This window comes from Panthera onca, unplaced genomic scaffold, assembly GCF_046562875.1.
Source record: "Panthera onca isolate mPanOnc1 unplaced genomic scaffold, mPanOnc1 haplotype 2 h2.h2tg000175l_path, whole genome shotgun sequence".
NCBI lineage: Eukaryota > Metazoa > Chordata > Mammalia > Carnivora > Felidae > Panthera > Panthera onca.
The window spans coordinates 125,937-195,030 of record NW_027675831.1 but is presented as its reverse complement, the minus strand read 5'-3'; the positions used below and the strand labels follow the sequence as shown (position 1 = coordinate 195,030).

At 59.7% G+C, this 69,094-nt stretch overlaps 2 protein-coding genes across 2 annotated transcripts; both read left to right on the top strand.

The window, feature by feature from the left end:
- Positions 1-36,268: 36,268 nt before the first annotated feature.
- CTSD (cathepsin D) lies at positions 36,269-46,140 on the top strand. The gene is made up of 9 exons (XM_060607699.3): positions 36,269-36,442; positions 38,437-38,596; positions 40,626-40,749; positions 41,218-41,336; positions 42,245-42,465; positions 44,309-44,431; positions 44,794-44,938; positions 45,029-45,127; positions 45,274-46,140. Exons 1-9 carry the CDS (start codon positions 36,375-36,377, stop codon positions 45,439-45,441), a joined length of 1,227 nt encoding a protein of 408 aa, XP_060463682.2. The 5' UTR covers positions 36,269-36,374; the 3' UTR covers positions 45,442-46,140.
- A 1,211-nt stretch (positions 46,141-47,351) lies between these two features.
- Positions 47,352-58,523, top strand: IFITM10 (interferon induced transmembrane protein 10). Its single transcript, XM_060607726.2, has 4 exons — positions 47,352-47,392; positions 49,865-50,072; positions 50,955-51,407; positions 57,890-58,523. Exons 1-4 carry the CDS (start codon positions 47,352-47,354, stop codon positions 58,037-58,039), a joined length of 852 nt encoding a protein of 283 aa, XP_060463709.2. The 3' UTR covers positions 58,040-58,523.
- The last annotated feature ends 10,571 nt before the right edge of the window (positions 58,524-69,094 follow it).

Genomic DNA, 69,094 nt, shown 5'->3' with positions numbered 1-69,094 from the left:
CCCCTCCACCGCGTCTGCCGTTTCCCGCCGGGAAGGGGGCGGGGGGCAGCCCGTCTGCAGGGACTTGTTCGCCTCGGCCTGGGGCAGCGTCCGGGGTCGCAGGCCAGGGGGAGGGGCGGAGGCTGCTCGGGGGACACCGTCTCCGGGGGCCGCAGACCCCTGTCCCCTGGGTGCCGTGGGGCCCACGGGAAGATGGGCCCTTTGCTCACACCCCCTCCCCATCGGCCCCTTTTGGGGCTGGCCTCGCTCTGCCCCCCATTGTCTCCCTGCCTGTGTCAGGAGTATGAGGGGGTTGTGCATGTGACCCGTCTTGCCCAGGGGGTTCCTGGGGGTCACAAAGCTGTCCCAGCTTCCCAGGGGTTCCCCGGTGAGCCAGGACCCAGACGTGCCCCCAAGGGTTCCCGCGTGCGGGAAGCCTGTTCCGGGGCACGCAGGCTCCCTGGGTGTCAGCGAGGGGTGCGAGGGGGTCTGTCCAGACGTTCTGGTCTGGGTTCCCGGGGTGGGAGGGAGGCTGGCTTGTATTCTCCGGGGTATCTCTGGGTGGGCCTGCCCAGTGGGGTCCCCTCTCTCAGCACCCCACAGGCCCAGTGCTCCCCCCACCCAGGTTGGAGTGTCCCCGCCTTGCTGTCCTCGCCTGCCTCGTTCAGTCTCTGGGGCCCTGGAATCGCCTGGACCCTGGGCCTGCCCCTTCCCAAGCTGCCTTGGAGCGCGCGAGGCTTGACCACCGGCCCTGCTCCCACGCCACTGCGGCCCCCTAGCCTCCCCCAGGTGTGTGGCAGGCCGACCCAGGTTTCTGGCAAGATGCACAGGAGACCACTCTCAAACAGGCGTGGGAGGTGGCAGGGGGACCTCGGGCCCTGCTGCCCCGAGCGAGGGTGGGGGGCCCCGGGAGGGTGTGTGGCCAGGTCCTGGCCACCTCTCGGGGTCCGGACACGTGTCGGGTGGGGACAACGTGTGGGCACGCGGAGCCTGTAGCGACCACACACCCGCAGAAAGTCCACCAGGTGCAGACCCCGGGCGAGGGTTGTGATGCCTCATAACAGACTCAGGAGCGGGCGGGGCCGCCCACAGGTCCCCACCCCCGCCGTGGTCCCTGCGCAGCCCCGGCCGACGCTCAGGTTGGGGCGCCCGTGAGGCGTGTCCGGGGCTCCCTGGCCTCCCTGGCGGCATGCAGCTGGCGGTCTGCAGGTGGCCACCAGAAGTGCTGGCCGGCCCGGGACCCTCCCCGCAGGTACCCTCTCCTGGGCCTTTGCCAGCCTCCCAGCTGTCACCCCCAGGGCGGCCGGGGGGCCCCTGGATAACGCAGGCCCCCTCAGCGTGCCCTGCCTGGGAGGTCGGGCCAGGGCCGAGGTGGCGGGGTGGCCGGGGCAGGGCCGGATCAGTCAGGTTCCAAGCTCCCCCTGCTGTCCGCTGGCCGCTCCTGGAGGCGGCCTGACCTCCGGCTCCCGCCCGACCCTCCCTGCCCGCCCAGCCTGGCTCCGCCTGCCGCCCGGCCCGGGCCCAGCCGCCCTGGCAGGCGTTTGGGCGCCCCCTTCCGTGCACACGCCTCTCGCTGGCCCCTGCAGCACAGGCCGCTGCCTGACCCTCCCAGAGGCCCGTCCTGGGGCCCCTCCCCACGGAATCGCCGTTCGGGGACCCTCTTCCTGGATCGCAGCCCCGTCCTGGGGTCCGGTCTGACCAGAGGCCTGCCCAACCGGCCTTCACCCTGCGACCCCTCCTGCCCCCAGACGAGCTCGAGGCAGGACACGGGAAACCTGGGTCATCTCGCAATGGGGTTTGATTTCCTGACCTCAGGCCTTCTGCCCAGCACCCCCCCTTCCCGCCCCAGCCAGAGGGCCACCTGAAGTCCTGGATATGGAGGCGTCAAAGGCCACGGATAGAGTCGCTGTGTGGTTGGCAGAGAAAGAGCAAGGAAACAGGGAGACACAGGGACCTCGCCCGGCACCCAGGCCCTGGGGCAGGCCAGGCCAGGCCATCAGCTCACAGACAGAGGAGCGGCTCCTGGGGGGGGGTGCGGGGTGGGGTGGGGGCAGGTGGGGCCCGGAGATGGCCGAGGACACCGGTGAGGTGGCCAGAGGGGACAGGGCAGGGGCGGGCCGCCTGGGGAGGGCCATGCCAGCGCCGCGGCATCCCCACAGAAGGCTCGTCTCCCTGCCCTCGCGCTGTCCCGGCACATGAGCCTGCTCTGGGGGTGGGGGGATGGAGTCCCGGTCCCACAAAGCCCACCAGCTCCTGCCCGCTGGACAGTCACACACGGACCTCCGCAGGTGCTGCCCTGGCCCGGGAGCAGACGGCTCTCCCGCCGGGGTGCGATCGGGCACGGGCCGGGCTGCCTCCACAGCACGTGGGGTCTCACGTGGCCAGCGGCCAACTCCACATGTCCGAGCCACATCTACAGGCCCGGAGCCTTCGCTGGTCCGGGGTGGGGGGCGCTTCTAGCTCCTAAGCTGGCCTCCCGGCCCCACCCCCGGCCTCTAGCAGCCCCTCGGGCCTCTCTGTCCTCTCTGCCCTCCCCTGAACTGGACCCAGCCAGGAGCAAGAGACCGCCACGCCGGCCCTCACCCTGACCTTGGGGAAAGGGACTCCCCAGGCCCAAGCAGGCCCACCCCCCAGTGCAGCTTGTCAACTCCCAGAGCTGGGGCTCAGGGGCACCGGACCAGGCCCACACGATGGCAGATCAGGGGCTCAGGGCACCCGTGCGCACCCAGGAGGGCTGCGTCTGCTGTGGGGGTGGTGCTGGGGGCGGGGGCGGGGTTCCACCCGCACAGCCCCTTCCCCACCGGGGGCCGGTTCCTGCGGAGGCCGTGCGTCCCAGGACGGGGACCTCAGAGAACGGGCACTGGCCTCGAGGGGCTGACCTCAGACCCCACCTGCTGCGGCCCCCTCCACTTGCTTCCCCACTCTGGCCCCCCTCCGCCCTCAACCCCGTGTCTGACTCCCTGCGGCCCGACTCCTGAGGTCAGAGAAGTCTCGGAGACATGAGGCTCGGAGGACCAGCCAGGATGGACATGCCCGAGGCCAGCTCGGGGGTGGCGTGTGGGTGCCGGTCCGGGAGCTCCGTGGTCCACGGCCCAGCAGTTCTCCCGGGAGACTTTGGCCACAGGGAGTGGGGGTCCCTGAAGCCCCCGCTCCCCCACGGCCTTACTGGGTGGCAGGACCTTGTGTGCTGAGGGGACCGGACACCGGGGCCCCCTCAGGCCAGCCCGGCTGCAGGGCAGAATGGGGTGTGGACCCGAGGGCCAGGCAGGTGACCCGGGAGCACCACTGACCAGCCAGAGACTCTGGGCCGCCCGGCGAGAGACAAAGCAGAAGAAGTATGAAGCCTGGGGGACACTCGGGGATGGGGCCATGGAACCTGGTGCCCAGGGGCCACAGCAGCTCCACCCACAGGCCAGGCTGTAACCTGCACATCTGGTGACCCTGGTGGGATGTGACAAGACCCCACAAGGGTCCAGGCCAGTCCCTGGAAGAGCAGAGGACGCCGGAGGCCAGAGCCCCGGGGCTGAGCCTGCTTCTGCCCCCAGCGCCGGACGGAGCAGCGCCTGCCCCGGGAGCCTGGGGGGCCAACCACACGGGCCCCCAGTGATGGTCACGGACACGCCCCCGCTGGTGGGTCTGCTGTTGCCGTTTTGGGACCCGCTCCCACCTCTTGCTCTGGGGCCCCGTGTCCAGGGTGTCTGCGGTGAGCTCCAGGACCCCGTGGGCATCCCTGGGGATGGGAGCAGCGTCCTCTGGGGCCATGTGGAGAGAAGGGCCCCTGAGGCACACACTGGCTCCCACTCACAAACACTTGGTGGTCCGAGGGAGCTCGCGGCCGTCCTGTCCAGGTGCGGCCCCCTTCGCGAGGCCCTGTTTCCCTGGGTCCTCTAACGGATGGGCCAGACTCCCCACATACTCCCAGAGCCTCCACCAGTCCCCCGCCGCCGGCCCGTTGGGAACCTAATGCTGCAGTCGGAACGTGGGTATTCGCTATCCCTGTGCTGGGGGGATCTCGCACACGGACCACAGCACGGAGAACGCTAGGATTCTCACCCACATCCAGCCGCCATCACCAAGTGGCCAGTCTGGTCCCAGCCATGCCCCTCTACTCACTGTCCAGACGACTCTCGGGCAAGCCCCGGACACGCACCCCCGCAGACAGGTCACTCTCCGTTGCCCTCCTACCATCACCCCGTCCGGAAAGTGCACAGGCAATGCTCGTATATCGTCACATTTTCCCGACCGCCTCACGGATGGGTTTGGGGTGGTTTCTTTGCATCCAGACCCCCACAGAACTCACACGGCCCTGCGGGCTACATCCCCGAAGCTCCCCGTTCATCAGGAAGCACCCCCCTGGAATTAGTTGCAAGAACAAGTTTCCCACATTCCGGATTTTATGGATCATGCCGTATCCTGTCTTCTACACTCTATCCCTCGTTGGACCTGATTGGTTTGAGGTCAAGTTTGTCGGCAAGACTGCTTCAGATGTGAAGGCACCTGAGCGCTGATGGGTCCCCTCCAAGAGACTGGCCGGCGGGCAGCGGCTGGGGCACGGCCAGCTAGAGCCACCTGCCGTCAGGCTCCCCATCTTCAGTCGTCATGGTTTTTGCAGCTGCCGGTGACACTTCCTGGAATGGGGGTCAGCAAACCACAGCAGCCACGGGCCAAATCCTGCTCACCACTGTTTTTGCAACTAAAGTTTTATTAGAACACGGCCCCCTGCATTTCTTCCCACACCATCTGTGGCTTCTTTCGTGGTACAGTGGCAGCGGTGGGCTGGGTTCTCAGATCTCCCCCCACCCCCTGCCGCCCCACTGCCCAGATTTCCTGCCCTAATTCCCAGGACGGCGCGTAAAGACCCAACGATATCGCTCCTGTGTCTGTGTTCTGTTTCTCAGCAAGAGGATTTTGTAGACCGAATTCAGGCCACCCGTCGGTTTGACTTTAAAATAGATTCCCCGGGTGGGCTCAACCTAATCGCACAAGGTCTTCCAGAGCGGCTGATGTCAGAAGAGGACGTCAGAGCAGTTCACGGTGAGGGACTTCACATGGGTGGGGGGGCTTCTCCGGGGCCGAGTGAGGCCCTCACTCACAGCCAGCCGGCAGGCGGCACCCTCGGTCCTGCACCTACAAGGGGCTGAATGCCACCGACAGCCCGGCGGGGCCCAGCGGGGGTTCTCACCGGATTCTGCAGGGAGCGGCCCACCTTGTTTCCAGCACGTGAGGCCCCGAAGCAGAGACCCCTGCAGAACCACCCAGACGTCCGTCCGTCTGAATGGGGCTGGTATTCACTACGCAGGCAGGGGAAATGATTACAGTGCTGGCACTGGGCGGCCGCGGCCTGCGGATCCCAAAATATTTACTCTCTGGCTCTTTATAGAGCAAACATGCCGGAGATCGGGGTTCCTCGACCTTGGCTTTACTGGCACTTCCTGTGCGGTGTGAGGCTTTATCACAGACCCGGTGACTGGAGACAGCACCCTCCCATGGCCTGTGTGGGTGGGCAGTCTGTGCACACCTCGCTGGCTTCTCCGCAGGCGGGCGGCCGGCCGGGGCTGCGTTCTCATCTGAAGGCCCCACTGGGCGAGGACCCCGTGTGGCTGTGGGTGGAGCTCCTGGCCATGCTGTAGAACTCAGGGCAGACCTGCGTCCTGCAAGTGAGCACGCGGCAGAGAGAGAGAGAGAGAGACTCCCCCAGAGAGGCCCCCCGCCTCTGGACCCTGTGTTCAGGGGCTCCCCCGATGGGCTCAAGTCCAGCAGGAAGACCTCCCTGATTACCTCAAAGGCACTGGTCAGGGGCTTTAACTCCCTCTGCAGAATCCCTCATCTTTGCCCCAGCCCGCTGACTGGACCGCACCCAGGCGAGGGCGTGGAGTGTGACCGCGTGACTCGTGGGGACAGGGGCCGTAGGACGTGTCCCAGCTTTGGATCAATGTCCCAACACATTTAAAAGAGACTACAGGACACCTAAGTCTCCTCATGAGCTAAGGCAGGAAAAGATTTCTTAAACCATAGTTGAACGGAAAATAGAATCGATGTATTTTACCACATTTAGGTCTAGTTAACTAAGTTCCGTTCATCAAAAGACACCGTAAAAAAGGTTCAAGGAAAAGTCACAAATTGGAGGATGTGTTTGGAACGTGCGTAAAAAGCAAAGCTTTAAGTGTACAGAATAAACGGCCAAGTCCTGCAGGTCGGTAAAAGGATGGAACAGGTAACAATCGGGGCGCCTGGGTGGCTCAGTCAGCTGAGCATCCGACTTCAGCTCAGGTCATGATCTCTCGGTTTGTGAGTTCGAGCCCCGCGTCGGGCTCTGTGCTGACGGCTCAGAGCCTGGAGCCTGCTTCGGATTCTGTGTCTCCCTCTCTCTCTGCCCCTCCCCTGCTCTGTCTCTCTCTCTGTCTCAAAAATAAATAAAAAACATTTTAAAAAAATTAAAAAGAACAGAACAGGTAACAATAGAAAGTGGGCAAACTATTCAAACAGCCATTCTGCAATCGTGAGATGGAAATGGCGGTAAATGCTCAAAGCAGATCATCTCCCTGACGTGTAATCAGGGAGCGCAGATTAAACCAGCACCGATCGGTAGACTTTTCTCCACAGAAGACACACACGTGGCCAACAAGCACGTGGAAAGACGGTCAACAGAAACCCATCGCACCTGCCGGGATGGTACGTTCCGGAAGGAAGGCAGTAGCGAACAGTGCTGGCGAGAGTGTGCGGGCACCGCGGCGCCCTGGGAAACGGTCTCGCGGTTCTGCAAAAAGCCAAACGTCGAGTTACCGTGTGACCTGGCCATTCCAGTCCCGGGTATCCGCCCAACTGAAATGAAAACGTACCTCCACGCAAAAACGTGCACGCGAACGTTCAAAACCACGGAGAGGAGACAACCGCGTGCCCGCCAACTGGTGGAAGGGAAACGAGATGTCTGGGATCCCTGTGACGGCCTGTCATGTGGCCGCCAAAGGAGACAAAGCCCTGACGCGCCCCACAATGTGGAGGAACCTTGAACACGTGCTCCGTGAGAGAAGCCGGCCGCAGAAGACCTCGCGTGGTAGGATTCCGCTCCCTGTTGTACGAAGCGCCCAGGATAGGCCAGTACGTAGACTCTGAAAGGAGCTGAGCGGTTGCAGGGGCTGCGGGGATACCGGGGAGGGCAGCTAAGAGGAACGGGGTCTCTACGGGGGTCCAGAGATGTTCGCGGCTGCACAGCCCCGTGGATGTACCAAAAGCCTCGAATTGTGCGTCGCGTGCAGATGGTATCTCAACACGGCTGGGTAAAAAAATCACACCGATTACCATTGCAGCATCCAGATGGGCTAACGGTTAAGTGCCCGACAGAGCCAAGCTCTGCGGACGATGCCGGCGATCAGGAGGTCTGCCACCAAAAGGGGAACGGGTGCGGCCCTTTACCCGGGCCACTGGGCATTACCCGGGAAAGGTGAAAGCACGTAAATGTCACGACACACGCCTCCGCGAACGGTCACCGCGGCCCCAGATTCGCCGTGGAGCAAATGCCCGCCCGAGAGGGACGACGAAGCCACGTGGACACACGATGGCTAATTTCCAGGAGGGTGCGCTCGCCCTGAAGAACGTGGACCATTTGCGCGGCTGAGGAAGGTAGGAAAAGGGTGTGCGTGCAGTGTGGCCCCGTTCGTGCAGCCCTGAGAAACCAGGGGGGCGGGGGGCGCTACGGTTTAGGAACCCGTCCTAAGGGGTCATGATAAGGGAAGGCAAGAGAGCTCTTTGCTCAAAACGTAGGGGGTGTCGGGTGTCTGACCGGGAGACTGCTCCACAGGAAGCAGGTCTCTTGGCAGAAACAGAAGGCTCGAGAAACTTCGCGCCTGGAAAGGGCCCAGCACGGGACTGTCTGCCGACTTTGTGCTTAGCAATGTCGACCTGGGGAGCAAACGCTCAGGTAAAACCAAGCAAAAATTAACCGAAAACAATAAAGTGAGTAAATTTTAGGGATAAAAAGCAGTAGAAACTAAATATTAGCTGGTAGCAGGTACAGGGGGAGAAAGACTGGGGGTGAAGGCGACACAGAGATTAACAATAAACACAGTGAATAATGCCTGTCTTACCTCTAATGCACATTTAATCGGACGTACGGCAAACTTCCCGCCTCGATGTATGGTCCTGTGAGTGCCCCACACGCCACACCCGTGTCCTCCCAGCGCTCGGGGTACAGGAAAGGGAACCCCAAAGTGGCCCCATCCCCCCCGCTTCTGTGAGTGTTTATTTTTGTCGAATTTTGCCCTCCTCTCTGGCTGACACAGTCTCAAAAGTGCGGTGGGTCTGCGCCCCCCCCCCATGGTGCACCCCCAGTTTAGGGAACCCCCATATTGTATAAGGGCCCCTTGCAAACCCACCGCCTTGCACCCGGAGGGAGACATTACCCACGTGGTTCTGGACACCTGCTCTCAGTTTTACTCGTTCTACTAACGTTGGCTGGATGGAAATTTAGATCACTCATTTTAAACCTCTGTTCTTTACTAAGATGACCATGTTAAACTATTCACTTCCTTCTCAGCAATAACTGTGTCCCACGATGGTGTGTTTTTCTTTTCATTTTTATTTGGCTCAAATGCTCGAATTTCCCTTGGAATTCCTTTTTTTGGGGGGAGGGTGGGGAGGAGAATATCAAATATTTCGGGACTTTTCTAGGTATCTTTATTTTTTTTTAACTTTTTTTAAAAACGTTTATTCATTTTTGAGAGACAGAGACAGAGCATGAGCGGGGAAGGGACAGAGAGAGGGAGACACAGAATCGGAAGCAGGATCCAGGCTCCAAGCTGTCAGCACAGAGCCCGCCGCGGGGCTCGAACTCACGGACAGGGAGATCGTGACCTGAGCCGAAGTCGGACGCTCAACCGACTGAGCCACCCAGGCGCCCCTCTAGATATCTTTAAAGAAATTTTTTTCTAATTGCCATTGGGTTCAGGTAAACTATTCCATGAGACTTAAATCTTTTGAAAGTTAAAAAAAATTGTTTTTAATGTTTATTTATTTTTGAGAGACACAGAGTGCAAGAGGGGCAGGGGCAGAGAGAGCCAGAGACACAGAGGCCGAAGCAGGCTCCAGGCTCTGAGCTGTCAGCACAGAGCCTGACTCGGGGCTCGGACTCATGAGCAGTGAGATCATGACCTGAGCCTGAGTCGGACGCTCAACAGACTGAGCCACCAGGCGCCCCTCTCAGGAGCCTCTAAATGGCACGTTCAGTTTCTCTAGGCCGTTGAGGGCCATTCAGATGACCTGTTTTGTCTCAGTTGAATACAAGTAGTCTGTGAGTTTTTAGGGACTTCTCCGCTTCTGCCAATCTGTCAGACTGGCCGAGCGCAGAGCCGCTCTAGTGTTCCAGCGTTTTTTTGTCGCTGCAGACCGCTTACCTCCTCCCCAGGCACGCAGAGCTTGCAAAGACCTCGTCTCGCCCCTGGTGAGAACAGCCGTCTTGTCCCCAGGCTTACTGTTGGGGCATGGTGCACTCCGAGGCCGTGGCCCTCCTGGGGTTTGGACGGACGCCCTAGGTGTGTACCAGGTTCCCCGCTTTGCTGCTGTCGCCTTGCCGAGCACTCTGAAACTCTGAGCTCTTTCAGTGCCCCCGCTGCCGCTTTCAGCCGGGCCCCTGGATCTCCCCCTGCACGTGCTTGGTTCAGGGGTCGGGGGCCCTGGATTTGGAGGGTGTTACGTGCAAATGGAGGGTCCCCTCTCTGTGGCTCCCTCTTACCTGGGGTGTCCTCTGTCACCCCAGGCCCTGCCCTCTGACCTCCGAGTTCACCAAGGTTGAGACTGCTGCTCGTGCCGGGGCCGCCCTGCTGCGCGGGCCGGAGACCCTTGGGACCAGAGCCCCCGGGGCTCGCCCTCACGTCGGAGCTCATCAAGCTTCTGCCAAGTCCTTTTAAGGAGTCAAGAATGTGTATATTTTGTCTGCAGAGGGCTAGTCTGACACAAGCTGCCTGCAATTTCTGGAACGCAGCATGCACAGAGGATTTAACCGTACGGTAACAAGCCCCATCTAGCAGGACCCATGCAGTTCTCTGTCCCCGACAGAGTCACCGTTCTCCTCAGGCTCACATTTGCGCTAACCGATGACCTAAGCCCACCGCCTTAGTCTCGTGTACTTTTGTGAATGTGTCCCATACTGACCCCCCATCTCTGATCATACAAGAGAGTTAGGAAAACAAAATAACAAGAACCTGTAAAATGCATCCTGAGCCTGAAAAAAAAAAAAAAAAGACGTTCTAAACTAGCCGGAGGGCAAAGAATAACTCATAATGGGGGTCAGATAGAGCTTGGCACAAGGCGATGATGAAAACAGGAAATACTGTGGAGCAGAGTCTCGGGAATGCGGCTGACGCCGTGCTTGGGAAAACCGGAAGCTCTCCGCTGGAAAGGAAGCCGGGCTGAGGTCAGCGGGGCGGTCACCTTGCGTATGAAGGAGAAGACAGGGCAAATAACCGCCCTCCAGAATTTGAGGGAAACGCGTTTTTAAAATGCAGTAGGAATTGATGACATTGAAAACAAAGACGTATCACAAGTGCTCCCAAGACCCAAGGGGGTGTGGGGGGAAACCACCCACAACACCAACGGCGAAAAGGAGACAAACGCAGATGCATCCGAAACTTTGCACAATAACGAGAGAATGCTATAAACAGCTTTATACAAAGCAATTTGAATTGTTTTTGGGATAAACGAGCTCACAGAAAAAGATAACATTGAACCGACTCAAGAACAATAAAACCCAAAGGTATCTGCCCCTTGGAAGACACGAAATCAGAGGTCGAACATCCACAAGGAGGAAAGAAAATCAAAGCACAGGAGTTCCGATCTCACACAGGTGCTCTGCTGAATATAAACATAAGTGGGTTTTACCATCCCTTTTACGAGGCTGGTATGACTTCACTACCAGAAGCAGACAAGAACAGTCAAGAAAGAAGAGGTCCAAGGTGATCTTATTTTAAATGCAAAAATCCTAAACGAAATGTCAGCAGGTCATGTCCGGAAGCGTGTAACAAACCCTCCCAAACCAATGTGGGTTTGTTCCAGGAGCGTAAAATGGCTTAACGTTGAAAACTGCATTCATGTAAGGCCACGTCTGAGGGGGAGTTCAGGACGATGCCTCATTCGGGGTGACGGGAGCATCTTTTGGCCGACCGGTCAGAGGCCCCCGGAATCAGCAGCGAGCAAAGCCAGGGAGCTTCCATTCTGGGGCAGGGCGGGGGCGGGGGGGGGGGGGGGACAACAGGAATGGAATGAGCAAGGACAAAGACACCTGCTTTGAGTACAAGTAAAACGCACTACACTGTTACACGGCCCCTACCTTTGCCAGGGCCCTTGCGTCTTAACAGCAACTGTTTCAGAGTGATGCTTGCTAGTGATGGGACGGAAGCCTGTTCTCTCTCCGTCTCTGTCTCTCTGTGTCTCTCTTCCTCTCTTTCCAGTTACTAAATACAAGGACATTCTTGACAACACTGCTCTTTTATATTAATTTTAGAATCAGCTTGTCTAGTCCCCTGGGAAACTCTGTCCTGTCTGTCTGTCTCTCCATTAATTTAGTTTCCTTTTAATCCTTTGACACGTTGTTTGTAATTCTCTGTCTCCACAAAGGTCATAAACATGTTTGTTAGTTACCTTTTTTGTTACTGTTGTAATTGATACATGTAATTCTGAAGCGTATTGTCTGTTGCTCCTAGTTTGGAGAAAGGCATTTCATTTTCGTGGTTGTTGTATATTAATCTTTTATCCAGGAGCCTTGCTACATTCTCCTATCAAGTTTTTTCTGGAGATTCTCTAGGTTTTCGCAGTGACATCGCCTGAGAATGCTAAGAACTTTCTTCCTTTCATATCCGGGTCCTTTTTCTCCCTCCCCTATCGATCTGGTTGGTCTGTAGACTGGCGAGGCTTCCTGCCAATGTCTAAGAAAAAATGGTGACAGTAGGCATTCTTGTTATATTCTTGATCCGGGACGGATGCTTTTAATATTTTACCATCCAATATAGTATTTGCCATAGATTTCTGGTAGCTAACTTATCAAGCTAAAGAACTTCCCTTTGGTTTCTAATTGGTTATGATACTTTTTATAAAAAAAATAATGAATAGACGTTGAATTTCATGAGGAAAATTTCCACAGCTTATAAGATGAACATACGGTTTTTCTTCTTTTTTCTCTTAATGGATTTTCTCGAAACATGTTTAGAATTCAATTTATTGTTGGGGTGCCTGGGTGGCTCAGTCGGTTGAGTGTCCAACTTCGGCTCAGGTCACGATCTCTCGGTTGATGAGTTGGAGCCCCGCATCAGGCTCTGTGCCGACTGCTCGGAGCCTGGAACCTGCTTCGGATTCTGTGTCTCCCTCCCTCTCTCTGGCCCTACCTCGCTTGCTCTCTGTCTCTCTCTCTCTCTCAAAAATAAACATCCAAAACAACTTAGGATTCGATTTATTGTTTTTGACTAATATGTTCACATGGCTCTAAATGAAAAGGGGTGTGCAGTCAAAGCTCTCGATGGACGGTTTTCCCTCTCCATCCCCCACCCCCCTTCCTCCCAGAAGACTCCTGGGTCCCCAGGTTCATTTGTGTCCATCCTGAGATATCCTGTAGAAAAAAGGGAGATTAAAATACATTATTTGAATTCCTCTTTCCTGTGTATATCATACTAATTATTCTGGGCCATGTTTTTTTCTTTTGTTTTTGTTTTGGCTTAACAAATGTCTCCGAGATCATTCCCCGGAGTGTGTACAGGGACCCTCCTTATTCTCATTTCTAGCGTAGCCCTCCAGTGCTCCATTGTACCTAGCATTCCACATGTACCTAGCCAGCCCTCTCGGGACGGACGTCTAGGTCTGGCGGACCCCCGCTAGCGTGCGCGGGGCTGTGGTGACGGCACCGCACACGTTCCGTCCGCACACGCACGAGGGTGTCCGCACGACAAATCCCGGAATGAGAACTGGTGGGTCAAAGGTTACGTACACTTGAAACTCAATGCATTTTATCAAATTCCCTTTCCCAGAAGTTGGTCTGATTTATATTTCCTCCAGCAAAGCACGCGAGACTTGTTGCCCCATTCTCTTGTTTCACAAACCTGTGTGCATGTTAAAGGCTTTGTTTTGTTCTGTTTTTCTCATCTGATGAGAAACTGATGGTATCTCTGTTCTCATCCACATTTCTTTTATTATGAGGGGCTTTGAACACGTCTTCATATAGTTAGGCCGATTATACTTCCTTTCCTCTGAATGCTTGCTTATCTCGGTCGTCAGTGTTTCCACTGGTCCTTGTTAAGAAGATTATTTACAGGAGCTCCCCATATATTAGGGAAACGCAACCCCTTCTGTGATTGCCATTCATTCCGAGTTGGTCAGTGGCCTTTTGACCTGGCCTACTTAGGGTTTTACCTAATTAAATCCTTAAAAAATTTTCAACTTAACCAAACATAAAAGAAAAAAGTGTATGTAACCAAATTCGTCAGTCTTTCAGGTGTTTGGCCTCTGGGTTCAGTGTCACACTTGGAAAGGCCGTCCCGGCTCTGAGGCACTAAAGCGACGCAAGTAAAAACCAGAAGAAAGACCACTAACGAAGATGATGAGGGCTAACTCACGTCTAGCGGGTCATCTGGGCCAGGCCATTTGGTCCAAGAGGGAACTCTGCCATTATTACATCGTACAGATGACGAATGAGAGGCACGGGGGCTGGTGACCTTCACAAGCTCACAGAGGTCACGCCTGGCCCTGTCGGGATTGGAATCCAGACCCGCCACCTCCAGAGAGTCTTGTCATCTCCGCTCCACCGCTGCCCGTTGCTTGCTGCGTTCCTTCGACAGTTCCACCTTTTACTGTTAGATCATCTGTACACCTGGGACTGGTTTCCACGGAGCGGGAGGCATGTCCTCCCGGCCATGAAATAACGATCGCATCACCACCTTTTCCAACCCTCCATCTTCCTCCCGTTTGAAATGCCTCATGACCTCAGCCTCTGCCCTGTCACTGCTTTGGGTGTGCCCCGTCCCCAGGGAGCTCGGTCAGTGATGCCTGTGGCCTTCAACTCCACATATCCACTGACCCTCAGCCCAGACCTCTTGCCTGAACTCGACTCCAGAATCCGACCCATGGCTGCACCGCAAGCATGTCCCCTCCAAGCCTTCTCCTTCCTCTGATGTCCCCAGCTCTGCAAAGGGAGGCTCTCTTCCCTCAGGCCGTGCAGACTCCTTCTCTCATACCCCACTCATACCCCACCCCTATCAGCCAAGTTCTCGCTCAAAACACACAAAATACATTGAAACAGCTATTGGGAGCTGTGCGTTCTGTTATTTCCCTCCAGACCACTCAGCGGGGTCTAGGTAGACATTGGGGTCACCAGCTCATGGCAGGTCACGTTGGTGCCCTTGTTCCATTTTGTCTGTAAGCCTAGTGTCCATACATAATGACATTCCAGAGACAGGAGGGTCACTGTGATGAGGTTAGGTCTGCTCAGTCGGTTGAGCGTCCCACATCAGCTCAGGTCATGATCTCACGGTTCATGAATCTGAGCCCTACATCGGGCTCACTGCTGTTATCACAGAGCCTGCCTCAGATCCTCTGTCGCCCTCTCTGCCCCTGTCACGCTCACACTCTCTTCTCTCTCCAAAATAAATAAATATTTTTAAAAGGCATATGATAAAAATAAAAATAAACATGAAGACACAAAACACCAATAGGTTAAAAGTAAATAGACAGAAATAGATACACCACGGTAACCCTCATCATCAGAGAAGAGAGTGGCATATATTAACTTCAGACTCTTACGGAACCAGGCTGGATCACTGGCGGAAAAACCAAGCAGCACTCGGAGATCTTGGTGGATCGGAGTTTTATTTTACACCGGCGGGCTCAGAGGAGATCCTTCTCCAGATGTCTGAGTCTTGCGCACAAGCAAGGGGGACAATTTCTCATAATGCGTTACTTCTGCGTCCCGCGCTGGTACTAATCTGGCTCACACGGCAAGCAGGGCAGGAAGAAGAACCTGGAAGGAGTTTCTAAGCTAGGAACTAGAGTTATGTTAGTCCCATCAGCCATCTTACGGTGCAGAACTTTACTTATTTTCCCAACAAGACAAAGTACGTTTTGTGCAAAAAATATTATCAGGCATAAAAAAGTCATTTCATAGTGGTAAGTGGGTCCATTCATCAAGAGGTGTAACAATCCTACACGTTAACACACCTGATAACAGTGCTTTAAAATACATAAGGCAAAAGTTAATGGCGTTGAAAGGAGAAGTAGACAAACCCACAACGACAGTAGGAGAGTTCAACAACTCTGTCAATAATCGCGGCAACAAGTAAGCAGAAAGTCAGGAAGGAAGTGAACGCGATCCCCGCTGCCAACCCAATGGACATAATTGACATTCATAAAACACTCCACCCTGAAAACAGCAGAATTCACATTCTTTTCAGGTACCCATGAAACATTTACCAAGGTAAACCATACTTCGGGCCGTAAAACAATTCTTAAATGAGCTTAAAAGGATTCAAATCAGACCAAGTGCGGCTACCGTAGAATCGAATTCTAAATGTAAAAGAGGGCAGTATGTGGGAAACCCCCAAATCCCCGGGGGGTGGGGGGTGGTGTGAGTGGGGTGGGCAGAATTCTAAGGTGGACTTGTGACCTGTGCCCTCTGGTGTTGGTGTTACTCCTGTGAATTTTCGGTTAAACAAAGGGATTTTTGCATACGTAATTAAGGTACTATTCAGTTGACTTTAAGACGGGGAGATTGTCTGGATGGGCCCAACCTAGTCAGAGAGTTCTAAGTCCGAGATCTGAAGCTTGAGGGAGAAGAGGTTCATTGTCACTTCGGTCGGTGGAGGGGCATGAGGAGGACCTGAGAGGGGCCTCTGGGAGCTGCGAACGGTAGTCAGGTGGCCACCAGGAGGCCCGGACTTCAGTCCTCCGACGGCAAGGGCCTGAGTTCTGCCAGGCGGGTGTCCGTGCAGGAGAGGACCCATGCTGTCCCGCCACATCCTGGCCTCCGGGACCGGGTGAAAATAAGGGGGTGTTGTTTGAAGCCTCTATTTGCATAACCGGTCATTCAGCGGCAGGAAACTGATACAATATAGAAAGCAAACAACAACACTCGGGTATAACACATGCGTCAAAGAAGGAAAACCAGAAAGCATTTCAAACAGAATGAAAACGGAAACACAGTGTCACCATTGATTGGACGTAACATGGATGGACCTCGAGGGGACAGGGCTGGGTGGGAGGAGTTGGAAAGGCAAAAACACCATGTGATTTCACTCGCACGCACGTGGAGTTTAAGAAACAAAACAAAGGAGCAGAGAAAAAGAGACAAAGGATCAGACTCTGAACTTCAGAGGGCACGCGTGTCCGGTGGCGGAGGAGGCCGGGGCGGTGACAGGGGCGGGGACTCAGGCGTGTGCTCCTGGCAGGCACCGAGGAGGACCGAGCAGGACTGCTGAGTCACCATACCGCGCACCTGAACCTAATACAATGCGTCCGTTAGCCACACTGGGACTTAAGAAGTAAATTAGTTTTTAACAAGTTCATTGGATCTGGCTTAAGTCACATGAGAAAAGAGGAGAGGTCTCAAATCTATGACCTCAGCCTCCGCTTGAAGAGATCAGAGAAGGAAAACAGATGAAATCTGAGGTCGGCAGAAGAAAGGAAGCAATGGACGTGAGGGCAGAAATCTATGAAATTGGAAACGGAAAATCAATGAAACCAGAGCTGGTTTTTTTTTCAGATTAAACAACTTAATCAACCTTTTACGCGTCGGATTGATGCAGGCAATGAGAGCAGACACGGATTGTCGGTATCAGGAGAGAGACCCTGGTGGTTATCACAGATGCAGCAGAAGCGTGAAGGAGAGGAAGGGACTGTGACAAGCACCCTTCTTCCAGTTCATCCACGGAGGCGAACTGACCACACGCCCCGGCTTTGCCGAAGGAGGCGCGCGAGCCAGATGACCTCAAACCGACCAAGAAATTGAAATTGTGCTTTAAGGCCTTAGAGACGTCCAGGACAGGACGTCTTCATGACGGATCCTACCCAACACCCAAGAAGGAAATAACGCTCATTCTACGTGAACTATTCCAGAAATTTGAAGGGAAGGAAACAGTTCCCGGGGCTCCTCCGAGGCCGGCGTTGCTCTGCGCCCGTAACCAGGCACAGGTGTGAGTTATCAGAAACAAAACTACAGGCCGTGAACAGAAATGCAAACATTCTTAACAAAATCTTAGCATGACACAGATAATACGCAACCAAGTGGGGCTTCTTCCCGGCATGCCGGGTGGTTGTGACATTTGAAAACTGATGAATTTTAGTTCATCATATAAACAAACAGACTAAAAGAAGCGAAAGTGTGTGATCATCTTCAAATGTGCAGAAGACGCATTTTATAAAACCTACCCTCCATTCCTGAGAGAAGGTCCCAGAAAACGGAATAAAAGGGAAATCCCACAACCTGATGACAGGCGTCTATAACACCACCAGGGCGGACATGGCCTTTCCTGGTGCAGGACAGAGAACTCTCTCCGCCGACAGGAGAGAGGGAGGGTGCCTGCCGTCACCCCTCCGGTCCGATGACGTGCTCGAGGTCTTGCCAGTACAAGCAGGGAAGGAAAGCAAAGCATCCAGAGCAGAGAGAAAATAAAACTGACTCTATTTGAGGAAGACACAATCATCTTCTTAGAGACCCTACAAAATCTGTGAGTTGCTAGAATCAACCTGGGAGCTCAGCGGGTTTGTAGGATAGAAGGTCAGCACACAAAATCCGTTGTGTTTCTTTCTTTCTTTCTTTCTTTCTTTCTTTCTTTCTTTCTTTCTTTCTTTCTTTTTAATGTTTATTTATTTTTGAGAGAGAGAGAGATAGAGGGAGAGAGAGAGAGCATGAGCAGGGGAGGAGCAGAGAGAGAAGGAGACACAGAATCTGAAGCAGCTCCAGGCTCCGAGCTGTCAGCACAGAGCCCGATGCGGGGCTTGAACTCATGAACCATGAGATCATGACCTGAGCCGAAGTCGGACGCTCAACCGACTGAGCCACCCAGCCGCCCCTATTATTCTATTTCTTACACTAGAAACGAACATTTGGAAATCGAGGTTTCAAAATGCCATTTTAAAAAGAATAAAAAGATAGAAAATATTTGTAGGTAAATCTTACAAAAGGCATCTAAGACTCGCACTCTGAAAACTAAGATGCTCCGAGAGAAGGTAGGAAGCTGAAGTAATTAATGGACAGAGGCAGGGTTCACGGACAGGAAAAAATTCCATGTGACTGGGGTGCCTGCTGTTCCCAAGCTGCTGTATAGATTCAACCCAGTGTGAATCAAACCCCGGGAGTTTCTTTCTTTTTCTTTGCTTTTTTTTTTTGTTTTTTTACAAATTAACAAGCTCATTCCAGACTATGTAAAAATGCAAGGATGTAAGGGAGGTGAACTCACTTTGATGCAGAGGAACAGTGAATGACTCAGTGACCTGACCCGGAGGCTCCTGTCGGAGCAGCGTCCACGCGTGAGGTCGCTCAGTTTTCAGCCAGGTTGCTGAGGCAATCCCGTGGAGAAAGGATTGCCTTTGCAAGAATTAATTCAAAAGGGAGGGTATACCTCATGTCGGAGATCAGACTGTGTAGCTTGTGGAAGAAAGCAGGGATGAAAATCTTACTGACCTTGAGCTCGGCAAAGATTTATTAAACACGATACTTGACATGGGCGCCTGGGTGGCTCAGTCGGTTAAGCGTCCGACTTCAGCTCAGGTCACAATCTCGCGGTCCGAGAGTTCGAGCCCCGCGTCGGGCTCTGGGCTGACGGCTCAGAGCCTGGAGCCTGCTTCCGGTTCTGTGTCTCCCTCTCTCTCTGCCCCTCCCCCGTTCATGCTCTGTCTCTCTCTGTCTCAAAATAAATAAACGTTAAAAAAAAAAAAATTAAAAAAAAAACAAACACGATACTTGACAGAAAAAGCAGTATAAAAGAAAACAATCAATAAATTTGAATGCACCAAAAAAATTTTTGAACTTCTCTTCGAAAGATACTATCAAAAGGATGCGAGAAGAAACCACCAGCTGGGAGAGAATATTTGCAAAACACGTATATTTTGCAAAACGACAAAGGACGTGTAGCTGGCATATATAAAGAACTTTCCCCACCAACGATAAGACGGGTGGACCGATAAAGAAATGGGGAAGGGTCTGCAGGCACGCTCCACGAAGATTCACAAGTGGCCGATGAGCGCCTGAAAAGATGCCCAAATTCCTAAGTCATTTGGGACGCGCCAAAGAAACCCACGGCAAGAGGCCACGAAACACCTAGTAGAGCGGCTAAGATGGGAAGTAGGGACCCTACCAAGTGCCGGTGAGGGCACTGGAGCCACCGGGGCCCCCACGCGGCGCTGGCGCGAGGGGAGAGCCACACAGGCACTTTGCAGAGGCCGTTTGGACAGGCCTTTGAACATCCCGCATGCCCCTCCCCACGAGGCAGCAATCTGTTCCACGGGACAGTCAGGCATACACCCCCGCGAAGACGGGTACGTGAATGTTCTAGCAGCTTTGTTTGGAACAGCCAGAAACCGGAAGCCGCCCAAATGTGCGCCCGCGCTGAAAAGGAGGGACAGGTTGCGACACGTGCATGTTCTAGAACACTATTCATCGATGAAAAGTAATGTGACATCGATCGTGGCAGGCAGAACAACGTCCCGGAAGACGGGCGTGCCCCGACCCTCGAACGGCGGGTGGCACCGGAGGAGAGGTTGCAGACGGCGTTAGGATTGCTAGGCAGCTGACCTTGAAAGAGGGAGATCATCCCGGATTAGCTGAGGGAGCCCTGTCATCACAGGGGGGCTTAAGGTGGGAGAGGGGCGTGTGGCTTCCTGGAAGGAGGGCCGGAGGAAGGCCACGGGGGACTGGCCGCCGTGGCTGCGTCTGGAGATGGAAGGCGGCCACAAGCCGAGGAGTGTGGGGCCCCAAGCGGCCAGAAAGGACAAGGAGCCGGGGTGTCCTTGGAGCCTCTGAGGGAGCACGGCCCAGAGACACCTGGGATTTGGCCCAGTGAACCCCATTCAGGTTTCTGACGTCCGGGATCGTAAAATGATATATTCGTGTTGTTTTGAGGCACTGAGAGAATGGTCATGTGTTCCTGGGCAACGGTAAAGCAACATTGATAAAGGCAGTGACAAGGACACATCTCGGAATAATTACGCTGAGGGGCAAGAGACCAGAGGAAGGGGCGCCCGGGTGGCTCAGTCTGTTGGGCGTCTGACTTTGGCTCAGGTCGTGATCTCATGGTCTGTGGGTCCGAGCCCCCCGTCGGGCTCTGTGCCGTCAGTGCGGAGCCTGCTTCGGATCCTCTGCCTCCCTCTTTCTCCGTCTCAAAAATAAATAAATAAACATTGAGAGAGAGAGAGAGAGAGAGAGAGAGAGAGAGAGAGAGATACTACTGCTACCTGACTACGACCACACCAAAGTCCAGACTGCGCAAACTCCGGCAGGTGCTGCTGGGTGGGTTGGGGGCAGGGAGGGGCCGGGAGGGCGGATGTCGGTGAGCGGGTCACAGGGCACCAGGGGGCCCCCCAGTGTGCTCACCGCCCTCAACCGCAGAGCTGCGTTCCTTGGGACAGCCGTATGTCAAGACTGGTTAGACTAACTTTAAGGACGGGTTCACACCACAGGTCGCCGGGACAGCAAACGCAGCGGGAAGACAGGTGCTGCAGCATCTGAATACCCGAGCAGGTGCAGTGAAAATGGTGCCAGGTGGTTCAGATTTGGGCTGGGGAGCCCCCTGTCGGGGCCCTGGGGGGGGCTTCTCTGCACGGGGTGGGGGCAGGACCTCAGGACAGGAGGGGATGGGGGCCCAGAGCAGGCAGGCACCGGGGACGGCACTGTCGAGGCTGCTCGGGAAAGGTCTGCGGGGCGAGTCGGCAGCCGGGCTGAGCAGGGGTGAAGTGCACGAGGCGTGGGGGCCTGGGGAGAACCACGTGGACCTGTGTCCTGTGTCCAAGTGCCCCGGGAACCATCGGCAAGTGTTCAGAGGAGCGGAAAGGGAGCTGTGGGGGGGGGGGGGGGGCGGGGGGCAAAGGAGTCTGCGGGCCCCAGGGTGCAGAGAACAGAGGAGTGTGGGCCCGGGTGGGCCGGCGGAGGGGGTCGTGGGGACCCGGGGCCTGACCGGGGAGAGCCCCGTCTCTGTAGCGCACAGCGGGAGGTCAGCAGACAGCCGTTCCGGGCTGCAACTTGGAAATACGGAGGTGCGTGTGCGCACAGGAAGGATGTGCGTGTGCGGGGGTGAGGACGTGGAAGGGGCAGGGGTGCTGCCGTGACGGCTGAGTTGTGCCCCCAGATCCGTGCTGGAGTTCTGGCCCCAGGACTTCAGGACGTGACCACACACGGGGATGGCATCTGTGAATGTTTAAGGTGACACGGGGTCACCGGGGTGGGCCCTGGTCCCGTGTGGCCGGGGTCCTTGTAAGAAGAGGGGATCGGGACCCAGACACGCACGGAGGGACGACGCCGTGAGGACACAGGGAGAGGACGGCCGTCCACACGCAGGAGAGGGGCCTCAGGGGGACCCTGCCCCGCCCACGCCTGGACCTCGGGCTCCGGCCTCCAGGGCGGGGGCCGGTGACCATCTGCGGCGTGAGCCGCCCCGTGTGTGTGGGGGGGGTGTGAACGCAGCTCTAAACACGTGTGTGCACTGCTTTTCTGAATACACCTCTTGGAGCTAATTGCCTGCACCGCCGAGAGCGTGAAAGTGACCAACAGAAACAACGCTCCTTGGGAGTGAGGGGCGGGAAGGCCCCTGATCCTGTGGGGCCACTCCCAGGGCGGTACAGGAGGTGACAGGGCCCTGTCCTCTGTCCCCAGCCCACAGGGGAGCAGGGAGGGCAGGAGGAGGGCCGAGCAGACTCTTGTCACCGCCCTGCCGGGGTGCGCCTGCCGCTGGCAGTGACTGGGGGCTCCCTTTCCCCGCCAGACCCAGCTCCTGGCACCCACTCCCGGGGGGCTCCTGGGTCTCAGCGGGGGGCTGTGCTTGGTGACCCAGCAAGGTCAACGAGAGGTGAAGCACAGGGGCCCAGGAAGGGGCGGGGGCCGGGAAAGCACCCCTGCTCCGGGGGCGCAGTCTGGAGGGGAGACTCCTCCCTGTGCCCCTGGGGGTGGCGGCAGGGCTCAGGCCCCCCTGGAGAGCTGCTTGAGCAGCCTGTTCCATCCCTCCCCTGGCTCTGAGGAGTCGGCACGTGGACAATGTCGCCCCCCCTTGGCAAGTCAGGGACTCACACGTGAGGGGGACCAGGAGCCTGACCCAATCCCCCCAGGCCGGCTGGAGGCCTGTGTCCCCTTCCCACAGCCAACATCAAGGCTCAAAGCCACACCCACCACCACCTGATGGTCTGGGAGCTGCTGGGAGTCCAACATGGGTGTCACTGGGCTCAAGTCCAGGGGTCCCCCGGGGCTGGCTCCTTCCGGAGTCTCCACGGCAAATCCGTTCCTGGCCTTTTCTAGCTTCTGGGGATCCCGGTCCGTGGCCCCGTCCCCCAACCACATGGGCAGCGGCTGGCGTCTTCCAGACTCTCCTTGTCTCTGGCCCTCCTGCCTCCCTGTCATCGGGACGCTTGTGATTGCCTTTAGGGCCCACCCAAACCACCCAGGGCAATCCCCCCAGCTCAGGGTGGTCCACTCAAGTCCATCTGCAAAGTCCCTTTGCTGTGTGAGGTCATGTGCTCACAGGTTCTCGGGATTAGGATGCTGTGTTAGTCAGGGTTCTCCAGAGAGCCGACAGGATGTCTGTCTGTCTGTCTATCTGTCTATCATCTGTCAATCATCTATCATCAACCAATCTGCGTATCTATCCACCTGTCTATTTTATAAGGAATCGGGTCACATGATTACGGAGGCTGGCAAGTCCCGAGATCTCCAGGTGGCAAGCTGCAGCCCCAGGAGAGCCGACGTTCCAGTTCTAGTCCAAAAGGCAGGAAAAAGCCGACATCCCAGGCTAAAAGCCATCAGGCAGGAAGAGCTCCCTCTCACTCAGGGGAGGGTCAGCCTTTTGTTCTAGTCAGACCTTCAACTGATTGGACGAGGCCCACCCACCCTGTGGAAAACCAACGTCACTCAGTCCACCGATTCACATGTTAGTCTCATCCAGAAACACGTGCATAGACACACTCAGAATCAACTTCCACCAAATGTCAGCCCTCCCCCCCCCCCACACCTGCCATGGCCCAGCCCAGTTGACACATAAAATTGACCCTTACAGGTATGCCTATCTCTTGTTGGGAGGGGGCGCTATTCAACCCAGCACCAGGACAAGGGGACCGGTTGGCAGGAAGGGACAGAGCAGGGTGAGCGGACTGAGGGTCAGGGACGGGGAGAAGTGGCATTCGTGCTCTGTTCCCCACGGGGGCACGGGGCCTGGACCCCACTCGCCGCCGGGCAGGTCCTGAGATCTTCCATGGTCAGGGGGCAGGGGGAAGGACAGGCAGGGCCACCCAGATGGCAGAAACCAGCAGGGCCAATGGACTGTGGCCGCTCTGAAGGGGCTTCGAGAGCCTCTATCCCCGCTCCAGGCACAGGCGGCTGTGGGCAGAGACCGGCCGAGGCTGAGCAGAGGGGCCGCCTCCCCCAGGGGGTGCTGCAAGGCAGAGGATGGCCCAGGGCGCAGCCCAGCCTCCCACGACCGCCCCCACCCGCAGCGCGCAGAGGCCGCTTTGGGAAAGGGAAGGAAGTGGCCGGCCAGGCCCTGCTGACCACAAGAAGGCCTCTCATCATGTGCTCAGAGGTCAGCAGGGCCTGGGGCCTCCCCTCTGTCCTGTGCCAGGCGGGACCCCGCAGTCATCTTGGCGACCCGCCTCCTTCTCCCTGTCTCCCCTGGGGGGCTCTCCCTGGGGAGGCTTGTCCCCAGCTGTCCCTCTGGCCGCATTGGCCACGTCCCTCGGGGCCGGTCCTGCCCCTGGCCTGCCACGCTCCCCGGGGTTAGCGACAGGCACCAGCCACTCCAGCACCTCTGAGGGCGGCTCCCAGGCTCAGCGGTTTGGGGCCCCCGGCGCCTTCCTGTTGGCCGACCCCACCTCCCGTGCTCACTTTGGGGTCTTCCCACTTGCTGCCCCGTCCCTTGGCCGGGACGCTTGCCCCAGTAGTCAGGAGGCTCGCTTTCCCCCCAGGTCATCACCCTGACCTCCCATGTAAGTTGTGATGTGCCCCCAGCCAGTGCCCTGTGCCTGCTCCCTCGACCGTTCCTGAAGTTGCCATCCCCCCCAACTTGCCCAGGCCCCCAGCTCCCAGAGGGCAGGGTTTGCGTGGGTTCTGCCCATCATGCGTCCCCAGGGCCCCCACGGGTGCCGCACGGATGTCCCCCTGCTGTGGCCGCTCCTCCCGAGGCCACCCCTGCAGGCACTCTGTGGTACCAGGTTTTCCCGAACATACTCCTGAGGGGAGGCCTGCACAGCCCCAGGTGCCCTCCGGGGGCCCTGCGAGACCCCACCCCCTGCCCAGGGCCTGGGCCTCCCCCTGCCCTCCTTTGCCAGCATCCAGGGTAGGGGCCCCGTCCTGCAAACTCGCGGCAGAGCAGTGAGTGGGGGGTCCTCCTCGGGTCCCCCCTTCAGCATGTGGCCAGAGGGGGCAAAGTTCAGAGAGTCACGTGGCCGGGGCGCGGGGGGCAAGGACACCTGGCTCAGGGGTCCCGAACAGACCGGGTTCGGCCGCTCGCCGTTCACAACATCCAAAGGCAGAGGCCGGGTGGTGGTGGTGACACAGAGGCTGTTTCAGCGAGGCGAGCTCTGGGAGGACGGCGGGCCTGCGTCTCAAGAACGGTCTCCGCAGTGCTGAGACTGGCTGGTTTCTGTAGGGAGATGGGGTGAGTGGGTGGGCATGTGCCGGTGGGCGGCGAGGGTCAGGTGGGTGCCATCTGCCATCTCGGGGCAGTCAGGGAGTCTCGCTGGCTCCCGGCAGGCTTGTGCTGGAGACATAGTTTCCGTCCCCATCAGGGGATGCTGCCCCGGGGGCTTCTGCCCGATGAGAGGCCAGCTGGAAAGAACTTCACCAGTTAGAAGGTACAGACGAGGTCAGAACAGAGGTGGCCAAAGTCCTCGTTCAGACAGAGGGGGGTGGGCTATGCCTCGGGCACCGGGCACTGCGCCCTCCCTGCAGGAGAGGTTCTGTATCACAGTCCCATTTTACAGACAAGAGGCCAAGTCTCCAGGAGCAGCCTCTGAGGGCCTGCCTGGGGTCTCGCAGCAGGGGACCCGCGTGTCTCCAGAGCCACGCTTCCCCAGAGCGAGTGTGGGAAGTGCAAGGGACAGCCCTGGGTCACCTGCAGGGCAGGGGACTGGCACCCACGGTCTGGGTCCCTCCAGACTGAAAGTGGAGGCCTCCAGGGGGCGGGGCCCAGGCCCATCGTCCCTGTCCCTCTGCTCACTGACTGTCTGAGCCAGAGTCGCAGGAACACTTGGGGTCACGGAGGAAGAATCGGGGCATTGTGCACGGGACACGGGGCCACTGCCCCCACCCACCCTCCCTGCCTTTCTGAGTCACTGCTCCCAAGAGAGGGGGCGTTACAGCCCCAGACCCGTTTGTCCGGCTGCCTGGGAGGGGCTGGGTGCCACAGAGGAGCTGGCATTCCCCAGAGCAGGTGGGTACTGACCGCTGGCCACCGGCCCAGCCCTGGGAACAAGCCTGGCAGCCCTTCGGGCCGTGGGCAGAGGGCGGAGGGCTGCAGGAGAGATAACATCTGTTCCGGTCACACTGAGGCCAAGCAGGTTCTCCCAGGAGTGGAGATGATTTGGGATCTGGCCCGCACCCACCTGTGCACCCATCGATGTGAGGCTGTGCTGGGCTCGCATGGCCCTGCCCCTGCAGGGCACCGAGGCAGACACCCCCTTCCCCTGCAAGGACACTTCTGGTGGACTGAGGCAAGATGGCCCCAGGCCCCTTTCCAGGGGCAAAGCCGGGTCCCTTTAGAATGGGATGCTTCTGGGGAAAGGTCAGCTGCAGCCAGCTGCCGGGAAGGTGGTCACTGGCACATCTGGGTGGAGCCCGATGCAGGTGTTTGGGCAGCACCCCTCCCTGGCATCAGCCTCCACCTGCCGGGAGCGACACAAGTCACACCTTCTTCTGTGGGGCACTTGGAGTACTTGGGGGAAGCCACAGGCATTGCCCAGCTCTTCCTGACACAGAGCAGGACTGACAAACAACCCACCCAATCCAGCCCAGCAGACTTGGGACAGACAGTCTAACCACCACTGCCACCCCAGTTGAACCAACCTTCCCTTCCCACCCAACCTGGCCCCCATGACCCAATTCACCCACCCAACCCAGCCCCCATGACCCAGCCCCCAGGGCCCACTCCATCCAACCCAACCGAGACCCCATGACCCATTCTATCCAACCGAACCCAGCCCCCACGACCCCAGCCCCCATGACCTATTCCATCCAACTCAACCCAGCCCCCATGACCCATTCTATACAACCCAACGCAGCGCCCATGACCCATTCTATCCAACAGAACCCAGCCCCCACGACCCCAACCTAGCCCCCAGGGCCCATTCCATCCAACCCAGCCCTCATGACCAATCCCATCCAATCCAACCCAGCCCCCAGGGCTCCATCCCACCCACCCAACTCAGCCCTCAAGACCTACACCATCCAACCCAGTCCAGCCCCCATGACCCACACCATCCAACCCAGCCCCTAGGGCTCCATCCCACCCACCCAACTCAGCCCCCAAGACCTACACCATCCAACCCGGTCCAGCCCCCATGACCCACACCATCCAACCCAGCCCCTAGGACCCCATCCTACCGAGTCCATCCCCCGTGGCCTATCTTCTCACAGTCCAGTCAGCTTTCTCAAGTCCAGCCACCCACCCATCCCATCTCCAGCCCCTCAACTCAGCCTCCCTCAGGTTATGTATGCACTTGCCCCAGGCCCCATTATGGGCCACTCAGATGCCCTTCCTTTCTTTACCTGTCCCTTTGCTCTAGTTTTCCTGTATGTGCCCCCTGGCACCCCCCCGGCAGCCTGCTCCCACAACTGTCCCTCCCCTGGCCTCGCTCTGACTTCGCCCCTTGTGTCCAAGTACCAGCGAGGCCAGAGGGTCAGAGCGGAGAGGGAGGATGCTAGGTGGCTGGCTGTGAGGATGAGGAAAGAGACCCTGAGCTAAGGACTGCAGGCGCCTCCCCGGAGCCTCCAGAAGGAACCAGACCTGTGACATGTCTGTTTTAACCCAGTGAGGCTGGTTTCCGACTTCTGGCCTCCAGAACTGGGAGAATACTTGGTATTATTTCAAGCCACCGATAGATGATCCCTAACACAGTGGGCTTGGCCCGGACCCGTCCCCTCCCCGCCCCCCAGGGCCCTCCCCGCCCCCCACCCTGCCACAAGGCAGGCTGGCCACGTCACTCATCCTGCGTCGTCGGTACTCTAACCGGGCGCTTGCCCAGAGCCTGCAGACCAGACCCCGTCACCTCCCACCCTGCGGGGCCCGGTCACCACCATTGATTGGCGTGGTGCGCAACCCACCTCGGGGGCACCCTCCCCAGGAAGGTTTTCCTGAACCCGGTGCCCCAGAGAAACTAAAACCAAGAGGGTGTGAATATCACACAGAGAGAAACTCCTTTCAAGGAATTGGCTCATCGTCAGGGCTGCAGGCTGGACACCAGGGAAGGGCAAATGTTGCTCTGGCCTCAAGGCCCATCTGCGGACAGAATTTCCTCCCTCTGACCCCCCCCCCCCCCCTCGTGCATGCTCCCCACCTCTCCCAGCCCCGGGAGCCTTCTCTCCATCCCTGGAAGCCACCAGACTCAGTTCCGGCTTAGGGTCTCTGTAGTTTTCTTCCCAAGCCTGAGAGCCTCTCCCTACCTTCCCGCCCCCCAGCCCCCCAGCCCCGCGCCGTTCCCAGGCCAGCCCCTGTTCATCACCTCGCCGTTGTCCTGAAGACAAGCTCCCTCCTCACCTTTCTTTTCATGTTTAATTTTTATCGTTTTAAATATACATCCAAGCTAGTTACCGTATAGTGTAATAATGATTTCATGGATAGAATTTAATGATTCATCACTTACTCATAACACCTGGTGCTCATCCCAACAAGTGCCCTCCTAATGCCTGTCACCCATTTAGCCCATCTCCCCACCCAAAGCCCCTCCAGCAACCCTCAGTGTGTTCCCTGTATTTAAGAGTCTCTTAGGGTTTGTCTCCCTCCCTGTGTTTATATTATGTTTTGCTTCTCTTCCCTTATGTTCATCTGTTCTGTATCTTAAATTCCTCATATGAGTCATATGATATTTGTCTTTCTCTGACTAATTTCACTTAGCATAATACCCTCCAGTTCCATCCACATAGTTGCAATTGGCAAGATTTCATTCTTTTCGGTTGCCGAGTAATACTCCATTGTATGTATATACCACATTTTCTTGATCCATTCATCCTTCAATGGACATTTGGGCTCTTTCCATCCTTTGGCTATTGTCGATAGGGCTGCTATAAACATGGAGGTGCCTGTGTCCCTTCAAAACAAAATACTTGTATCCCGTGGATGAATACCTAGTAGCGAAATTGCCAGGTCTAGGGTAGTTCTATTTTAGTTTTTGGAGGAACCTCCATACTGTTTTCCAGAGTGGCTGCACCAGTTTGCCAAAGGGTTCCCCTTTCCCCGCATCCTCGCCAACATCTGTTGTTGCCTGAGTTGTTAATGTCAGCCGTTCTGACGGGTGCCAGGTGGTATCTCATTGTGGTTTTGATGTGTATTTTCCTGATGATGAGTGATGTGGAGCATCTTTTCATGTGTCTGTTGGCCATCTGGATGTCTTCTGACCATTTCTTACTCTCTTTTGCTTATTTCTTCCCTTGATTATTTGTTTTTTGGGTGTTGAGTGTGACAAGTTCTTGATGGATTTTGTATATCCTTTATCCAATATTGCATTTGGAAATATCTTCTCCCATTCTGCTGGTTGCCTTTGAGTTTTGCAGATTGTTTCTTTCGCTGTACAGTAGCTTTTTATCTTGATGAGGTCCCAATAACTCATTAAAAAATTTTTTTTAATGTTTTTTTTATTTTGGAGAGAGAGAGAATAGACAGAGTGTGAGCGGGGAGGGGCAGAGAGAGAGAGAGAGAGAGAGGGAAGGAGGGAGAGAGGGAGGGAAGGAGGGAGGGAGGGAGGCACAGAATCCGAAGCAGGCCCCAGGCTCTGAGCTGTCAGCACAGAGCCCGATGTGGGGCTCACACCCACGAACCGTGAGATCATGACCTGAGCTGAAGTCAGACGCTTGACCGACTGAGCCACCCAGGTGCCCCCCAATAGTTCATTTTTGCTCTTGTTTCTTTTGCCTCTGGAGACGTGTTGAGTAAGAAGTTGCTGCGGCCAAGATCAAAGAGGTTTTTGCCTGCTTTCTCCTCGAGGATTCTGATGGCTTCCTGTCTTACATTGAGGTCTTTCACCCATTTTGAGTTTATTTTTGTGTCTGGTGTGAGAAAGCGGTCCAGGTTCATTCTTCTGCATGTCGCTGTCCAGTTTTCCCAGCACCCCTTGCTGAAGACACTTCATTCCATCGGATATTCTTTCCTGCTTTGTCAAAGATCAGTTGGCCATTCGTCTGTGGGTCCATTTCTGGGTTCTGTATTCTGTTCCATTATCTGGGTGTCTGTTCTTGTGCCAGGGCCATACGGTCTTGATGATGACAGCTTTGTGATACAGCTTGAAGTCCGGGATTGTGATGCCTCCTGCTTTGGTTTTCTTTTTCAAGATTGCTTTGGCTATTCGGGGTCTCTTCTGGGTCCATGCAAATTTTAGGATTGTTTGTTCTAGCTCTGTGAAGAATGCTGGTGTTATTTTCACAGGGATTGCATTGCATATGCAGATTACGTTGGGTAGTATCGGCATTTAAACAATATTTGTTCTTCCTATGGAGCATGGAATCTTTTCCCATTTTTTGGGTCTTCTTCAGCTTCTTTCATCAGCTTTCTGTAGTTTTCAGTGTACAGACCTTTAACCTTTTTGGTTGGGTTTATTCCTGCATATTTTATGGGTTTTGGTGCCCCGCCCTCATCTTTAGAGCGGCAGCCTCAGCTGTCCCTCGGCCCAGGCCACAGCCCATACTAGGCCATTTATTGGCTGAGGACTTGGTCCGGGTCTAGCCGCCCCAGGAAGGCAGGTCTGCAGCTGCCTTGCTCACCCCAGTGTGTATGTCGCACAGTGGCCAGCACCCTCCAGTACGGTGGGTTTTGACAAAGAGTAAAAACAGGGGTCCCCAACCAAGTTCCAGGACCAGAGAGTCTGCATGCAGTGATTCCAGGTTTGGGGTTGCTGCTGAGGCAGGTCCCTGACCCCTGGGCCGCTGGGGACCCCTAAAGGTCCCATGTGGCCGCCAGCCCCTCACCCCCCCTCCCCAGGGCAGCCGTGATGGAGGAGGACCACGGCTCGGGGCTCAACCCTTGGGGCTGGGAGGGTCTACTCCAGAGGACTTGTGAGCCACTGGGACCCTAACTGTGCCACAGGTGAAGAAGTCGGGGTGGGGTGCCAGGCACCCTCCTCCTTCCACCTGTGCCTGGGCACCCCACCCCCACTTCTTCACCTGTGCCTGGGCACCCCCTCCCCCACCCTAACTGTGTCAGCCACTCCCACCCTCCCCTACAAGCTGTCCAAGGTCAGCTGATCTGAAGCTAATTCCCTCACACGGCCTCCCACACAGCCCTTCCAGAACTAAGAGCACGGGCTTGTGGCTGGGGCCCCGGGGCGCTGCACCCTCACCTTCCTCCCAAGGGCCAGTGTAGCCGGCTCTGAGGGCTGAGCGTGGGCTGACTCAGGCCCAGGAGGAGGGCAGGGCAGGGCATGGAGGACGGGAAGACAGCAGAGTAGGCATGACTCAGCATCTCAGTGGCTCACTTGTAGCCCCGTGGGAGGAGGGACCTAATGAAAACCATTATCCCCTCCCTGGGGTTCTGCCCCTTGGCAAGTCCCCCAGCTCCAGGGCTGAGCTCAGGACCCGCAGACCCTCCTTTTACGTCGGGGCCGGGGTGGGGGGGGGGGTGTCCAGGAAGCCGCAAGTGCAAGCCGAGAACTCTAGTGGGAGGGAGGGCCTGGCAGTTTCCAGCCTGCTTTGCACGGGGAGCCGCTGGGGGGGTCTCAGAGCCTCCCCGAGAGACCCTGGCCTGGGGCAGGGAGACCAAGGCAGAGAAGAGCCAGCGGGGAGTCCCCACTCTCCTCCTTTTTTTTTTAAACTTTTTAATATTTATTTATTTTTGAGAAAGAGAGAGAAACCGAGCACAAGCAGGGGAGGGGCAGAGAGAAAGGGAGACAGAATCTGAAGCTCCGAGCTGTCAGCACAGAGCCCGACGTGGGGCTCGAACTCACAAACTGTGAGATCATGACCTGAGCTGAAGTCAGACACTCAACCGACTGAGCCTCCCAGGCGCCCCACCCTCCTCCTCCTTTAACTGAGGGGTGGGGGGCGAGGGAGAGAAGGGCCACGGGTGCAGTGGGGTTTGAGGGGTTCCTCGTGGTGCACGTGATGCTAATTCGTTCATTCTCAAGGACCTGAGCCCCCATCGTGTGACTTTGTCACGAATCGTTCGTCCCTTCCACAGCCTTGGGGACAAGCTTCTCCAGGCTTTGGCGTCCTCGTCCCCGACTTGGTGGCTGGGTGCATTTCGGTTGGATGTGGCCTGAAGAGATGCCACCGACCTAGGACGACTTCTTATTGTCTTGGTTTTGCCTTTTCCAGAACGTCATAGCGTGGGGTTCACACAGTCTGGGGCACCCGATTGGTTTCTTGCACGGAGTAAGGTGCATTTAAGACGCCTCCTTGTCTTTTCACGGTTCGTGGCTCATTCTGTTTCCACGCTGAACGGACCACGGTTTATTCACCACCTACTTGGACATCGTGGTTGCTTCCAAGTTGTGGCAATTAAGAACACAGCTTCTATAAACGTCCACATGCAGGTTTTCATGTGGACATACCTCTTCAATTCCTTTGGGTAAATCGATGCCAAGGAGCGTGATGGCTGACGGAACGTCGGCGTAAGTTCGGTTTTGTGCTGTCGCTGGCTGGGGTTTGGCCATCCTAACAAGTGTGGGGTCGGATCTCGTCGTTTTGATGTGCATTTCCCCCCTGACGTGAGCATCTTTTCATGGGTTTATCTGCACTCTTGTTTCTTCCGCGAGGTCCCTGTTCGGGTCTTTGCCCATTGTTTAACGGGTTGTTCATTTTCTTGTTGTTGAGTTTTAAACGGTCTGGGGTGCCTGGAGCGGGGGCTCGGTCGGTTGAGCGTCCGGCTTCGGCTCAGGTCCCGATCTCATGCTTTGCGACTTTGGGCCCCACGTCTGGCTCTTGGCTGCCAGTGCAGAGCCCCACTTGGGATCCTCTGTCCCCCTCTCTCTGCCCCTCCCTCCCTCCCCCCCCCCCCCAGGAAATACATATCAAGAAAAAAGGAGTTCTTCACACATTTTGGACATCAGTCCGTTACCAGGGGCGTATTTTACAAACGTGTTCCAGTTTGTCATATTTTACAAACGTGTGCAGTTTGTCGTCTTATCTCGATAACGTCTCTTGCAGGTTTGGCCTCATTTTTTGTATTTCCCACTTAAACAACCAATCTCGGTCGGTGAAACCCGTGATTCCAAGATCACGAAGATGTTCTTCTCCGCCTTCTTCCCCCTCAGGGATTTCCCCTTGACTGTTTATGTCTCTAAATCCCCCTGGAAGGGATGGCTGTGCATGCTGTCAGGGGGAGACCCACATCCTCCCATCCACCTGCCCATTTACGGAGACGTTCGTCCCTCTCAGTGTGTGGGACCCTGCTGTCCCCGCCGTCTACTTGGCTTCTCTGTGTCAACACCCCTCTGTCTTCACCACTGGATCTTTACAACTACACCCCAGCCCCTCCCTGAAACTGCTCTCCTCAAGGTCAGATTGCCAAATCCAGTGGTCGGCGTGCAATCCCAACCTGCACCTGGTCCGCGGTGGGGCTGACACGGCCGGCCGCCACCTCCTCTGGCTGGTCTTCGTCCGGCTTCCAGGCTGTCCCTTCTTGGTCTCTCCCGTCTCCGGCCGCTCCTGCCCAGTCTCCTTTGCTGTCGTTCCCTCTCGATCTCCTCACCTCTCAGAGTCGAGGGGCTCGTAGTCTCTGTCTACATTCAGCCCTGGCTGCCTCCAACCTCCGCCCCCAGCTCCGGCAGCTGCTGCCCCTCAACCGTGCTCCCTGCAGCTCAGCCTCCTTCAGAGACAAACAAGGTCCTCCCGGTGGCCGCACAGCAGAGTGACCCAGCCGGGCAGCCCCTCTCTGGCCCCGGGACCGTCGCTTGCTCTCGGTCCCCACCCGCTGCGCTCAGCCTGCTCCTGCCCAGTGTGTTGACCCATCACCTCCTTAGTCTGCTCTCGGGAGCTCCTCCCTTCGCTCCTCCTCATTTCTGCTGAGTCCTCCCTGTGTCCCGAGTCCCCTGTGCTGTCCCCTACATTTCCTCAGCACCCAGAGCAGTGCCTGGCCTGTGGCAGGTGCTGGACAGCTGTGCGGGGGACAGACAGACAGGTGCCTAAGGTCCCAGAGGGGCTGACCCGGGAGGCCTGGGAGAGGAGGTCAAGGGGAGGGGCTTCTGGGATACCTGGTGGCTCAGTCGGTTGAGTGTCAGCCATCAGCTCAGGTCATGATCTCACAGTTGGCGGGTTGGAGCCCCACATCGGGCTCTGTGCTGACAGCTCAGAGCCTGTGCGGGATTCTCTGTCACCCCCTCTCTCTGCCCCTCCCTCACTCACGCGTGTGTGTGTGTGTGTGTGTGTGTGTGTGTTCTCTCTCTCTTAAATATAAACATTTAAAAAAACTTTTTTTTTAAGTTTAAAAAAAAAGAAGGGAAGTGGCTTCCAACCGCTCTCACCCTCTGACTCACCCAGGCCCACCCAACCCGTCAGGGCTTTGGTTCTCCCTGCTAGAGTCCAGGGTCGGGCTGGACAGTCTCCAGACCGTGGCCCCACCCACTAGGAGCCAGAGACACCAGAACCACGCGCGGGACTCTTCACTGGGTTCAGCTTTCTGGGACACACACACCCGCTGGACTGACTTGGGAGACCTGTTCCCACCAGGTTTGCCTTGGGCCCCCCGTCAGTGGGCACCAAAATGCCTCTAGGCCTGTAGTTCTGTGCTGGGCCCACTGCCTTTGGTCCAACAGGGGAGTGCCTCTCCCAGCCTTTGGCAGGGGCAGGGAACGGGGCCCTCTTCGGGACCCTTGCACCTGGCTGAGGCTATACAGGGTTTTAGGGAACACAGGGCCCTGGGCCAGGGCAGCTGCGTAAGGTGGGGACACAGCTCCGTCTGGTGCCGGCCGTGGACCCCAGCCCAGCCCGGATCCCAGCCCAGCCCAGGTCCCAGCCCACGCGGTCCTGTGGCACCGCCCACCGGGGGATGGAGCCCCGCACTGCCCTCTGGGGAGCAGCCGCAGGGCCTGGGGGCAGCCTCTTCCTCTCCCTTTCCACCCCGAGCCTCTCCAGGGTGCTGGAGAGGTAGGGAGGCAGGGTATTGCGGAGAGCTTTGTGGGGGAGGGGCACAGAAACCAGCCAGGAGCCAGCCAGCACCACTCAGGGCCAACGCCTGTTGGTGGGCACATGCCAGGCCCTGCTCTGGGTGCTGGGGGATCGTGGGAACAAGCACCACAGACACAACGTCCTCGTGGCCTACGGAACGGATGGACATGCGGTCTCTCCGCCCAGGGCCACCGGCGGCTCCCCACTGTCCTCAGGGGAAAGCCAAGGGTCTCGGGCCGGCACAACTGACCACTGGTCCCGCCCTGACGTCTCTGACCAGCCACTCTGCCTCTCCTGTCCACACCGGCTGCTGGCCTCACCGGCCTTGTAAATGCTTCTGTAAATGCTCCTTGTAAATGTGGGTAAAGCAGATGGGACCCTGCAAGGTGTCTTTTCTCACACATCTGTGTCTGAGCATCACGGGACACACACGGTCTTGTCCGCTAGTGGGCACTGGGACCCAGGGGGACACCAGCTGGGACCACCTTCAAGCGATTGTGGCGGCGTCCAGCCCATCCAGAGCCCAGCTGACCTCCTCCCAAGACAGCGGTCTGCCGGGGGGGGGGGGGGGCGAGGGAGAGGGAGGTGATAGTGACCAGTGCAAGGGTCCCGCTTGGGCCTGCATGGGGCAAGGCCTGGACCCACGCGTCTTGGTCAGACTCTGAGGGCAGGATATTTGCCTGCTTCGGTCCTGGCTTGAGTCCCCATATCTGGCACCGCACCAGACGATGAGCCCAGGTCAACTGTGTATAACTGCTGGGTATGGAGGCAGGGCAGTGGGCACTCATCTGCGGCCATCAGGCCAAGCCGGGTGGGAGGGTGTTGGCTGGGGTCAGGGTCCTGATTTATTCAGGGGTCACAGAACCTGTTTGCCCCCTGTGAGTGGGGCACTCAAGAAAGAGTGCCCTAGGGGAGTCCCTTTGTGAAAGTTCCTCATTGTTCCCATCCTGCTCAAATATCACCATCCCAGAGAGGCCTGCTCTCAACAATGGTCACTTTCTAGCGCATTCCTCTGATTTATTTCCTTCTTGCCACGGACCCTCTCTGACATGACCCATCCAAGCTCCTTTTCTCCTTCATGCCTGGTCCTCCTTCTGGCTGGGAGTGAGGGCGAGAAGCGGGATGTGGCCCTGCCCTCCGACAGCAAGCTGGGCATGACTGGGTGATTTGGCGGGGCCCTGGAGGTCAGCGGGCCACTGCGGCCCCAGCGAGGGACTCACTCTCTCAGCCCTCCGAGGCTGGCGAAAACCACCTGAGCTGCTCAAGGTGGGAGACCTGTTCCTCATCTGATCCCACTGGGCGGTGTCCTTTGAGATGGGGCCTGGAAAGGGCCAGTGGGCCCCCCAGAGGAAGCAGGATGCAGGGTGGCCCCGGTAGGACAGGTGGACACTTGCGAGGCGATGAGGTCCGGACGACCCCAGGGTTGAGAGAAGAGTGAGAGCGGTAGAAGCTTGGGCGAACGGTGGGAGGGAGGGGAGGAGGGCGGTGCAGCGGGTGCAGTGCGGGGGCGGGAAGGTGGAGCAGGGGCCTCGGAAAGGCTGCGAGGCCCCACGCGGCGCACAGCCCGCGTGTCTACGGCGGCGACGGAGCCCCAGGCTCCGGAGGCTCCCCGGCCGCCGGCGCCCAGAACCCCAGCGCCCGGTCCCCGCGGCTGGGGCTCGCAGCCACCTTCCCGCCCCGCGCGCGCGCGCGCGCGTCCCCCTGCGCCGGCAGGCCTGCGTGCGCGTCCCCGAGCGCCGTGCGCGGGCCCGGCGGGAACGCGGCCGGGGCCGCCCCGCCCAGACCCCGCCCCGCGCACGCCGGCCGAGGCCCGCGTGACCGGTCCGGGTGCAAACAGTCCGGTCAGCTGACTTTGCCAAGTGCGCCGTCATCCAGGCTATAAGCGCTCGACCTCTGGGCGCTCCGGTCCGACCCGGCCGCCGCCACCATGCAGCCCCCCAGCGTGCTGCTGCTCGTTCTCGGCCTGCTGGCCGCGTCCACCGCCGCGCTCATCAGGTGAGGCCCTGCGACCCCGTGCACCCTGCGACCCCTCCGTGTACCCCCCCTTCCGTGTACCCCTCCCTCGTGCACCCTCCCGTGCACACCGCGCCCCCGGTGCCCTCCGTACGCCCTGCCCTCTGGAATGCGGGCTGTGCCGGCCCGCGCGGCCTCCTGCAGGGCCTCACCCGGGGTCCCCCGCCAGCCCGGGGACCCCTCTTCTCTACCACCGTGGAGTCTGCCTTGGGGTGGGGGGCAGGAGGCGGCGGGAGGGAGGATGGCGGAGACCCAGGCCGACGAGCCTCCCCAGGACAGGTGGGGCTGCGGCACCTGTACTCAAGGCCCACCTGTGTGGAAGTCTGGACACCCAGGTGTATCTGGGCAAGTCATTTTCCCGCTTCTCCCCCTGCCCTTTGCCAGCTGTGGATTGGGCATGGTCGCCTTTGGTTTGGGTCTTGGGCTCTTACTCGGAGACCTTCTGGGCGCTGGGGGCCCCCGGGGGTCTCAGATACAGTAGGGAGCTAGCCTAGGGAGAGGGTCCGGGTGAGGGGCGCAGCTGGCACGGGGCTGCGGGGTTCTCCACCTGTGCCCTCTGCTCTAGTGAGGACCACACCTTCTTCAGGTCTCCAGGGCCTGCCCCCCCTGTACCAGGAGAGGCCACCAACCCCAGGCCTTGTGGGCCAGCCAGGCCGAGGAGGGTGCTTCCATCCCCCACTCCCACTCTCGCAAGGCAGCCTGAGTACCGCCCCCCCCCCCCCCCCCGGCTTGGGGAGGGGTGTGGTGGGCCAGCCCCTCTGGTCCTGCACCCACCCTTGCCCCCCTTCCCCCTGCCCCAGGGCCTGGGAAGGCATCCTTCCAACTCCAGGCGGGCCTTTTGCCCAGGGGCAGGTGGGTGAGGTCATAGGGCTGTGGGAGCTGGGGGGGGGGGGGGGGCAGTGGGACTCAGCCTTGCCAAGGGGCTGCACCATGGGCTGTGGCCTGGGGGCATGTGGCCCCGAATGGACCCTCCCCTGACACCACCCACAGGCCTCCTCTCCAGGGATGCATGGCTGTTGGGGACTGAACCTGGTTGCTTGGGGCTGGGCAGCTGAACCAGAGCCCCTCACACCTCCTCCCCGTCCTCTGGGACTGCCTGGCACCTGTTTCCTGGGTTACTGGAGGGCGTGCCCCTCTCCCCCCAAGCAAGATCCTTGGGCTTTTACGGCCTACCCGGTCTTAGGCAAGAGCCCCATCTTCTGAAGCAGCCCTTGGCTTGCTGGGAAGGGCCAGCCGTGACCTTGAACTCCCAAATCCCCTGGGCTGGGAGGACCTGTCATCCAGGTGTGTGAGTTTTCTCAGGTCTGCTCTCCTGCCCCACCCCTGCACCATGGAAGCAGGGGTGCAAGCTTAAGGCCTGGAGGAGCCAAGGGTCCGGGTGGGGGAGGGACCTCAGGCACAGGAACCGGGACACCTGACCTCAACCCCGTGCTCTTTCTGCCCAGGCAGACTGCCAAGGCTGGGAGGCAGGGGCTGCCCGTGGGGGTACCCTGGGGCATCTCCGAGGAAGGCAGACCCGGGAGCACGGACCCCTAGCCTTCCAGTGCAGTCCTTGCCCCTCCTGGGGTCTGTACCGTGGTGGGGACAGAGCACAGACCAGCAGTAAATAAATTTCACTACAGCATTGGAGAGGGCCCCGGAGGGAAACGGGGTCACGTGAGGGATGGCCAAGGAGGGCTTCTCCGAGGTGGCAGTCTTGAGTCCCATCTGGTGGCCGGGAGACGGCCAACCAGAGGCCACACAGGGGAAGTGGGGACCTCTCTGCATGGCGTCTGTGGAGAACAGATTGAGAGGGCCAGGTGGATGGGTCACCTGTGACGCCGATGTCCTCACAGACCCCCATGGGCCGCTGTCCCAGAAGAGACCAGAGCAGACACAGAGCGGGGGACGGGGATGGGGCGGGCGCTCTCGGAGCCCCTGGCGGCTGAGGGTGCGGAGGGGGAGGCAAGCCCTGACGGGCCCCCTCCTCTTGACAGAATCCCGCTGTACAAGTTCACGTCTGTGCGCCGAACCATGTCGGAGTCGGGGGGCCCCGTGGAAGATCTGATTGCCAAGGGCCCCATTTCGAAATACGCCCAAGGAGTGCCCACTGTGACTGGGGGGCCCATTCCCGAGATACTGAAGAACTACCTGGACGTGAGTATGGGGGTCTCCACTTGGGGCGGGGGCCCAGTTGGTGGCAAACACTGATTGGACGGGAACTGATAAACCAGCACGAGATACTCTTTAGCAAGCAGCGCTTTTGCTGAACCCCCCTGCTCGGTGCGGGGGCGGGGGGGGCTTCTGCTCAGCCACATCCTCCCCTGCGGTGCCCCTCCTGTCACCCCTGCCAGGTGGAGGACTCGCACGGTGTCCTTCTGGGGGGTCTGCACGGCTCCCCTGCAGGGCCTGCTTGTGTAGGGTGAGGGTGGGTTGGGGTGCCCTCGGCCCCTCCATGACCTCTCCCCCTGCGTCCCGCTGACCATCACCGACCTCAGAAGCCACCTTGTTCTTTTCTTATTTTTAATTTTTTTTTAACGTTTATTTATTTTTGAGAGAGAGACAGAGTGCGAGCAGGGGAGGGGCAGAGAGAGGGAGGCACGGAATCCGAAGCAGGCTCCAGGCTCCGAGCTGTCGGCACAGAGCCGGATGCGGGGCTCAAACCCATGAACTGCGAGATCATGACCCGAGCCGAAGTCGGACGCTCGACTGACTGAGCCACCCAGGCCCCCCAGAAGCCACCTTGTTCTCGAGGCCGGTCTGTGGGATTGTGGGACAGGGCCACCCTCTGCAAATCACCGGGCTGGGCCCAGGGCCATCAGCTGGGCACGGAGGAGCCTGCGTCAGGCCCCGAGAGGCTGTGGGGTCCTCGTGGGTCATGTGGGCCAGCCCGCCCAGGCGTAACTAACTGCCCTGGAGCTTCTGTGGGGGTGCCTGTCCCGCCGGGAGGCCTGGCGCCACCCGCGACCCAGTTCCGCCTCCTTACCTCTTTCCTCTGGCCAGCAGCCAGCCCTGCACCTGCCCCGTGCTCCTTGAGGGATGTTTTATAAGCTACATAGCACACCAGAGCTGGCCCGGCCTGGTCCCGCCTCTGGGGTCAGGTTCTGGGGCTGCCCGGGTGGGCGTCCTTCTGTCTCTCCTGCCCCTGAGTCTTGGGGACCTCGCTCCTTGCTGCCATCCAGCCTCTGGCCCACCTGTGGCTGGGACAGGTGGCTGCAGCCTTTGTCCTCTCTTGCCAGAGCCCCAGCAGTGCCAGGAAGCTGTGGCCTCACGGGCATGTGACTGGACTCGGCGGGGGGGGGGAGGGGGTGCTGACTGACCGGTTCCTGGTCCCCCAATTCAGGCACACACACACACACACACACACACACACACACACACACACATTTGCTGAGTCATCCCCCAGCCCCCCATATCTGGACACTTCTGCTTGGTCATGAGGCAGCAGCTGTGGGTTTTCCCTGGAGCCAAGTGGCAGCAGAGAGGCTCCCACAGGGACCAGAGCCGGAATCCCGTGGTGACCTGTGGTCTAGGCCGCCTCTCAGGGGACGGGGGCGCCCAGGCCGGCAGGACCCGGGGGGCCTCAAGCTCGTATCTCACATCCAAGCCCCCGTGTCCTCTGACCTACGAGAGCATCGACGACGAGGTTTGAGGCACAGAGGGCGTGTGCCCCCTTCATGGTCACCTGAGCCTTGAGCCAAGTACCCTGGGTTTCCCAGGCTGCCCTCCTCCGCTGTGTACAGATGGGGAAACTGAGGCTCAGAGCAGGGAAGGCAGGGAGTCTAGGCAGTGAGGGACTCTGAGCCAACACTGTCGGTCTCCAGGGTGCACCTCCTCCCTTTGGCCGTTCGCATGCCTCCACCTAGAAGTCCTCCAGGCTTGGCCCTGTGGGGCAAGGGCAGGGTGGGAACTGAGGTCCCAGAGGCGAGTTGTGACTTGGCTCCCATCCTGGGGAAGAAGTCTCCCCTTCTGGGCCTGGATCTGTGAGGCAGAGGGGTCTTCCAGGGTACGGGGACCAGCGGCTGGGGGGGAGGGGGCGTGAGGGGGTAGGCTCCCGTGTCTCCTCAGACTTGGGCCTTCCAGAGTCTGACTCCCAAGGCAACCAGTGGTCCCTCTGTGGCCCAGCGGGAACGCGGGATGCCCCCCGCCACGCCGCGGCCCTGAGGCACGCCCCTCCCCTGCCCAGGCCCAGTACTACGGGGAGATCGGCATTGGGACGCCCCCACAGTGCTTCACGGTCGTCTTCGACACCGGTTCCGCCAACCTGTGGGTCCCCTCGATCCACTGCAAGCTGCTGGACATCGCCTGCTGTGAGTCACAGCTCCGCCTCGTGCGGCCGAAGGGAGCAGGCAGGGAGGGGAGGGCCCCAGGGTGTGGGTACGCGGCCTGGCCGCCACCTCACACGCATGCAACACCCCCCCCCACCGGCCGCACACTCTCCCCCGGGCTCCGGGCCCTGCCGCCCTACCTCGGGTGCAGCCCCGTGTGCGGGGGCCAGCAGGCCAGGCCTTGGGCCTTCGGTGGCCCTGCCTCAGCCCCTCTTGGGCGACGTGCGGCTTCCAGCTCTCAGCCCCACCAGACGCGCTTGGCCCCTCTGCCCTCCCCGGGCACCCCGCTTTCCAGGTGTCTGGGCGGGGCCCCAGGGTGGCCAAGGATGGAGGAGGCCAGGCCAGAGCACGGCTGGCCGAGGCCCAGGCTGGGGGGGGGGGGGGGGGGGCTCCGTGGCAGGCGCCCAGGGCCTGGCGGGGGCAGCGGGCTGACGGTGGCTCTGCCCGCAGGGCTCCACAACAAGTATAACAGCGGCAAGTCCAGCACGTACGTCAAGAACGGCACGTCCTTCGACATCCACTATGGCTCCGGCAGCCTCTCCGGGTACCTGAGCCAGGACACCGTGTCGGTGAGTCTGTGGCGAGGCCGCTCCTGGGCCCTGGGATGCTCCCCGTGACCCCGGCCCCACCGCAGGGCCGGGCCGCTGAGCGTTGAAGGGGGGAGAGCGGGCCAGCCAGGGTCTCGACGCCCGTGGAGCCGCCGGGGCGCGGGTGTGGAACCGGGACCCGGCAGGCGAGCGAGTGATTGGCGGTGCGGCCTCCTCCCAGCCTCGCGGCCGGCGGCCAGGCAGGGGAGCCGGTCGGGGGGGCTGAGGTGTGCCAGAGCCCCTGTGGAGGACGCCAGGAGGGCCGTCTGGGCACCCGAAGCCCCAGCCGGACCAGGAGGCTGCAGGGCACGCCAGGGCCTGCTTGTCTGGACGGTCTGTTAGGGTCCCCTCCTCCTGGATTCTGTGGGTCCACAACAGGATGTCGCCCGCCACGCTCCCCCGTTCCCGGTGTCGCAGGGTGTCAACCCCAAACAGACGTTTCTTCCCACATCCTGCTCTGCCTCTCTGTCAGCTGCCTGGCCCGCGGTGGGGGAGGGGCGGTGTGGCCTCAAGTCTGCTGAGTTGGGTCATGGGGTTGGGTCATGGGGTTCCAGCAGGCCAAGGGCAGGAGCAGGCCTGGGCCGGCGGCGGGAGGGGGCCAGGAGGCCAGAGCCGAGCACGGAGCCCAGCCCTCTGAGCTGACTCCAACTCAGTCAGTGCCCCGACCAGCACAGACCCCACGTCCCTGTCCCACCAGTGCCGCCAGCCTTTCTCCTGGGCCCTCTGCCTGTCTCAGGTCCTGGGTGCGCAGTGGCGGGCGGGGGCCGAGCACCGCCGCTCCGTGGGGACGGAGCGGGTGTTGGAGCTGTGGCCGTGAGCACACGCGCGGGACCTGGGGTCGGGCCCCGCAGGCCCCTGCGGCCCGCTGACCACCCCCCTCCGGCCTGCAGGTACCCTGCCAGACTCCGACCGTGGCTGGCGTCAAGGTGGAGAGGCAGATCTTCGGTGAGGCCATCAAGCAGCCGGGCATCACCTTCATCGCCGCCAAGTTCGACGGCATTCTTGGCATGGCCTACCCCCGTATCTCCGTTGACGACGTGCTCCCCGTCTTTGATAACCTGATGAAGCAGAAGTTGGTGGAGAAGAACATCTTCTCCTTCTACCTGAACAGGTGGGGTGGGAGGGCCGGCCCCCTCTCTTCCCCAGTCCTCACCCCGCTTCCCAGCTCAGTGTGGCCGACTGCAGGGGGCTCGGGCCACCACCTCCCTGGCCACCCTCCAGGCGCCGGGCTGCAGCTTCTGACCTCTGACCGGAGGCGGGACTGGCCACCCTCTTGCAGACCCCCCGGGTAGCCGCACAGCCCGGGCTTCCCACCGGGAGCGGCTCGGGCTGTGGGTCCAGCATCTTGCTCAGCGGGCCGCCTGGGGAGAACCGGACCCTGGTCGGGAGTCAGCACAACTCCTCCTGGGTCCGTCAGCCCAGCTTTCCCTGGGCCTGATGAGAGGAAGACGTGGCCCCTGGGTCACTGATGGCCTAGAGGGGACAAAGCCCTGGGCCCCAACCTGAAGCGGGGCCTCTGGAGACGAGGATTCTGGGGGCTTTCCACGGGAGGTGACCCCAGTTGGGCCTTGAGTGCCAGATGCTGCTAGAGGCGGCCGTGGGCCAAGGTTGGTGTGGAGCGCGGCCTCCGTCACGCCATCTGGAAGCAGCCCCCAGGGTGTCTGTGCCTGCCGCAGAGAAGGCCCCCACCCCGGTGGCCCTTGCCCCACACGGAGGGTGGGGTCACCTACGTGCAGGGGCCTCGTCTCTCCCCTCAGGGCGGTGCCAGAGGCCCTGATGGGGGTGTGCCAGGCCTGGACGTGTGGGCAGCGTGTGAGTGGGCAACCCTGCCGACCACCGGTGGTCACCGCGCCACCCCCCCCTCCCCAGAGCCCTCACCCTCCAGAGCCTGCCCACTTGCCCTTCTGGCTGAATGCCAGCTCGAACCCTGCCCTCAGCCTGGCCCCTGCCTGGGTGCTGCGCTCTGTCCCTTGATCAGAGCTTGGTCGGTGTAAATACCCAGCAGCCGGGCCGGGCAGAGCCACCCCTGGAGGCTGGTCTTTTCCTGTGAAGCCTCAGGCCCAGGGTGGGTGGACAGGGGGAGGGGACCCAGGAGGTTGGCCAGTCCCAGGCCCAGGGACGGACAGTGCGGTGCTGTGGCTCCCCTGGGTGGGCGGACAGGGGCAGGGAGGTAGGGCAGGGCTGCGGGTGGGGAGCAGGCAGGAGGCCGTGGTCTGGGATTTCGGAGGTGATAGGAGGTGAAGGCCAAGGGGGAGGGCTGGAGGCCACAGGTAGTAGAGGGAGGGCCGCGTTGGGCCTGGTGCTTTCTGGGTGTGGGGACCGGCCAGGAAGAAGACCGTGAGCTCAAACACTAAGTCTGGAGAAGGGTCTGGAGGTGGGAGGGTGCTCAGCGCAGGCTGAGCGGAGATGTGGGGGTGGGGGGCAGTTGGGTGAGGATGTGGACAGAGAGCGTCCCTGGGAACAGCAGGTGCACGGGCCCCAGGGCAGGAGTGAGCTGACTTCGCTGCCGCCTCCTGCAAGCCCTCCCTGGTTTGTGTCGTTTTCACGCAGAGGAGGGTCCCCTCCTTGGGCTCCTAGCTTTCACTTCCCTGTCTGCCCGCTGCCTTGACCCTGGCCCATTTCCGCTGGCAGACCAGGAGCGCCTGAGGTCTGGGCGGCATCTCGTGGCCTGCAGGCTACACGGGGTGTGGGATTGGAGCCCCTCCCCTTGGGGAGAAGGAAGTCCCCTCCCTTCCGGATCCTTCCATCCTTGTGGGTCTTCGGAGAGCACCACCCCCCCCCCCACCCTCCACCCTTCACCCTTTGCTTCTGACTTGGCTCCAGCTGGTGCTGGTGGCACCCAACGCTCAGGCCGGAGGCTTGGTTTTTGGGGCTGGCAGGGGTCCCCCGTGCTCCAGGGGTCCCCCGTGCTCGAGGGGCAAGGGCGGCCGACTTCCTCTTTTGTCTCTTCCCAGGGACCCTAACGCGCAGCCCGGGGGCGAGCTGATGCTGGGTGGCACGGACTCCAAGTACTACCAGGGCTCCCTGTCCTACCTGAACGTCACCCGCAAGGCATACTGGCAGGTTCACATGGACCAGTGAGTGTGGGGCCCCTCCCAGCCCCCCCGCAGCAGGCCTCTGGGCAGCTCCAGCTCTCGGGGCTGGGAGGCTGCGGTGGGGGTGCTGGGCCCTGGACCCCCCGGCCCTGGGTGCCTGTCCCACCTCCTGGCACCCAGCTGAGCCCCTGGCCCCTGGGCTCGGGCCCTGCCCTGCTCGTGATGTCAAAGGCGGCTGGCTGTTAACGTGCTCTTGGCCTTTTGGGCCCCAGCCCACCTCCACCCGCAGCCGAAGAGAGGGTCCTGAAAAGGCGGGGGTCCCAGGCGGCCCTGGCGGTAGGACTGACCACCCCCCCGGCCCCACCCTGAGCCCAGCCAGGGGCCTCATACCTCCTCCCCCTCAGGGTGGACGTGGGCACCAGCCTGACTCTGTGCAAGGGGGGCTGTGAGGCCATCCTGGACACGGGCACCTCCCTCATGGTGGGCCCCGTGGACGAGGTGCGCGAGCTGCAGAAGGCCATTGGGGCTGTGCCGCTGATCCAGGGCGAGGTGAGTGGGCCCGGCTGTGTGGGCAGGATGCTGCCCCCCCCACCCCCCCACCCCCCGCCGGCCACGCCTAAACTCTCTTCCCTCCCTCAGTACATGATCCCCTGCGAGAAGGTGTCCACCCTGCCCGAGGTCACTCTGAAGCTGGGGGGCAAAGGGTACAAGCTGTCCTCGAAGGACTACACGCTCAAGGTCAGTAGGGGCAGGCGGGTGGGGCGCTGACCACCAGGGCACAGGGCACAAGCTGTCCTCGAAGGCCTACACGCTCGAGGTCAGCGGGGGCTGGGGGGCAGGGCAGGGGCAGGTGGGCGGGGCGCTGACCACCAGGGCCGTCCCAGGTGTCGCAGGGCGGGAGGACCATATGCCTGAGCGGCTTCATGGGTATGGACATCCCCCCGCCCGGTGGGCCACTCTGGATCCTGGGTGACGTCTTCATCGGCCGCTACTACACCGTGTTCGACCGGGACGAGAACCGGGTGGGCCTGGCCGAGGCCACCAGGCTGTAGCCGCCGCGCCCGCCGCGGAGGAGGGAGTCCAGGAGGAGGAGGCCGGCCGCCCCCGCCCTCCTGGCCGCCCCACCACACACTTTCACACTCACACCCCGGCTCCGGCCCGCTGATTTCTTCTGCGGTTTTCCCCAGCCCTGGTTGTGGAAGTCCCGCCCACACACCCGTCTGTCCGTCTGTCTGTCTGTCTGTCTGTCTGATGGAGGGCCGGGTGCGGGCAGCAGCCGTGGGCTGATCAGCACGGAGCCACTGCACTAACTCGGAAGACCGGGTCCCGCTTTGCAGCCGGCCCCCCTTTGTATCCCAGGACCCGTCCCCCGGGTCGTCCCCCGCCTCCCCAGCCCTGGGGGCCTGGCTGCCCAGGCAGGGCCTCTGGACTAAGCCCACACCCTGTGCCAGGCTGCTCTCTGGTTCCTCCTCTGCCCGGCCTGGGGTCCCGGCCCCACCCGTGCTTCTGCGTGGGCCCGTCGAGGAAGGGCCAGCCGAGGCCCGAGGACAAGCAGGAAGGGGTTGGAAGGGTAGGGGCTCAGAGACCAAAGCCAGCCTTGTGACACATGTGGGTCATCCTGCGGCTTGACCTCGTCCAGGAGGGCGCTCATGGGTCCAGGGTTGGGGAAAAAGGGGAAGGGGGCTGGTGCCACCGTCTCTGGTGGCTGGGAGCCAATGTTGATGTGAAAATACAGTTGTTTGGGCCTCTTTTTTGTGTGTTGGCATGTGTCGTGTTTGGTGGGAGGGAGGTTCTGAATGCGGACGTGGGAAGGAGCTGGTGTGGCCAGTGTGAGGCTGTTTCAGAGGCCTGACTCACAGCTGGGCTGGGGCGGGGTCGGAGCGGGGGCCTTTGGGGGTGCCCTGGCTCCCAGACCCCAGCCCCCCTGCCCTGCACAAGGGACCCTGGAGGCTTTGGTTTGCCGCCCAGCCTCGAGCCTGAGATGCCACTGGCAGGGAGCGGGCTGGTAGTGAGGCCTGGGGCTGTGACCAGCCGGATGTGGCCTTGGCGGGAGGCCGCAAGACGGGGCTTTCAGAGTGGTCCAGGTGAGCACCTGCCGTGCTTTCTGCCAGAAGCGGGGCCCTGGACTTCTCTGGTCCCCCTGCACACCCGTTAGAATCTAGGACAGGCGCCTGCGTGGGGCTGATGGCAAGGGCACCCCGCCTCCCCCTGGGGCTCCCAGCCAGCACCTGAACGCAGCCTCTGTGCGAAGCCGGCACCAGAGCAGGCCAGCCTGGGGTCCTGAGACCTCGGCTCGGGGGTCCCAGTTAGGAATCCCTCAGGTGGCGTGACCTTCCTGGTGGTCCAGCCTGTTGGGCGTTCCCTGAGGGGCCCTCGGGAGTATCTACCCAGATGCAGCTGCATGGCCAGGAGGTTTTAAGGGATGAACAGGAGTCTGTGAGCATCTGGGATCAGTGGCTCCGGACCCTTGCCGGACGCCCACCCCCTGCAGGTGTGAAGAAACGGCAAACGTTTCCCGCGGCACCGTCCCGGTACCCCCTCAGCCTTCAGGGGCGTGGCTGTCGAGGGGAGTCAGGGGGCCGCACCCCAGAACTGAGCCCTCACTGGCACCTTTAAGAGACATTCAGCTAGAACCGCAGGGAGGCTGGTAACACGCGCCTGAAACATGAGTGGGGAGCCTGGAGTCGCAGAGCCGCAGGGCCTGGCAAGGCTGCCGGGGAGGCCGCCTCATCCGAGCCCTCGTGCGCCGAGAGGCCTGGCGTCAGGGCGGGCCGGGAGGGAGGCCGCACTCTGCACCACTGCCCGGCTCCTGCCGGCTGCCCTGGGCCCTGTCTCCCACCACCCGCCGTGCCGCTTGCCACACAGCTCTGGCCCTGGGCCGGGACGCCACCCGCATCCCCTCTCTGGGACTTGGGGACCAGCGCCGCTGGATGCCCCCGGCCCTTCCCCCGACGCTACGGCGATGAGCGCAGGCTGGGCCTCCAGCCCCTACCGGCCGTTGGGGTGCTGACGCGCCTGCCCAGAGCCAGGACCGTATGGCTGGCTGGCTCGGGCTGCTGGTCGGCGTCCTCCGGACTCCGGAGTCTGACTCCGGGCTCAGGTCCAGCCTCTACGGTCCAACCAACCTTAAGCCTCTGGTCTGTCTTTAGAAGATGGGTGATAACAGGGCACTCCTCACCAGGGGCCTGGCGGAGACCCACGGGGTGCCCAGCTCAGCGCCTGGCACTCTTCCTGGCGGGCTTGCTGGGCTCTGCATCAGCACCGCAGGCTCCAGTGGGCATTTCCTGCCTCTTGCCCTTGCCTGGAGGACACCCCACCCAAATCGAGCCCCTTCCTTCACCTACTGGGTGGAGGCCCGTGGGGGCTGGAGCCCCCTTCCCCCAACCGCCCTGGGTTCTGGGGTCCTCAGAAGGAGGCAGCCTCAAGGCAGTCTGGAGCAGGCCCCCGGGGGCCAGGAGGACTCCTGTGCAGACCAGCTCTGTTGGCCGCTGCCTGCAGCCTGCCTGCCTAGAGCAGCGTGGGGCGGGGCCTGGGGCAGGTGAGGCAGTGCTGGGCCCCCGGGGACCCGGTAGTGTGGCTGCACACCTTAGGTCAGGCGCCTCCTGAGGCCTGGGGGTCCAGGTGCCCCCAAGCGAGGGCCCTTGGCAAGGGGGCAGAGGGTGTCGCGTGAAGGAGAACTGAATCCTGGTCCCCACACAGTCCCCGTCACCTTCATGCCCGGGGGCTCTTGGTCTGGGTCCAGCTGTGCCCAGGGCGTGGGCCAGGATGGAGGGTGGCCCTGGTGCTTGGGACCCCTCCCACTCACAGAGGGTTTTGTCAGCCTCCTGGAGGTTCTGGGGGTTCCTGAGGCCATGGATGAGGCTGGGCCCTGGAGGCCAGGGGGCGGGGCTGGAAAAGGGAGGGCTGCGGAGGGGGTGGGGCCTGTCCAGGGTTCAGAGAGGGCCTAGGGCTCATAGCACACAGAGGTTCGGGGAGAGCAGGGGGTTGGCAGAGGACTGGGCCAGAGGCGGGCAAGGACTCCAGGAGAGAAGGGGCCCCTGGGAAGGCCCAGGCTCAGAGGAGAGAGGGTCGTGGAGACGGCGGATTGACCAGATTGAGCTGGTCGAAGGAAAAGGGGGCTTTAGGACTGGAGAGGCTCTGGGTGCAGTCAGGGCCTCAGAGGACAGGGACTTGGAGGGAGCTGGGGAAGGAAACCTGGGGCCCCGGTGCATAGACACAACTTCTGGGGGGCTTTGGAGGCTTTGGATTCTGTGGAGGCTGGTGGGTTGGTAAAGAGAACCCAACTCGGAGGGCACTTGCATGGTGAGGTGAGGGGCTCCGGGAGAGGCAAAGAGGGCCGCGGCTTCTCCCTTGCAGACGGACCCCCTGGGACTTCTGCAGGAAGGGGAGGTCAGCTGGGGACAAGTGTGAGAGGGAATGAGAGGGCGTGGCATGAATGGAGGCTCCCAGAAGGGGCTGGGCTGGGTGGGCCGGTGTTGATTAGGGGAAGGGGCATCTGCAGGGGAAGGGGCCCAGGTGGGTCAGGCAGGGCTGGCAGAGAGGCATGGGCAGCTGAGTGGACTTGTCTCCAAGGAGATAAGTGTCATTAGGGGCTTGGACAAGGACATCTGGCCCCATGGGCAGAGGGGACACACAGGTGAGAGGTCACGGCCTTGGAGACTGGACTGTATGAGGAATGCAGGTTCGGGGGGGGGGGGGGCTCGGGGCTCTGGGCTGGGCTGTGTGGGTCAGACCTGGGGAAAGGGGGTCTGGAGCTTCCACGAGGGTGGGCCCAGAAAGGACAGGGCCACATGGGGGCCAGCCAGCACGGCTCAGGGAAGGCCTGGACTTGGTGGCCTCTGGGGCTGGGGACCTGGTTAGTGGCAGGATTGTGCAGAGGTGGGTAACGGGATGGGGGCTCAGTGAGGTGCACCCTGCTCAGGCAGGTGCTACAGCTGGGGACCTGGGGCCTTCGAGGGGCTTGGTTCTGGCGAGGGGTGCACGAGAACAGGAGAGCAGATGGGGGCTGGGCTGGGTGAGGGGCACGGGCCAGAGTACCGGGGGCTCTGCGTGGGCTGGGTGCTTGGTGAGGCCAGGACTCCAGGAGGGGCAAGGATGGGCATGTGGGGAGGGGAGGGACACAGCAGTCAGAGAGGGGGCAGCGGAGGGGAAGGGCTCAGACAGCCATGCCGGTGGCCACGGTGGGGCAGAGGGGGACAGCAGGAGGATGAAGGGGCTCCCTCCTGGAGAGACAGACAGGGGTGGGCCTGGGGGCTCGGCAAGAGGGAGGGACAGGGAGGGAGGCGAGGGAGACACAGCAGGAGAGGACACCGGGTGGCCCTGTGGGAGGACCCGCCCCGAAGCCCCCCACAACCCTCACCCCGCCGGCTCTGCGCCCCCTCCCCAGGGTCCGGCTTCCGGCCGGTGCCTGAGGCCCCCACCCTGCGGGCGGGAGGAGGCGGGGAGGTGGCTGCGGCCGCCGGCGCCGTGAGTCAGGCTGGGGCTGCAGCCGCGCGGCCGGCCTGGCGCTGCGGAGGGAGCTCAGGAGCGGGGACAGCGGCGCCGCCAGCCCCGCGTGCTCCCCCCGCCGAGGCTGGGCCGCCGGGACGCGGAGCGGCCGGGCAGACAGCGAGCCGCGGGCCGGCGGAAGGACGCGCGGACCGCGGTGCAGGGATCCGTCTGCCCGCCCAGGAGTCGCCAGCAGGTGAGGGCGCGCCGTCCGCGCGGCCGTTCAGACCCCGGCGGCCCCGGGCGGCGGGGCGATGGCCACAGACCCCTGCGGGGGTTGGGGGGGGGGGGGTGCGCAGGGCGCGAGCGTCTCGGTGCCTGGCCGGAGGGGTGCTCGTCTGGCAGAGTGTCCTTGCGCGTCTGTTTGTGGCGCGGGCTGGGTGGCTCCCTGGGAGCGTGTGCTGGGGTCCCCGGGGCCGCTCTGGGCCGGGCCGGGGGTTGGGGGCGGGGACGGCGTGCGCGAGTTTGGAGCCCCTGCAGTCGCCCCGCTGCCATCCCTGGGCGATTGCGTCGGATCCTGTGTGGCTGTGTGTGTACAAGCTGCGTGTCACAGGGCAGGGCTTTTCCCTGGCATCTCGGCGCACAGCGTGCCCAGGGTCTGGGGAGCCTTTGGTGTCCGATGTGTTAGGGGCGTCAGCGTGCAGGTGCCCCAGAGGGCTCTGCTCATTCTGCCAGATGGTGGCCGAGACACCGTCATTGTGGGTCTGTGTGCCCTGTGCGTGTACCGGGGTGTTTGGGACGCTGGCGTGCTGTGTTTATTGCAACAGCGTGTTGGTTGGGGCGTTGCTGGGTACGGGGGGGGGGGGTGCTGTTGTGTGTCAGTGGGTGAATGTTTGTGCGCAGATGGCAAAGTGATAAAAAGCCCCCGATGTTCCTGCCAAGGCGGCTGTGAAGGGCTGTGGCACCGGGGTGCCCGGGGCGGGTGGGGGAGGCAGGTGGCAGGCTGGCAGCCTCGGTGGGGATTTCCAGCTCCTCTGGGGCTGCTCGCGAGTCTGCAGGGGAGATGCTGCAGGACATCGGGGCGAGCCCTGCAGGGCGGGCGGGACCCAGCTCCCTCCTCCTCTCCCCCTGCCTCCAGGCCCAGGGCCCAGGCCAGTGCCCAGCCCCGCTGGGAGCCCCGGCCAGCACCACGGACGGCGCCCAGGAAGCCCGAGTCCCCCTGGACGGGGCCTTCTGGATTCCGAGGCCCCCGGCAGGCTCCCCGAAGGGTTGCTTTGCCTGCGTGTCCAAGCCCCCGGCCCTGCAGGCTCCAGCGGCCCCGGCCCCTGAGCCCTCGGCATCGCCCCCCATGGCGCCCACCCTGTTCCCCATGGAATCCAAGAGCAGCAAGACGGACAGCATGCGGGCTTCGGGCGCCCCCCAGGCCTGCAAACACCTGGCCGAGAAGAAGACCATGACGAACCCCACGACGGTCATCGAGGTCTACCCGGACACCACCGAGGTCAACGACTACTACCTGTGGTCCATCTTCAACTTCGTCTACCTCAACTTCTGCTGCCTGGGCTTCATTGCGCTGGCCTACTCCCTCAAAGTGAGCCGGGCAGGGGCGCGGGGGGCAGAGGAGCGGGTCCCGGCAGGTGGGGGCCGCCTCGCAGGATCCGGAGACACGTGGATGCTGGCCAGCTCTGAGCCCGCAGGGAGGGGCTGCCCTCCCCATCCTGGGCTGCGGAAGCTTCCAGGGCGTCTTGACAGGGCTCGGGGGCCGCAGGACTGGGTTCTCTACACAGCCAGCTTAGTCCTCAAGGTGCAGACTCGGGGCTCGGTCTGTCCTCTGGGCCGTGGGAATTACACTCAGATGTAGCTGCCCCTGGGCACTCGGGGGGTGGGGGGAGCCAGCGCACAGATGCAGACCCTCAGCACCCTTCCCGTGTCACGGCTCGGGCCCCTCACAGGGGGACCTGAAACCAGGCAGACCTTCAGAAGGAGGCCACGGTAGCCGGGGTCTCCGACCACGGTGGACAAGGTCACTGCTTTCTGCCTTCCTTCTCCCACACTCTTTCTAGACGTCTGTCCTGGTGGCCGGGGAGGGGGGGTGTCCAGGGGGAGAGAGGCATGACCCCAAACCCTGAGTGAGTACAACTTTGGGAAGCCCCTGACTGCTGGGAGAGGAGCCGGCTGGGAGCAGAGCAGGGTGCCAGGCAGACAGGACCCCACGTCCCTGGGGCAGAGGGGAAAGAAATGGGCCCAGATTGCAGGAAGGGGCCTGTGACCCACTCACATCTGAGGTGAGGAGCCCCGTGCAAGTGTGTAAGAACTAAAGAGCCAGGGCTGTTGGAACCCAAGCAGCAGGACCCGCCTCCCTGTCACTCCGGACGGGTTTGGCTCCTGTAGAGTCAGAGGTCACTGTCCCTGGATTCGCGTGTCCGAGGCCAGGTGCACATCACCGACTGCAGCCGTCCGGTGAGGTGGGGGCAGGGGGGTGGGCAGCGGTGGGATGGGGAGCTGCAGGGAGAGGAGGGTCTGGGCCAGGGAGGCTGCAGGGGGGAAGGACAGCAGCCTGAACACAGCTCTGCCGCTGCTCATCTTCGAGCCCCACCCCTGCCCCTGGCATCACATGGCCCAGCCGCCTGGCTCTCCCGACCTCCTGACTCTTCGTCAGCGTCCCCCACCGCCAGGCACACCTTCGCCTCCAGGCTGGTGCACGGAGCTCTGGGCCTCTGCCACGTGGGGCCTGTGTGGTGTGAGTGAGTGTGTGTGAGTATGCGTGGATGCACGAGCGTGTGTGCCCATGTAGGTGTGAATGCGCGTGTGCACAGGTGTGTAGGTGTGGATGTGTAAGTGTAATTGTATGTGTGCATGAGTGTGTGGCTGTGAATGCGTGTGTATATTTGTGCACGTGAGTGTGTTATGTGTGGACTCGCGTGTGTGCATGTATACAAGTGAGTGTGCGTGTGTATGGGTGTGCATATGTGTGCGAGTGTATACAGGTGTGTGTGTGTGTGTAATTAATTGCATCACGTGTGCGTGCGTGAGTGTGCATATATTTGTGACTGTGTGGGTGAGTGGTACGTGACTTTGTGCACATGTGTGCGTGCGTGTGCCTGTGTGTGCTGTGAGAGCACACCGGGAAAGGCCCCTGGGGATTAGGGGTGAAGGCCCCAGGCCAACCCCAGCTCTGGCCCCAACGGAACAGTGCCAGGCAGAGGGCACCGTGGTGGGGGCAGCTGGTGACGCTCTGCTTCCCCTGGGGCCCTCTTGCCGTGCCCTGACGATGGCCTGTGGACACGGGTCTGGCCGCGTGGGCTCCTGTCCGGAAGCTGTCCCCCCCTTCCCCTTGGCTCGGCTGTGGGCGCCGGCTGGCACAGGGCAGGCCCATCTGGTGTAGGTTGTAGGTAGGTCACAGATTTCTGAATGGTGCAGGATTTGTGCTCTGACGGGGTGGGCAGGAATTGGTCCTTCTGAGGGGCGGTAAAGGAGATCACGCTGCCTCCACCCTGGGGCTGCTCCCCCACATCCTTCCTGGGGGACAGCCAGGGCAGAAAGGCCCGGGGCTTCTGGGGAAGGAGTGTGCAAGGTGAGCTGTCTCTGGCCTGGGCAGAGGGGGTGCAGGAGCGGCGGGCTCGGGCTCCTGCACCTGGGAGCTTGTCCATCTGTCCATCCAGCTGTCTCCTGGCCTGCTGCACCCGACGCTATTTGCAGCCAGTCATGGGCACTTCCAAGGGCACCTAACGGACTTGGGGTCAGAAGGCCTTGGCTGAAGTCCCAGCTTGGTCCCTGAGGAGGGGTGAGCTCTTCACAAACCACCTTCCTCTGAGCTGGTTCCTGTGTCTGCTCACAAAACAAACAGAAATGAAAACAACGCCCAAGTCAGCACGCGTGAGCGGGGCAGAGGCTGGCATTCAGTGGGTGTGAAGCAGACATTGTGTCCCTGTCACGGGCGCCTGTCTGTCCGCTGTCTCCACCCACGTGGGCCTGTTCACTTTGATGCCAGCTGGGTCTGCGACACTCCCCTGCCCCAGGCATGGTTGCCCACCCAACCAGACCCAACCCTCCATCTTGCTGTCACTGGTGCCGAGGCAGGGCCGGCCACTGTAGGGGTCAGACAGGGCTGTACGAGGGGGTAGGTGGACAGAGGGCACCTTCAAGGTGGAATAAGTGTCATGGTGTTTCAGAAAAAGAATATTTCATTCCTGGTTTGGGGTGAGTTTGGAGTCCAGAGTGGGAGACTTCCGGGAGGAAGCATCATCTTCACTGGGCTCTGAAGGGCAGGTGAGGTGTTCCAGATATAAACTAGGACATGAGGGTGGGGTGATCTGGGGGGAACTGCAAGGCCCCCATATTCTCTGGGGGCAAGACGACAGTCCTGGAAAGCCAGACTGAGGCGATGCAGTGAAGGATTCGGAAAAATATGTGAGGGGTTTGGATGTCATCATGTGGAAGACCCAGAAGGGAAGATATGACCAGAACTATGAAATCTGCAGCCGGTTTGAAGGAAGAGGATGAGAGAACCCCCAGGGCAGAGAAAAGCTAGGGTCCCAGTGTGGTGTCCAGGAAAGGGGGCACATGGCCTGAACCAGGGCAGGGATGGTGGGCAGGAGACGAGGAGCAGATATAATGATATGGTGGTTGTTCCATGTGGGCCCAGGAGGTTGTGGACTTCCCAGTGACAGGGAAGTCAAAAAAATTGATTGGGGGGGGGGGGTATTGTGTCAGTTTTTGTATATACATATTTGCCCACTACCTGCTTTCTGAATGTCAACAGCATCCACCCATCTACCCACCCATCCATCCACCCACCCATCCATCCATCCACCATCTATCCATCCACCCATCCATCCATCCACCCATCCATCCACCCACCCATCCATCCACCACCCATCCATCCATCCACCATCCATTCATCCACCCACACATCCATCCATCATCCATCCACCCACCCATCCATCCATCCATCCACCATCCATCCAACCACCCATCCATCCATCCACCACCCATCCATCCATCCACCATCCATTCATCCACCATCCACCCATCTATCCATCCATCCATCCATCCATCCAACCATCCATCTGTCCATCCATCCGTCTATCCACCACCCACCCACCCATCCATCCATCATCCATCCATCCACCCACATGCTCATCCATCCACCCACCATCCACCATCCATCATCCATCCATCCATCCATCCATCCAACCAACCATCCATCTGTCCACCATCCATCCATCCATCCATGCATCCATCCATCCACCCATCCACCCATCCACACACACATCCATCCATCCAACCAACCATCCATCCATCCATCCATCCACCATCCATCATCTATCCATCCATCCATCCACCCATCCATCCATCCATCCACCCATCCATCCATCCATCCACCATCCATCCATCCATCCACCATCCATTCATCCACCATCCATCTATCCACCCACCCATCTATCCATCCACCCATCCATCCATCCATCCATCCACCATCCATCCATCTACCATCCATCCAGCCATCTATCCACCCACCCATCTATCCATCCACCCATCTGTCCATCCATCCATCTATCCACCATCCATGCATCCATCCACCCATCCACCCATCCATCCACCACCCACTCATCCATCCATCCACCATCCATCCAGCCAGCCAGCCATCCACCCATCTGTCCATCCATCCACCCACTCATCCATCCACCCACCCATCCATCCACCCACCCATCCATCATCCATCCATCCACCATCCATTCATCCACCATTCATCCACCCATCCACCGTCCATCCATCCACCCATCCATCCATCACCATCCATTCATCCACTATCCATCCATCCACCCACCCATCTATCCATCCATCCATCCATCCATCCATCCATGCATCTGTCCATCCATCCATCTATCCACCACCCATCCATCCATCCACCATCCATCCATCCACCCATCCATCCATCCCTCTACCATCCATCTATCCACACACACATCCATCCACCCATCCATCTATCCATCCATCCAACCAACCATCCATCTGTCCACCATCCATCCACCCATCCATCCATCCACCCATCCATCCATCACCATCCATTCATCCACTATCCATCCATCCACCCACCCATCTATCCATCCATCCATCCATCCATCCATCCATGCATCTGTCCATCCATCCATCTATCCACCACCCATCCATCCATCCACCACCCACCCATCCATCCATCCACCATCCATCCATCCACCCATCCATCCATCCCTCTACCATCCATCTATCCACACACACATCCATCCACCCATCCATCTATCCATCCATCCAACCAACCATCCATCTGTCCACCATCCATCCACCCATCCATCCATCCACCCATCCATCCATCCACCCATCCACCCATCCATCCATCCACCCATCCACCCATCCACACACACATCCATCCATCCAACCAACCATCAATCTGTCCATCCATCCGTCTATCCACCATCCATCCACCCATCCAACCAACCATCCATCTACCATCCATCTATCCACGCACACATCCATCCATCCATCCACCCATCCATCCATCCATCCAACCAACTATCCATCTGTCCACCATCCATCCATCCATCCATCCATCCATCCATTCACCATCCCATATACATTGATCCCTGCTCCTTTATTCCCTTCAACCCAAATAGTCACCCACTCCTCTATTCATCTGTGTTTATACATGTTCATTTTGCTTCCTCCTCCCTTCCGTACTCTGCCCCATCCCATCCCCATGTATTTTGTACATCAGTTCACTTAACTATTCATCTAACCTTACTTCCCCCCAGTAACTTTCACTGCTTTACTTACCACCTCTACATGTCAGCCATCCATCCATCCTCTGACCCAGCACACCAATAAATCCACTCATCCTTCAAGCTGACAGCATCCCTTCTTTCCACTGCTCCTCTAGCTGAGCCACGTGCATCCATTCATCATGTACCTGTCTTCACACTCACCCTTGCTCACTCTCACCTTGTTATCCCTTATGTCATCTCATCCATCCATATGACCCATGCACTATCATTTTTTTCTATTTTCCCTCCCTTCTCATCCATCCACGAATCCAACTACACTTCTTTGGACTTTGTGGAGGGAGAACGTGCTGAAGAGAGGGAAATCCTAGGATTTACCCTGCGTGAGGGTGGCTTCCTCCTTGGGAACACCTCTTCACAACCAGAGAATCTTGGAAATGGGTCCAGCTCTGCCCACTGTCTTCCCTGTATCTTAACATCCCTTCCCAGAGACCATGGGGCCCGCTGCCTGTTCTGTCTCGTGCCTATTCTTAGGTAACCCCTGTGAATTTTAGATTAAGGAGCCGCTCAGACTAGGGCACACTTACAACCTCCATTGGCTGATCATATAACTCTCTGAGACCAAGTTTCTCCTTTATCTTGTGAATTCATTTGTCGATCCCAGCTTTATTGAGCTACAGTTGACCTACAACATTGGAGAAGTCCAACGTGCACAACGTTGCAATTCGATACACGTACATCCTGCCAGATGATCATAACAAGAGGGTTCGTTAGCACATCTGCCAGCTCACATAATTATTGTTTTTGTGGTTGGTGGGGTTTTTGGTGGTAGGAACACTTACAATCTGCTCTCGCCAACTTTCTTTTTTTTTTAATGTTTATTTATTTATTTTGTGTGTGTGTGTGTGTGAGAGAGAGAGAGAGAGAGGGAGAGAGACTTCAAGCAGGGGAAGGACAGAGAGAGACGGAGAGAATCCCAGGCTGCTGCGCTGACCGTGCAGAGCCCAATTCGGGGCTCGAACCCATGAACCGTGAGATCATGACCTGAGCCGGATCCAGAGTCGGATGCTTAATTGACCGAGCCACCCAGGTGTCACCCCCCCCCCGCCCCGCCTCCTTGATTCAGTAACTTTCAATCGAATAGTACAGTATTGTTAAACAGTCCTGTTTTATTTTAAATAATTTCAGACGTGGAAAAGTTGCAAAAAGAACTACAAAGAATTCCCGGGTGCCCTCCGCGCAGAGGTGCCCCATACCCGTATTTGCCTTTCCCTGGTCTCTGGCCTCGGGCCTCACCTCCCCACTCTGGCTGCAGGTTCGAGACAAGAAGCTTCTCAATGACCTGAATGGAGCAGTGGAAGACGCCAAGACCGCCCGGCTGTTCAACATCACCAGCTCTGCCCTGGCGGCCTCTTGTATCATCCTTGTCTTCATTTTCCTGCGGTACCCGCTCACCGACTACTAGGACCCCGCGGGCGCCACCGGCCGTGGAGACGAAGCCCCGAGACACGTCCGTTGTCATGACTGACGCGATACGGGATGCGGTGTGGTTGGGGCGGAGCAGGGCGCGGGCCCTGGGACCCCCCCGAAGCTGTGAAGCGGGCAGCGAGGCCGCCAGAAGGTCCGCACAGTAAGGGGGCAGCGAGCTTCGGGCCAGCCCACCCTCTCTGCCTCTGCCCGTTCCCGGGTCTGGGTTTCTCCCTGTGTTGCCGCACCCTGGCTTCCAGCGGCTGCCCCCCGCCCCGCCCTCCTGTGCCCCACCCAGGCTCCTGGGGCCCCTCTGGCCCGACACCCAGCAAGAAGGGCTTCTGTGGGAGCTCCCCGGCTTGGGGGGGCTGCCAGCATCTGGGGACTCACTCTCTCCTCTCCGACCCCACCTCCTCCAAGCTGTGACCCTGCTCAGAGCTCTTGTATCTGTGAACTTTCAATAAAATACCTGTCTGGCTCCAGCCCAGCCTCTGTCCCAGGGCCGAGCAGGGCATGGGGGTGGGTGGATTTGGCAGCTTTGGGGGCCCCACTCAGGCGCTGCCTGGCGGTCCAGGCTTCCCCCCCCACCCCAGTGCCAACACCGCCGGGGAGGGTTTGCTCCGTGACCTGGCGGTCTTCTGCCCATGGTGCAAGGGGACCGAGGGGGACTTTGGCAGAAGGTGCCCCAAACACGAGTCCTCTCGAGGATTAGGCAGCACGAACAGAGCTATCTGCCCAGCTGTAAGTTAGAGCGGAGAAGACCAGCGTGTTCCCGGGGAGGGAGCAGAACCCTCGTGGCACGGGGTCGCGGCTCGTCTGGGAAACCAGAGGACGTCTGGGCAGCTCAGGTGCAGAGAGCGAAGGAGGAAGGCCTGCTGACCTCACCCCCAGGCCCAGGGGTGGCTTTGCAGGGGAGGGACTGGGCTTGCTTTGTGGGCTTCGAGGACGGTGGGGGGGAGGCGGGGGACAAGGCTGTCACAGAAGTGGGAACCGTGCAGGCTGGGGCTGGGGCGGATGAAAGAATTTGGTGACAGACTGGATGTGCTGTGAGGCGGGCGGGAGGAGCCGGGGGTCCCTGCGTGTCCGACTTGGCCGGGGCTAAGCCCTCACATGGGGACCTGGGGAGGAGCCCTGTGGAAGCAGAGGGGCCCAGCAGTGACAGCCAGCATGGAGCCCAAGGAACACCACCTCTCTCCGGAAGGCTGGCAGGAAGAGGGGGTGTCCCAGCACCCAGAGTGTCGGGGGCAGAGGAGGGAGAAGCCAGAGGCGCCCATCGGGTTTCTGGGAATGTGATGGAGGAAGGAAGGAGGTAAGGAAGGGGCGGAAAGGTGTGCTTGGCGGGGCGGGGAGGTGGCCGCCAAGGGAGAAGAGTCCCGGGGATGTCATCAGAGCAGGGTGCCAAGCCCGGGGCTCAGGGTCGGCAGTGATGGACAGCCACAGGGAGGAGGCCAGGTGACCGAGGGGTCACCAAGGCATGGGTGTCAGAGAAGGGTGGAGAGCACAGACGGAGCCCTGTATGGGCAGCGTCCAGACAGCAGGAGAGAGACTCCTCCCTCACGCAGGACAGAGGCACAGGTGCTGATGACGGGGTGGGTGTGTGGACGTGGGGCCGAGGACTGGGGTTCCCCTGCGACCTCCCTGGGAGGGGGACACGCGGGGGGGTAGGGCTCAGGGCAGGGGTGAGGTGTTTGGGGTCTTTCCTGGGCAAGTGGACCGGTGCGGCTGTGGTCAGCTGGGGGCACGCGCTGGGGGCTCCGCGACAGAAGCGTGGAGGGGACTTGGGAGCGGGACATGGGGCTGGGCGTCTGCCGAGGATGGACGGGAGCCGGCTGGGCTGCTGGGACCTGAATCCCCGCGCGGAGGGACGCTGGGGGTGGGGCAGCGTTGCCGTGAGAGGGTCAGGGCTTCCGAGAGCAGCGGGTCAGGTCTGGAGAGGTGTTTCCCAGGTGAGTGTGCTAAGAGGCTGGGGGTGGGGGCTTCAAGCAAAAGGGGGCCAGGGTGGGTGGCGAAAGGCACACTAGTGAGGGGGCCAGACTCCAGCCCCCGGCCCCACCCAGAAGCCCAGGGGAGGGGCCGGAACACCATGGCATGACCCCTGACCCCAGGCAGTGGCAGGACGGCAGGGGGGCTGGCACCCCTGCAGGGTTGCACGGAGTTATGTTGTGGCCACCCATGGAGGGGAGCTGGGAGCCTTCCGGGTGGCCCCCAGGAGGGCGGTTGGAGGGGCTGGAGGGCAGCGAGCTCAGTCCTGGATCCTTCCGGAGCTTCCAGATCAGGCCCAGGTGGGTTCCCACCACTGCCCATCGGCTTCCCGGAGGAGTCAGGGCCGGGTTGGTCACGGGGAGGGCATCTGGGGAGACAGGGACCGGAGGTCATGAGCTCAGGCCCTACCCTGGGGTCCAGGTGGCTTCATTACCCCTGACGGGGCCGGGAAAGTGGAGGCAAAATGTTTTCTTCTCTCCTTTTCCTTAAGCCTTTGCTGCCAGCAGCCGCTGACCTCCTGGGACGCCACCCGGGGGAACCGCATCCTCAGGAAGGAGGCCTTGGCCTGGCCTCTACCTGGAACCTGTCCCTCCCGGCTGAGGCTTTCGGGCTCCGGTCGCAAACAAGTTACGACTGCCTTGCGGGCACCGAAGGCACGCTTAGCCCACAGACGTTTGTGTCCATTCCTGGGGAGCGGGGGCCACACCGCGGAGGCGCTGCCTCCCCCCTGCTGCCACCCCCCCCACCCCACCCCCAGCCACCCCCCCACCACCACCTAGGGCTCAGGAGAGTGTGCTGGCACCTGCCGGGAGGGGTGTCTGCGGCCCGTGTAGCCCAGACCCCAGCAGGTGGGCAGGTGGGCACGGGGTCCTGCCTTGGTCTTGGTCTCTGGCTTCCAGGTCTGCGTCTTTGCCTCTCTGGGCCCCACCCTGACCTTCCGACCCTCCCCGCCCCACCCCCTCCCCGCACCCCCTCCCTCTGTTTTTATTTGGTTTGCACAGTGTCTGCCAGGAAAATGCCGCTCAGTAGGTACTCGTACGAATGAGCCGGCTGCCTCGGCTTGCTCTCTTCCTGCCCTTCTCTGTGTGCCCCTGGCTTCACGCATCTTTGCGGGGGGGGACTCTCCCCGCCCTCCCCTCCCCCACGCTGCCCCGATTGGCCCTGGCCACCGCCCTTGTGACCTCCAGCTCCCAGACCAGTTTAAAAGGACCAAGGATGGAGAGAGTGTCTGGAGGCTGGCGCTGGCCGTGTGCACCTGTGCGATGAGGGGCTGCTGGGCGGTTAGTCCCCAGCTTCTCCTGCCTTGGCCACAGTGGCCCCAGGTGTTCCAGGTCCCCATCATCCGCTTGCCAAAAACGCTGCCCCCGCTCCAGCCTGACCCTGTCCACACACTGGAAAGGCGCAGAATATTCCTTCTTCATCGCGTGCCCTCGGCTTCCCTCCTGGGTGTGGAGATACCCCCGGAGGCCCCCTGCTCCCACAGAATAGCGACCCCCGACCGCCGGCTCAGACAGGGGGCACGCAGACGAACAGGTCCCTGGCCCCGTCGGGCCGCAGGGCCCCCCTGAGATCTGCTCCGTCCCACTTCACGGGGGTGGGTCTGGGAGGCGGCGGCCATAGGAAGAGCCGCCATGCCTTCCCCCACCTGCCCCCCCCCCGAGGCACCTGCTGAGCTGCGGAGGCCAAGACTCAGTGGCTCAGGGGTGGTTTGAAGGACACAAGAGGCTCCTGGAGCCCGGCCAGCAGGGCTGAAGGGCGGCGCGGCAGGGGCAGCGGTTGAGAAATTTCGCCTCCGGTGCTCGGCTCCCTTCCTTTCGGCCACGGCGTGGGGAGGGGGGGGAGGGGGGAAGGTGGGGGGCTCCCTGTGGCTGCAGTTTATGCCCCCCTCACACTCCTGACGCATCTGACTCATACGCGGACTGCCGTTTGGATGCCCTCTTGCTGAACGTCTGTCTTATTACCTAGAGCACATCCTTCCTACTGGGCTGTGGGTTTCTTAGTGGCACCCGGGTGTCTCCGCCCACGTCCCCCCTCCGTCCCTGACAGCCCTGCCCCGCTCGGAGGCCCTCACTGCCCTCTCTCCCTGGCCTGTTCTAATAAACACAAGTGTCCGATTTCAATACGGTCACAACTACCACCGCCTTCATCAGTTGAGGCTTTTCGCCCAGGACACGGAAAGGAGTGCATGGAGAGAAAAACACCAACACATTTGCCAAATCAGGGCACACGTGGGTGACATCAGGCACTGATCAAGTTCCACTTCTGGACTCCAGTGGTGGTTACGTGAGTGTTTGTTTTATAAAAGTCATAGGGGCGCCTGGGTGGCTCAGTCGGTTAAGCGTCCGACTTCGGCTCAGGTCACGATCTCACGGTCCGTGAGTTTGAGCCCCGTGTCGGGCTCTGGGCTGACAGCTCGGAGCCTGGAGCCTGCTTCGGATTCTGTGTCTCCCTCCGTCTGCCCCTCCCCTGCTCACAGTGTCTCTCTCTCCCTCAAAAATAAACATTAAAAAAAATTTTTAAAAGTCGTTATGTTGTATAGTCATGCCTTATGGTAGCCCTCTGCATGACACCCGTGCATTTACACAAATATGTTCACAGACGCCACGGATGGGAAATAACTCATGTGCGTTAACGTCTATTTTCACATACAGACGAAAACCAGTTGATAAATGCACAGCTTTGTTTATAATGTCCCTGGGAACTTAGCCTTTTATTTATTCAAAATAAGCATGATGCATAGGACAGAATGTCTCTGGAAGAAACCACACGGACAAGAGTAAGATGGGCCCCAGGTGCCGGTGGCCGCACCCCAGAGAGGGGAACCGCTGGGGGACTGGAGCCAACAAGGTTTATGGGGAGAAGGCAGGTGCATGGGGTGGGGTCAGTAAAGACAACGGGAGGCCAGATACGCACAGGATTTGGCCAAATAATTACATATATATATATTTTAATGTTTATTAGTTTTTGAGAGAGACAGAGTGTGACTGGGGGAGGGGTAGAGAGAGAGGGAGACACAGAGTCCGAAGCAGGCTCCAGGCTCCGAGCTGTCAGCACAGGGCCCGACGTGGGGCTGGAACCCACGAACCGCGAGATCATGACCCGAGCTGAAGTCGGACGCCCAACCGACTGAGCCACCCAGGTGCCTCCCCTCCCCCCGCCCCCAGCCAATAATTACATATATTAAGGCTGATGGGAGTCTGTGACAAAAGTGGGGTGGGACAGAGAGGAGCCAAGGTGGGATTAGGGGAACCTGTGCACCCCCAGCTCTCCCCACTGGCAGGGTCTGCGAGACCCCCAACGGCCCCAAAACAACAAGCTCACTGGCACCCAGATGTTGGCTCTTAAGGTCACTGCCCCCCTGCAGGGACCGGGCCCCCTGGGGACGGCTGGTTGCAGGCAGTGCCTGGGGGGGCTTGGACCCTGACGTACAAGACGACCTGAGGCACCTGGGACCAGGAAGCAAAGACCTGATGAGGTAGGTCCGAATCAGGCCACTCCGAATTTGGCCACTCCGGCCAAATCAGGGACAACTGGGCCTCAGGGTAAATCCACTGAATGAAAGAGGAAACCATGAGTCCACACGGAGACTCATAAATAAACTGGAGGCTCAGTGAGCAAGGAGGTCTCTAGTCTGAGAGGCCAGCCTGGAGGACAGTCATGACTGCAGAGGGAGACGGAGACCCAACGGGCGGTACCCCAGAGGTGCCCACCTCCCCTCCTGGGCGTCCCCCCATTTTCTAGGGCGGTTCACAGGACCCCGGAGAACCGCGCACTCGCACTCGTCAGTGTGTGCGAGGGAGGGGCGCCTGGGGGTTGCAGATGAACGGGCAGGGGGAGGCGTGCGGGAAGGGCGTGGGGCTCCCGTGCCCTCGCCCCAAACCTGCGTGTGTTCCCCAGCCCGGAAGCCGGCCGGACCCCACGTCTCCGGGCTGTTCCTGGAGGCTCCTCCCCGCGTAGGCTTGACTGACCATCAACTCCACGACGTGCTGGAGGTTCTCATGAGGTCTCGGTCTTTCTGGTGGCCGCCCCCACCCGGGCCCCCCACCCCCACCCCACAGTCACCTCGGGAGAACAAAGGATGCTCCCGTCACCCAGGAAATTCCAAGGGCTTTAGGAGGTCAGTGTCGGGAGCCCGGCCAGGGACCCACAGAGATGTTCCCTGCGATCTCACGCGGCCCGAGCTCACTAACGCACCGCCAGAGATACGTAAGCAAGCGGCAGACAAGCCCCTTGAGAGGGATAACCAAATAGAAGGGTCCTGCCCTCTGCAGAAGGCTCGCGGCCACGGGAGCCACAGGAAGAGGGGGACCGCTCCGGTCAGAGCTGGTCACCACAGCCAGGATCCGCACCTGCGCGGTCGTTCCCTAAACCCACGCGATTGTGTGTCATCAAGTCTCATTCATAAGCTTCCTCTCGCATGATTAATGTTTTTGCTGATAGGATTCACGTCGCCCGGACGCCTCTCATGCTGTTGGTTGCTTCCTCTAATCTAAGGTTTGGACAGCTGCCCTCGGTTGATTGCTCGGCGTGGACATCTCTGCGGTGCAGGAAGTGTCCGCTCCTGCAGGGACTGTCTGACCTTGACGTGGTACCACATAATCAGAACCACTGTGGCTTTACGGCGAGCCCAGACATCTCGAGACCCCCCTCACCGGTCGTCTTCAGGAGTTTCTTGGCCATTCCACTTACGGCATTCATTTAATTGGAGAACTTACCAAGCAGGGGGGGAAAAGACGACTAGGATTGTGATTTAATCCACAGAGATACATTTGGGAGGAATTTACATTTTTATAAGACTGAGTTTTTCAAATCTGTAAGCGCGCCATAGGCTTTGATTTACTTCAGTCTCTTTAAAGCGCTCCCCAAACGCGCTATAGTTTCCCGCGTCGAGGTCTCGCACAGGACACGTGAGATTTACTTGCAGATATTTGATTTTGGTGCTATTGTAAATGTTACAGTGTGAAATGTTTTCTTTCCTGAGTGTCTGTTGCGTTTGACTTCTGAGGAGCTGTCCTGCACTCGGCATCTCGCTAAGAGGATTTTTATTTTCATGATATTTTTCGTAACGTCTGGATTTTCCACGTGTTCGGTCGCAGCGCATGTCGACGTGCAAAGTCAGAGTTTCCTTTCTCCCTTTCTGACCCACGTACCTTATGCTTGTTTTTCTCAATGCATTTGCTAGAACTTCAATCACACTGGGAAACAGAGGTCGCGGCAGCAGGGTTTTCTTTTGTAACCCTTATCTCTAAGATAAATCTTTCCAGGCTGCATGATGTCGGATGATATTTGCTCTAGGTATTTGGAGACCTCCGCGATTAGCTTAAGGCACTTCCCTGTTAGTCATAATATGCTAATATTGACATTTTTGCTGTAGCGCCACAGATACGAGAAGCTTAGCATCCTGCAAAGGCACAGACTGCGAACGAAAGAGCCAACGGGAAAAGACGCGGGGGCAGCCTGCGCGAGACCCGGGGACCTTTGCGACCCAGCAAATAGCAGCAGCGGCTCAAAGCGGCCCGACTGGGCTTGCAGCCAGCGCCCCAGGCAACCCACACGCTCTGCCGGCTGCAGCCACTTGCCACCCTTAATTTCCACGAGGTCCTTAAGGGCTCTCACTCCAGGTCTCAGCCGACTTCATCATCCGACCCAGAGCATAGGCATGTCCCGCCCTTCTTTCCCACGAGGGGGGTGTCTTTCCAGTGTCCTGATCGGTGCCCAGGCCTCTCTGGATCCACTAACCCACGTGGGACTGCTGCAGCCCGCCCGGGGCTCCGGGGCTTTCCCCAGGGTCCGTGAGATTCTCTTGAACTGTGCACACGCCCACCTCAGTTACGTAAAGCCATTGACACGCTGGGGGAAGTGTGTCCGCACGGGCCTAGTTCGCGTGCCGTGCCCATAGCTCCGTATTTACACATCGCTTTTGAGCCGATTTGTGAACACGCATCGTGGCAGAGATGGTTCGGTCTTATTAAATTAATGCGGAACACCACGGAATCGTTGTCTGCCTCTCCTGGTTTGGTTATGTAATTTTCCTCTTAAAAATTTTTTTGTGATGTTTAATTTTGAGACACAGAGCGTGCACAGGGGAGGGGCAGAGAGGGAGACCCAGAATCGGAAGCAGGTTCCAGGCTCTGAGCTGTCAGCACAGAGCCCGATGCGGGGCTCGAACCCACGAACCGCGAGATCATGACCTGAGCTGAAGTCGGACGCTTAACCGACTGAGCCATCCAGGCGCCCCTAAATGTATACATAGATTACAAAAAAAAATTTTGAACGTTTATTCAGTTTTGAGAGACAGGGCACAAGCAGAGGTGGGGCAGAGGCAGGGGGAGACACAGAATCCGAAGCAGGCTCCGGGCTCTGAAATGTCAGCACAGAGCCCGACGTGGGGCTCGGACCCGTGAACCGCGAGGTCGTGACCTGAGCTGAAGTTGGACACTGAACCGACTGAGCCCCCCAGATGCCCCCTGACATTACATTTTAGGCACAAACTACAGTCATTTCCAACTGTTTTCATTGTTTGATGGAACCAAGCGTCTGTTTGTTTGTTAAAGCAGTTTTTGATACTTTGGGTTGTGACAAAACACATAGTAATTTGTCACATGAAAATGAAGGGAAATATTATTTTGGCCTCCGGTTTCTCACAAGTGGCAGGGTTTTCAGAGAAAAAATAAAATCATCACGGGATCAGAAAGGCTCTAATTTAAGCCATGCCTTTTTTTCTCTCTCTCTCGTTCATTAAAGTCATTCTCCTAGCTTTGACGTGCCGTGTTTTCATGACATTTGATGGAACCATTTGAAATGGCTACTTTCAGGGATGCCTGGGGGCTCAGTCGGTTCAGCGTCTGGCTTCAGCTCAGGTCGTGATCTCAGAGCTCGTGAGTTCCAGCCCCGCGTCGGGCTCTGTGCTGACAGCTAGGAGCCTGGAGCCTCCTTCAGATTCTGTGTCCCTCTCCCCACCCCTCTACTCTCTCTCTCTCTCTCTCTCAAAAATAAACATTTTAAATAATTTCTAAAAAATGAAATGGCTGCTTTCACAGGTAAAAAGAGTCAAGTGTTAACAATTGCATCCAGTCGGCCTGAGAGGGTGTAACATTATTAGTTGCTGCTAAAAACATTTCGCCCATCACATTATATTTTCATCAACCCCAGCACGTCCATAAGGACGGCTCTCAATATCCAAACGTGAATGTTCTAGTTCAGTTTCTCCACAGACTTGTAGCACAAGTGCATTGTGGGCACAGAATACGTTCTGTAAGATTTCGACCTTTTGAAATGTTTCGAAACTTATTTTAGGGTCAATCTGTGTCCAAATGTCCCTCAAGAAAGTACTTATGTTACAGCATTGGAGTCGGGCTTTTTGTGGGGCCTCTAGGTAAAATGCATTCCTTGTGGTGTTCAGTCTTCTGTAGGCCTGGTGGCTTTGCAAAGTGGGGAGCGATCGACCAGGGCCCCTGGGGCTGTGCCCCGAGACCTCACATGTCGCTCACACCGAAGTCACCCCTTCCCGGGCCGCCCTCCTCTGTCGGAGCCTGAGGCCTCGGCACCTGGAGGCCTTGCTTCTGAGGCCTTGCCAGGCCTTTCTGAGTGTGCACCCCAGTCCCACAGGCTTCCTGCCCCCGCGCCCCCTCCAACCTTGAGTCGGGGTCAGGTGCGCATCTGGCCTCACACCGTCTCTGGGCCACGGCTCCTTCCCACCTTCTCTCTCACAGCCTTTCCTCAGTGAAGTCCTCTGCTCGGGTCCTGTCTTGGTGTCCATTCCCTAGAAGACCCTAACCCTCAGGAGCACCACCGAGAGGGTCCGAGAGAACGGCAGGGGGAGGGGGTGCTGGGGGCTGAGGCACCTGATCTGGTTGTCGGAAGGGACACGGATGGCACCTAGAACACCCTGGAGGCCCCGTTGTTTCGTTAAAGATTTCACCCCAGCCGATGAGGAGAAGTCCCTCCCGGGGCAGGAGCGCCCTGGGGCGGGTGTGACCATGTAGGTGTTTGGGGGACACACAGGGACGGGGCCCAGAGAGACAGCAGAGACGGTGGTTAGGGCAGAGTTGTAGCGATGCCCATCCAGGGACAAAGAAACACCGATGGCTGTGACAGGAGGTAAGGGACCCTGAGGACAGAGATGGGGACACCCAGCCGGACTCTGAGCTGACAGAGGTGGTCCCCCTCCCGTGAAGGAGCTGTCGCTTCCCGGACGGACAGACGGGCGAGGCTGCAGACGAAGCCCCTCCAGAGTCACGGAACAAGCGGGCACAGTGGCAGGAGCCAGCGACGTGTTCCTGGGATTGGACTTCTGTCTCCGTGAAAAAAAGTAGTGTTTAATTGACACGCAGTGAAATCCACAGTTCTTCGGACAAATACATGGTCGCATAACCTCCACCAAAACCAAGAAACGGAAGAGTTCCCACGTCACCAAAACACTCCCCTGTGCCATTCTGTGGTCAAGGCCCCTCCCCGCCCCAGGCCCCGGCAACCATGGGTGTCTCTTCTGTCCCTAAGACGTCGCTTTTTCCGGAAGGCCATCAAAATGGCACCACACAGCATCCACCCTATCAAGCTCTCTGCTCCGTCCTGAGACCGAGCCTGAGCCTCTCCCACCGTGGCGGGTGCCGCGGTCGTTCACTCTGCACGCAAGAGGTGGCGCCCCACGTGGCTGCCCTGTGTGTCCACCCCCAGGGGGAGGGACAGGCCACACCGCCTCTCCTGGCAGGGATCACAGATCAACGTGTGCACACAGGCTTTCTCCTCCTTCCCTTCAGTCGGCGTCTGTCAGCAGGACTGAGTCACACGATGTGCGTGTGCTTAATTCTGGAAGGACCCGCCAAGTGCAGCCCGCACGGGGCTGTCTCACCGTGGCTTCCTTTGGGTCACGCCATGGGCTGTTCTGAGTGCCTCTTGGGGGAGGGGTCCCTACGTCTTTGACCTGTGGCTCGATATTGCGCCGTTTTCTTTTTCTTGGTGGTTGAGAATTGCTCACCACGATGACGCTTGTTTCCAAATGCCCTCTTCCCACCCTTCTCTTCCCGGTGCCTCCCGAACGCAAAATCTCTCCGTTTTGGTGAGGTCCAAT

Excerpts from the sequence above, each read along its gene's own strand:
- CTSD (XM_060607699.3), top strand. The coding sequence starts at position 36,375 with ATGCAGCCCCCCAGCGTGCTGCTGCTCGTTCTCGGCCTGCTGGCCGCG. Across the intron at positions 41,337-42,244 it reads TGAGCCAGGACACCGTGTCG|GTACCCTGCCAGACTCCGAC; the intron begins GTGAGTCTGTGG and ends TCCGGCCTGCAG. Across the intron at positions 45,128-45,273 it reads CGAAGGACTACACGCTCAAG|GTGTCGCAGGGCGGGAGGAC; the intron begins GTCAGTAGGGGC and ends GGGCCGTCCCAG.
- IFITM10 (XM_060607726.2), top strand. The coding sequence starts at position 47,352 with ATGAGCGCAGGCTGGGCCTCCAGCCCCTACCGGCCGTTGGG. Across the intron at positions 47,393-49,864 it reads AGCCCCTACCGGCCGTTGGG|GCTGGGGCTGCAGCCGCGCG; the intron begins GTGCTGACGCGC and ends GCCGTGAGTCAG. Across the intron at positions 51,408-57,889 it reads CGCTGGCCTACTCCCTCAAA|GTTCGAGACAAGAAGCTTCT; the intron begins GTGAGCCGGGCA and ends CTCTGGCTGCAG.